Source organism: Schistocerca gregaria, chromosome 6, assembly GCF_023897955.1.
Source record: "Schistocerca gregaria isolate iqSchGreg1 chromosome 6, iqSchGreg1.2, whole genome shotgun sequence".
NCBI lineage: Eukaryota > Metazoa > Arthropoda > Insecta > Orthoptera > Acrididae > Schistocerca > Schistocerca gregaria.
In genome coordinates this window covers 56,110,932-56,183,020 of record NC_064925.1, presented here as the reverse complement: position 1 = coordinate 56,183,020, position 72,089 = coordinate 56,110,932, and the positions used below count along the sequence as shown (strand labels likewise).

Below are 72,089 nucleotides of genomic sequence, written 5' to 3'. Positions count from 1 at the left end.
GAGGCTTTCAATGTATTCTTTCCACCTATCTGCTCTCTCCTCTGCATTTAACAGTGGAATTCCCATTGCACTCTTAATATTACCACCGTTGCTTTTAATGTCACCAAAGGTTGTTTTGACTTTCCTGTATGCTGATTCTGTCCTTCCGACAATCATATCTTTTTCGATGTCTTCACATTTTTCCTGCAGCCATTTCGTCTTAGCTTCTCTGCACTTCCTATTTATTTCATTTCTCAGCGACTTGTATTTCTGTATTCCTGATTTTCCCGGAACATGTTTGTACTTCCTCCTTTCATCAATCAACTGAAGTATTTCTTCTGTTACCCATGGTTTCTTCGCAGCTACCTTCTTTGTACCTATGTTTTCCTTCCCAACTTCTGTGATGGCCCTTTTTAGAGACGTCCGTTCCTCTTCAACTGTGTTGCCTACTGCGCTATTCCTTATTGCTGTATCTATAGCGTTAGAAAACTTCAAACGTATCTCGTCAATCCTTAGAACTTCCGTATCCCACTTCTTAGTGTATTGATTCTTCCTGACTAATGTCTTGAACTTCAGCCTACTCTTCATCTCTACTATATTGTGATCTGAGTCTATATCTGCTCCTGGGTACGCCTTTCAATCCAGTATCTGATTTCGGAATCTCTGTCTGACCATGATGTAATCTAATTGAAATCTTCCCGTAACTCCGGGCCTTTTCCAAGTATACCTCCTCCTCTTGTGATTCTTGAACAGGGTATTCGCTATTACTAGCTGAAACTTGTTACAGAACTCAATTAGTCTTTCTCCTCTTTCATTCCTGGTCCCAAGCCCATATTCTCCTGTAACCTTTTCTTCTACTCCTTCCCCTACAACTGCATTCCTGTCGCCCATGAGTATTAGATTTTCGTCCCCCTTTACATACTGCATTACCATTTCAATATCCTCATACACTTTCTCTATCTGTTCATCTTCAGCTTGCGACGTCGGCATGTATACCTGAACTCTCGTTGTCGGTGTTGGTCTGCTGTCGATTCTGATTAGAACAACCCGGTCGCTGAACTGTTCACAGTAACACACCCTCTGCCCTACCTTCCTATTCATAACGAATCCTACACCTGTTATACCATTTTCTGCTGCTGTTGATATTACCCGATACTCATCTGACCAGAAATCCTTGTCTTCCTTCCACTTCACTTCACTGACCCCTAATATATCTAGATTGAGCCTTTGCATTTCCCTTTTCAGATTTTCTAGTTTCCCTACCACGTTCAAACTTCTGACATTCCACGCCCCGACTCGTAGAACATTATCCTTCCGTTGATTATTCAATCTTTTTCGCATGGTAACCTTCCCCTTGGCAGTCCCCTCCCGGAGATCCGAATCGGGGACTATTCCGGAATCTTTTGCCAATGGAGAGATCATCATGACACTTCTTCAACTACAGGCCACATGTCCTGTGGATACACGTTACGTGTCTTTAATGCAGTGGTTTCCATTGCCTTCTGCATCCTCATGTCGTTGATCATTGCTGATTCTTCCGCCTTTAGGGGCAATTTCCCACCCCTAGGACAAGAGAGTGCCCTGAACCTCTATTCACTCCTCCACCCTCTTTGACAAGGCCGTTGGCAGAATGAGGCTGACTTCTTATGCCGGAAGTCTTCGGCCGCCAATGCTGATTATTTATCACAATTTAGGTAGTGGCGGGGATCAAACACGTTTTGATTATGAATCAAAGGCGCTACCCCTAGACCTTCTTCAAGAAGGTCAAGTATTGTGCCTTTGTTGGCAAAATGTAGTATTTGGAGATTCTCTTCTATGTTGTTTGCAGATTGATTGTGTTGGGCAAGATGTGAAGCAAAGCCGGACTTGTTCAGGTTGTTAAAACGGAGTACATCTGTGTGTCCTTTAAATCTTGTTGTGAAGCTTCTACCAGCTTGTCCATTGTAGAAGCTTGGACATAAGTTGCAAATGAGCTTGTACACACCTGAGTTTTGATAGTGTTGTATAGTGGTTTTGGTGCTGTTTATGATTTTTTTTTGTATTTTGTTGTTGGTGAAGAAACTTATTTTTTTATGTTGTATATCTTGAAGAGGTTGGCAATTTGGTGAGAAATCTTCCCTAGGAAAAGTAGGCTTATAAATGTGGTCTTCTTGTTTGTGGGTGGTTGTTCAGTAGTTGGTTGACTTAGTTCTGCTGTATGGATTAGTTTATCTATTATTGCAGGGGTGTACCCACTGGTGGAGGCAATTGATTTAATAATTTCTGTTTCCTTTTGTCTTTCACTTGTGTCCATTCGGATTTTAAGCATGCGATTAACCATTGTTCTGAAGAATGCTTTTTTATGTTGGTATAGATGGCAAGAGGATTTGTGTATGGTAACATTGGTGGTTGTTGTCTTTCTGAAAATTTGAAATTTATGCTTCAGATTTTTCTTTGAGATTGTTAGATCAAGATAGTTAATGCCTCCTGGTGCTTCATGCTCTACTGTGAATTGGATTTTATTGTGTATTTTATTAAGTGTTTTGGCTAGATTATCTATTTCTTCTGTTTTTCCATTGAACAGAATGAGTGTGTCATCAACATAGCGTTTGTAATAAAGCAGCTTATCTTTTAGTTGGGTTTGGGACCTAAAAAAGTTGTTTTCAAGGTTATTGATATATATGTCTGCTAGCAAGCCTGCAAGACTACTACCCTTTGCTATTCCATCTTCAACTTGTTGTTGAACAGGAAGTAGTTGTGTGACAATATAAGCTCCAGGATCTCTATCAGTTCATAGATTTCAGCTCTACCCATTGTCCCATGTTTTACTAAGTTATTTCTTATTAAACTAATTGTTTCCTTGATAGGAATGTTTGTATATAGGTTTACTATGTCAAGAGATGCAAATTTAGCTGTGACTGGGTTGAGGATATCTTTTATACTATTGATAAGATCATAACTGTTTATAATGGAGAAGTTATTTTCAAATAAACATGCCTTCCGGATAATATCATTAAGTTTTTTGGTGATTTTATAGCTTGGACTATTGATGGAGTTCACAACGGGACGCATCAGACATGCAGGTTTGTGGATCTTAGGCTGTGATCTCACTTTTGGTGATGGTAGGTTCATCACTACACAGTGCTTTGCTTCTAATGGTGTCAACAAGATATTGCAGTTTTTAAGTAAATTTTTAATTTTATCATGGATTTCAGTTGTGTTATTCTTTCTGAAGAATTCACACGTTTTGCTAATATAGTCTGATTCATACATTACATCAGCTGGGTTACGTTTGTCTGCTCTGACAAAGAGGGCATTTTCAGTTGAAAGTTTCTTATTTATGTTTCATAATGTCTTACGTCCAGTATTCATCTTATTGTACATTTTGTTCTGGTGAATGTTTCTCTTAATGATCTTGTTTGCCTTATGAGCTGTAGCATTTTGTTCATTGTGTTTTAGTTTAGCTGCTGTGCATGCAATTTTTGTGTTAACTATGAGGTCTTTAATGTTGCTTTCACTTAGTGTGGTGGTAATGTTGTGCTTGATGCCTTTGTTTAAAACAGCTTCAATTCATTACTACTGAAGCATATTTCTGTAATTTTTATCACTTTATCAAAAAATTTATGTTCTGTTTGTGAAGAGATACTGGGGGGGGGGGGGGGGGGGGGGGTTCACTGCATTCTTTAAAATTAGAGCATTTATCTTTTTCTCGTGTCTATGTGAGATGATAATACGTTCTTTGTTGACATATATATTGACATAGTCTAGGACGACCATGAAGACATGAGCAACAAGTTTATGGCTAAGTTCTAAGTGCATATTGTACAGCTTTTTATTGATCAGATCTTTCTTTTTGTAAAGAGACCTGATTCCAGTTTTTAACCAAATAGTTTCACATCGTGCTTTTGCTATCTTGGCTGACACACTTTGACTCGTTACTTTTATTCTGATATAATTTGGAGTCACGTTTTCTGAGAGACACTTTTTGTTAAATCTTATTCCAAGGACGGTTTTTGTTAATTTTAATTTACATTGCCGAAATTCGCGCATTGTTCTAATTACGTGGTGTGGTAACAACAGATTATGCTTATCCATTACGGATATTTTAGAACTGTGACTGTATATTGAATGTAAATAGGTTATACTGAACTGCAACCAGTCATGGAATACTTAAATCAGGATGGCGGGACACGAGTTTTAACCCTCGTCCTCCCGAATGCGAGTGTAGTGTGCTAACCACTGCACCTCGGTCGGCCTGGGTTCCAGGACACGTGGTTGGTAATGACAGGGCAGATGTAGCGATGTAGCGTCCAAGGAGGCGTGTCACGATACTCAGTTAGTTCAGTGTGGCATCCCCTGGCATGCTGTCGCCTCGCTGTTGCAATACAGCCATGCGTCGGAGGGAGGATGGGTGACCGGAAGTGGACGGGACGAGGTCGTCCTTCTCGTTTTCCCATAAGGCCAATAATGAAGAAGCCAGGAATGACAAAAAAAAATTGCGAAAATTCATCAACTCATAGCAAATGCCTTTTCGTGCCGACTGCAGGCCATATTAACAGAGCAGCCACATCGGTAGACTCTCCAGATAGGAAGATGGGTTCTGGTTATCAAAGAAAGGGATATAAATGAGAATGGAAATCGACAGGATTTCACAATATTTCAAGAATGGGTTAATATGTAGAACTATACTTGTTTACCTCGAGTGAGCAGAGTAAGTGATGCGTAGAACACTTCGGAGTGACGACTGTGAAAATATTAATTACTTCGTCTTCTCCGTTCATTTGCTTTCTATACAGAAATTGTGGAGTAAGATGCGATACGGCGGCCAGGATCCGTCGTTACCGTGCCGCGGCGGAAAGAGGCGAGTCGGACTTCAGGTCTAACAGTCTGGAGTCCTACAGCTGGCCCTTTTCCATGTGGGAGCTCGATACGGCGCCATCTGCAGCCAAATCCGGAACAACATGGTGCGGAACTTGGAACCAGTGTCAAAGAACATACTCTTACAATCTTTTAATACGATGTGGCACACAGGAAACGTATGCCAACTCGTGCAGGGACGCAATTTTGAGCCTCTTCTCAAACCAGGAAAAGACCAAACGTGTCCCAGTAATTACCAGAGCATCTCCTTGACGATCTGTGTCGCAAAGATCCTGCAGCGAATGTTTAGCCATCGTCTGGTTTGGATACTGCAGACCAGGCATCACCTAAGTAGCTCTCACAGCGGATTTAGGAGATTTAGATCCTCTGCGTAGACAGCATTGTGTAAGTATATTTTTTGATATCAGTTCAAATGGTTCAAATGGCTCTGAGCACTATGGGACTTAACATCTGAGGTCATCAGTCCCCTAGACTTAGAACTACTTAAACCTAACTAAGCTAAGGACATCACACACACCCATGCCCGAGGCAGGATTCGAACCTGCGACTGTAGCAACAGCGCGGTTCCGGACTGAAGCGCCTAGAACTGCTCGGCCACAGCGACCGGTAATATCAGCAAGACGCGTGATTCTACTTGGAGACACGTTGTTCTAGGGCACCTCCACCAATGGGGCTTCCGTGGCCATTTCCCTATCTTCTTTCGCTCCTTTTTATCAAAGCACTTTTTTCGCTACCGAGTTGGTGACCTGCTCTCCAATAGTTTCGAGCCGGAGAATGGTGGTCTTCAGGGCAGTGTTTTATGTGCTACCCTCTTTACCATAATCGTAATGTATGCTAAGGATTCCCATACAGTGCTTCTCACTAGTGAACGATTTTGTAGTTTTCTGTTCCTCCTGCAGGGCTGCAACAGCAAGTCACCAGTTACTACTTATGTTGAAGAGGCTGGAGGAGTGGTCTGCAAAGAGCGTTTTTACCTTTTCTGCGGATAAGTGTGTGTGTTCATTTCAATCGTTCTCGTCGTATTTTGTATTCACCTGAAATGAATATGTGGGACGTCGTTTCCAATTCTCAAGACTCCGTGCAGTTTTTGGGCCTCATTTTTAACTCCAGGCTGTTGTGGTTGCCACACCTGAAGGACATGAAGGCAAGGATCCAGAAGACACTGGACATTGTGAAGTATCTTAACCAGAGGTCTTAGGGAGCGGACAAGGCGCATCTGCTCTAGCTTTATTGGGCTTTCGTTCGATCGCGGCTGAGCTATGGGTGCACACTATACATACCATCCGACGGGAGCTTCTCGTGATGCGTCAGGTGTGTCAGCTCCTCACTATTCCCACTTGCCCAGCGGGGAAACGAGATCATTTAGGATTTGGTCTAGAGTCATTTGGTGTGGGGCGTTTACAAGCTCAAATCTGGGGTTTTAACCGACTGCCAACCTGGTTACTGCAGGCACCTAGAATAATTTTACATCTAGTGCAGCAAAGGAGAGACTGCACTCCTGCTTCTGTTTTTAATGCACTATTTTCCGAATTTTAAATGAGCACCTCATCCATGTAGCTGTCCTCATGGAAAGGTTAAACAAGGGCACTGCACTGGTCGCTCGGTTGTTTTCACACATCGTGTCCTCAAGATCCGGTTGCCTCCACTGTATTTGACGCCGAACTGTCCACTATCTTGAGGGCCCAGTCTTGAGGGAGCAGATCAGATGTGCCATGCCTGCTAAATTCCTCATCTGTTCCGACTCCCTGAGTGCCCTCAAGTCTATGCAACGCTTGTATCCAGCTGATAAAGTTGTCCAGGATAGCCAGGATGACTTTCTCCAGGTGCAACGGCTGGGGAAGTGTCGTACCTCCTTCCAGCCAATCAGACAGGACGAGGTTCTCCTTCTCACCTTCGCACAGGCCACAGCCCTGTGACGCGTGGCCTCTTGCTCCAGTGAGGGGGACCCTCCACAGTGCGGTACTTGTCGCGTACACATCACTGTGCATCACATTTTATTAGACTGTGTTTTATTTTCTAATCAGAGGTTGGCAGCAAATTTTCTGATATATTTCCCCTCTTCTGTTTTAGGTAACGTTTACATGAACGTGGTGAGACTTTTAAGGATTGTTCCCTAACATTTTAGGGACATGTTCTTAATATGATAATAGGGGTACTGGTTCACCCTTGTTTTTTCTTAAGCAGACAGGCACCGACATTTTCCTACACCTTTGTTGTAGTTCATCTATGATTTTACGTCTGTTTTAATCACACGTAGAGCACCTTTCATCCTTTCTCAGTTGTCTTTAGGCATGTGAGTTAGAGCTATTGTGTGGCTCAACGCAAGTGAGGAGAGAGTGCTTGAATGAATGTCATCTTATGCATTTTCTCCTCACTGTGTGCAACCAGTTTAGAGACTTTATCGACATTCGTTTATTTTGGTGAGGGAAAGGTCGCTGATAACCCCGCTGTAGAGCGCCTATAAGCTCTAAGCACATACACGAACATCTCTTCCACTACGTAACAAAATTTCATTTATTGCCAACCAAAGACAGTGCATACATGCACGCATGGGAATTTGCACCCATTACCAAAATACGTACTATGAGCCAACCAGAGAATCCCTCACTAGAATATGAACAAACATTCCAGCAGCCGACACTTGGTCTTAACCGCTTAACCGCATGTTTTCTCCTGCCTTCAGATTCTTAGCTTTGCTAAAAAGGATTCCCTGTGCTTCTCGAACAATAAATTTTTATGGCACAGCACTCAGCCACCTTTCAGCCATCCAACTACCACCCCCACCCCACCCCCACCCCCCAGCCCCCAGCCCCCTCACTGATCGGGTCACTATCCTGTCTGGCTGTGTGTAGCCACACTGCGTCTGTGGATGACCCTACCTCCACCCAGTCACGTGGCATCTTCCACCATCCGAAGATAGAAGGGAAAAGAACGGAGCTGCGGGATGGCAGGTAAAGATCGGGATTAGTAGGTAGCACCCAGACCTTCGACCCAACATATGTAAAATCGCCTACACAAAGGCGAATCTATCGGGAAAGAGCCGCTCGGCAGCAAGGTTGGCTGACTCGTCGGCCTGCATATCGGCTGTTTCACACTCCTTCTGGCTTGGGACAGCATTCTGTTCTCCTCTTATCTCTATCTGTGTGGAGAATGATTCCCTACAGAGAACAGTTTTATGACTATTCCCTTCCCCTAAGCGAAAACCTCTTTCATGAGGCAGCTAAAAACCCTCGTCTCACCAAGAGGAGAGGATGTATAGAAATAATTAGAAATGAAATCATTGACAGTAATGAAAAGCGAAACTGCGTGGTGCCGATACAGTTCTGATCTACTTCGATACAGATGGTTTGACTTGATGTCCTGGTAAGCATGTTCTACACAGCTCTCACTCGCTGAACGCATCTGGTCGTGTTTTACCAAGAGACTGGCACGCCACAACTCGTCAGCTGCTATGACTGATGAACTTAAACACAGCGCTGAAACATCATACAATGATGGAGCCATATCTGTCATCCAAGCTCAGCTCGACACGATTACTAACTGGGTTAGAGCTTTTGTTGCCATCAGAGGTGGCAGGTTTGTGTACTAAGTTTATTACTCTGTAGAACTTCAACCGTCTCCAATTTTAATAGTGTATTCCTCTTACTATGGTGTCACATATTGATACCACCCCATGGGGTATCAAGGTTCGTAACGGAGTGGTAGGTTTCTGTGTGGACACCCACTGAGCCACGTCCCCAGCTGCGCACTCCCTCTGCTGTCACGATCAGGATGGCAGGTGGCAGCCACTCAGCCTGGAGCCACAACTCAATGACACGTTCGTCGTGCTTAGGACAGCAAGTCTCATCATAGCTGCTATTCTATGAGCTGGACTCTAGTTCTGGCTGCTTATTTGTGATTCGCTTGGAGAAATACAAGTTAAGTAAATCTTGTGTTTGTTGTGTTAACTTCTTTGCTTATCATTTCTGCTCCTGCCCAGCTTTCCTACGATGACAGTACCAACACCACTCTGTTGCCCACTTCTCCTTACCACTATTTACGAAGTCATACATAACACTTACTTTACTGTATACTCACAATAAGTAAAGTTCCGTTATTTCCTACGCTTCTTGATATTAAACTTTTTATTATTTATATTTGGTTCTGTTAAGCAGCTCTTGGTGTCAGTACAGCGATAAATAAATCTCTAATATTGTGAAACAAATAATTAAACAGCTGTAAATTATTCCACGAATAATCTGAAAAGAGCGCAAAAACCACGAGTTCTCCACATGTTCACTACTGGCTGTCGCCACCATGAGATTCGCATCCTATTATACTATCAGAATGTATGTTTTTTATAATCAGATTTTGGTAACATTATGTATATAACTTGGACATTTGATTAATGCAGGACTGCAATGTAAAAGTGTGTAAAGTCACTATGTAGACTATAAAGTCACTATGTAGACTACACTACTGCCCATTAAAACTGTTACAACACGAAGATGACGTGGTACAGACGCGAAATTTACCTGACAGGAAGAAGATGCTGTGATATGCAAATGATCAGCTTTTCACAGCACTCACACAACGTTGGCGCTGGTGGCGACACCTACAACGTGCTGACATGAGGAAAGTTTACAACCGATTTCTCATACACAAACAGCAGTTAACCGGCGTTGCCTGCTGACTCTTTGCTGTGATGCCTCGTGTAAGTAGGAAAAATGCGTACCATCACGTTTCCGACTTTGATAAAGGTCGGATTGTAGCCTATCGCGATCGCGATTTATCGTATCGCGACACTGCTGCTCGCGTTGATCGAGATCCGATGATTGTTTGCAGAATATGGAATCGGTGGGTTCAGGAGGGTAATACGGGACGCCGTGTAGGGTCTCAACGGCCTCGTACCACTAGCAGTCAAGATGACAGGCATCTTATCCGCATGGTTGTAACGGATCGTGCAGCCACGTCTCGATCCCTGAGTCAAGAGATGGGAACGTTTGCATGACAACAACCATCTGCACGAGCAGTTAGACGACGTTTGCAGCAGCACGAACTATCAGCTCGGAGACCATGGCTGCGGTTACCCTTGACGATGCGTCACAGACAGGAGCGCCTGCGATGGTGTACTCAACGACGAACCTGGGTGCACGAATGGCAAACCGTCATTTTTTCGGATGAATCCAAGTTTTGTTTACAGCATCATGATGGTCGCATCCGTGTTTGGCGACATCGCGGTGAACGCACATTGGAAGTGTGTATTCGTCATCGCCATACAGGCGTATCACCCAGCGTGATGGTATGAGGTGGCATTGGTTACACGTCTCGATCACCTCTTGTTCGCATTGACGGCACTTTGTAACAGTCGACGTTTCATTTCAGATGTGTTACGACCCGTGGCGCTACCCTTCATTCGATCCCTGAAAAATAATGCACGACCGCATGTTGCAAATCCTGTACGGGCCTTTTTGTATACAGAAAATGTTCGACTGCTGCCCCGGTCAGCACGTTCTCCAGATCTCTCACTAGTTGAAAATATCTCGTCAACGGCGGCCGAGCAACTGGCTCGTCACAATACGCCAGTTACTACTCTTGATTAACTGTGGTGTCTTGTTAAAGCTGCATGGGCAGCTTTACCTGTACACGCTATACAAGCTCTGTTTGACTCAATGCCGAGGCGTATCAAAGCCGTTATTACGGCCAGAGGTGGTTGTTCTGGGTTCTGATTTCTCAGAATCTATTCACCCAAATTGCGTGAAAATGTAATCACATGTCAGTTGCAGTACAATATATTCGTACAATGTATACCCGTTTATCAGCTGCATTTCTTATTGGTGTTGCAATTTTAATGGTCAGTAGTGTATTTCTTTACTTTCAACAGCGTTTCCATTCATCTATGGTATTGAATTCAATTCCCGTGAGAGGCCTGGCTGTAATAAGAGTGGGATCTCTAGATTGTGGTCCTTTTTGCTTCGGAGGAAATACATCGTTTAGAGCTGGAAGGTCGGTGTTCTCAGCAGTGATAGTATTCATGCAGTAGCGCGCTCTTTCGACTGCTATCAGAATGTGGAATGTGGCACAACATAGGTAAGTAACCAGTATATCGGAGTAGATCGTATCGGTCCACCAACAATGCACATGGCCCTTAAGTTCTACAACTAACTTTTTTATGTGTGGACTATAAGGCCAGATAGGCGCACAGAACTCTGCTGTTGAGTATACCAAGTCGAGGGATGATACTCGAGGAGTGACCACCGACGAGCCCCAGGGAGAGCGACACAGATTATGGAAAATTTTGTTTGTGGTTTTGAGCTTAGCAGATGTTTGTGTCATGTGCTCCTGAAAAAAAAGGTGCTATCTAACTTGATTACAAGGTATTCGGGATGCATGTTTTGATGAAGTTTGTCCCGCTCAAAGTAGACGTCAATGGCTCTGCTTGCCAGTCTATTGGAGAGATATAAACACGCAACCTTTGTTGTATTTGAGTTTGGTTGTGGCCTCCATCTTCCGAAATATTGCCTTAACATGTCTAGATCAGAAGTTGAGCTTTCTTCAGTTGTTTCAAAGGTTCTGTGCTGGGTGGCTGTCGCCCAGTCGTCTACATAGCCAGGCTTTTCTGGTCTGTATTGGAGGGATATATATTTATATACACTTCTGGAAATGGAAAAAAGAACACATTGACACCGGTGTGTCAGACCCACCATAGTTGCTCCGGACACTGCGAGAGGGCTGTACAAGCAATGATCACACGCACGGCACAGCGGACACACCAGGAACCGCGGTGTTGGCCGTCGAATGGCGCTAGCTGCGCAGCATTTGTGCACCGCCGCCGTCAGTGTCAGCCAGTTTGCCGTGGCATACGGAGCACCATCGCAGTCTTTAACACTGGTAGCATGCCGCGACAGCGTGGACGTGAACCGTATGTGCAGTTGACGGACTTTGAGCGAGGGCGTATAGTGGGCATGCGGGAGGCCGGGTGGACGTACCGCCGAATTGTTCAACACGTGGGGCGTGAGGTCTCCACAGTACATCGATGTTGTCGCCAGTGGTCGGCGGAAGGTGCACGTGCCCGTCGACCTGGGACCGGACCGCAGCGACGCACGGATGCACGCCAAGACCGTAGGATCCTACGCAGTGCCGTAGGGGACCGCACCGCCACTTCCCAGCAAATTAGGGACACTGTTGCTCCTGGGGTATCGGCGAGGACCATTCGCAACCGTCTCCATGAAGCTGGGCTACGGTCCCGCACACCGTTAGGCCGTCTTCCGCTCACGCCCCAACATCGTGCAGCCCGCCTCCAGTGGTGTCGCGACAGGTGTGAATAAAGGGACGAATGGAGACGTGTCGTCTTCAGCGATGAGAGTCGCTTCTGCCTTGGTGCCAATGATGGTCGTATGCGTGTTTGGCGCCGTGCAGGTGAGCGCCACAATCAGGACTGCATACGACCGAGGCACACAGGGTCAACACCCGGCATCATGGTGTGGGGAGCGATCTCCTACACTGGCCGTACACCTCTGGTGATCGTCGAGGGGACACTGAATAGGGCACGGTACATCCAAACCGTCATCGAACCCATCGTTCTACTATTCCTAGACCGGCAAGGGAACTTGCTGTTCTAACAGGACAATGCACGTCCGCATGTATCCCGTGCCACCCAACGTGCTCTAGAAGGTGTAAGTCAACTACCCTGGCGAGCAAGATCTCCGGATCTGTCCCCCATTGAGCATGTTTGGGACTGGATGAAGCGTCGTCTCACGCGGTCTGCACGCCCAGCACGAACGCTGGTCCAACTGAGGCGCCAGGTGGAAATGGCATGGCAAGCCATTCCACAGGACTACATCCAGCATCTCTACGATCGTCTCCATGGGAGAATAGCAGCCTGCATTGCTGCGAAAGGTGGATATACACTGTACTAGTGCCGACATTGTGCATGCTCTGTTGCCTGTGTCTATGTGCCCGTGGTTCTGTCAGTGTGATCATGTGATATATCTGACCCCAGGAATGTGTCAATAAAGTTTCCCCTTCCTGGGACAATGAATTCACGGTGTTCTTATTTCAATTTCCAGGATTGTATATTAAACAAAGGAGGAGCAAGGATGGATCCGTGTTGTAAGACTTTATTCAACAGTTTTAGGCAGGTAGTGTCTTTTCCTATAGTTCCTGTAAATGACCGTCCAGCTAATATGTTGTCAGTTAGTTTTGTTGTCCGTCTGTATGGGAAAAGTGATAATAATTCATAAAGCAGTCCATGCCTACAAACTATGTTATATGATGAAACTAGATTAACGAAAGCAACTTGTTCAAAGGGACAGAAATGCAACCGTTCCGCGAACTGCTGCAGATTTCAATGCCGGGCTGCCAACAAATGTCAGCCTGTGACTCACTCAACGAAACGTCATCGATGTGGACTTTCGGAGCCGGACGCCCACTCGTGTACCCTTAGTGACCTCATCACACAAGGCTTTACTTCTCGCCTGGGCGCTGCAACACCGGTACTGGACTGCTGATGACTGGAAACATGTTGTCTGGTCGGACGAGTCTCGTTTCAAACAGTTTCGAGCGGATGGACATGTACAGGTATGGAGACAACCTCACAAATCCATGGACCCTGAATGTCAGCAGGGGACTGTTCAAGCTAGTGGAGGATCTGTAAAGGTGTGGGGCGTGGGCAACTGGACTGATATGGGACAACTGATACTCTGCCTCGTTACACGTACGTAAGCATCCACTCTGATCACCTGCATCCATTCATGTCCGTTGTGCATTCCGACGGATTTGGACATTTCCAGCAGGACAATGGTGCACCCGACACGTCCAGAATTGTTACGGGGTAGCTTCAGGAACACTCCTCTGAGTTTAAACGCCTCCGCTGGCCACAAAACTCCCCAACCATGAACGTTATTCATCATCTCTGGGATGCCTTCCAATGTGCTGTTCAGAAGAGATCTCAACCCCCTCGTACTCTAACGGATTTAACGACAGCCCTGCAGGATTCATGGTGCCAGGTGCGTCCAGCACTACTTCTGACATTAGTCGAGTCCATGCGACGTCGTGTTGCGGCGCTTCTGCATGCTTGCGGGGGCCCTACAAGACATTAGGCACATATACCAATTTCTTTAGCTCATCAGAGTATATGGAATGCAAATCTTTGCCATACAATGTTATATGTTTTGCGTCGTTGCCTTTCTGTTTCAAACCTCCACTAAAGCACCGCTTTTCTCTCAAACTAGCGGAATGAGAAGTAGCATTATGCAGTTTACACTCCAATTATTATTTACCGAGCGAGGTGGCGCAGTGGTAGCACACTGGACTCGCATTCGGGAGGACGACTGTTCAATCCCACGTCCGGCCATCCCGATTTAGGTCTTCCGTGATTTCCCTAAATCGCTCCAGGCAAATGCTGGGATGGTTCCTTTGAAAGGGCACGGCCGACTTCCTTCCCTAATCCGATGAGACCGATGACCTCGCTGTTTGGTCTCTTCCCCCAACCAACCAACCAACCAACTCCAATTTTTATCGAGTTATATCCCTTAACATTCTGCGTGGTGCCTGTTTGTTCTAAGTCGTGTCTCCCAACCACTTTCCCGCAACGACGCCCTGAGCGTGTTTTTTAGGGAATTGACTAGTTTGAACCTGGGACCTGTTGCTGGTAAGGTGACGCCAGACCACACAGGACGTATAGAGTTCAGAAGAGTTCAGTGACACTAGTGATGATATAATCAAATACTTAATGATTTCAGCGTCAGCTCCAATGCACTCCCTGTAAAAGAATCTTAATGCTAACTAAATTTAGTGGAGGGGGTTCAAGGCTTTCCTATTATTAGTTAGCTGGTAAAACAACGTCGAGATAGTAGTTAAGTTTACCATTGGATTTTTTATTTTACTCACAAAATATTGTTTATACATTGCACTATTGATAAAAGGAAATATTTTAATACAGGATGATAAAAACCAACTACGTTCAACAAAAATGTGAACAAATATTGCCTGAATGGGTTTCCAAGTTCTATAATGGATCGAAGGATGACCTATGAATATCACATCTATAATCTAGGTTTAAGTTCAGTTTCATAAAAGAGAACTATCAAAATGGTCTACAGTGACCCTCAATTATCTTTAATTACTTATTTAACTTGTCGTAAATTACAGTGGCTGATGTGGCTTGTCAATAATTATATAAAAGAAAAATCATCGCGTTTCAGATTTTAACTTCTAATAGCAAATGTGAACACCATGAGATTTAATTGACGATCGACACTAGTATTACATAAAAAGGAGGTGTAACAGATGAAACTTCTGCAGTTCTGAGTGAAGCCTTTTGCTCTCTTATGCGGCATCGCGTGCGTTCATTACCTTGTCGGTGGTTAATCGGCGTCAGGGGGCGGTGGGCGGGACAGCTGCACACACCTCAACGTCTCGGAAACAACTCTCCTTAATTTCTCTTTACCGAATTTGGTTTAATAAAAGCTATCTGGCTGTGTTTTCAACTGACCAATCAGTGTCTCAATGTTAACCTTAAGCTCCACCTACAAAAATTGTGTCTATCCAATGAGAAACGTTATACTTCGTGGTGGGGCAATCGTTTTAATGTCTGCAACGTAGCACAGACGCGTATAGTCTCGCGCTAAAACTTGCAGCTGGTGTGGCCCTTTTAGTGTTATCGTAAGATCTATACTGTTCTTCTGGAGAGCTCTAGCTTTCAACATGGGCTGGGAGGTGGTCTTGGCGGTCGGCTGGAGACGTGGGTGTCCGTCCGTCATCGTAGGGCCTCCTAGCCTACACGACTCTGCTCTCGGCTTCTGTTCTCGTTTCTCCCCTCGGAACTAAGTCTGTTTCACAGTGGGAAGGTTGTTGTTGTTGCTGTTGTGGTCTTCATTCCAGAGACTGGTTTGATGCAGCTCTCCATGCTACTCTATCCTGCGCAAGCTTCGTCATCTCCCAGTACCTACCGCAACCCCCATCCTCCTGAATCTGCTTAGTGTATTCATCTCTTGGTCTCCCTCTACGATTTTTACCCTCCACGCTGCCCTCCAGTACTAAATTGGTGATCCCTTGATGCCTCAGAACATGTCCTACCAACCGATCCCTTCTTCTAGTCAAATTGTGCCACAAACTTCTCTTCTCCGCAATACTATTCAATACTTCCTCATTAGCTACGTGATCTACCCATCTAGTCTTCAGCATTCTTCTGTAGCACCACATTTCGAAAGCTTCTATTCTCTTCTTGTGCAAACTATTTATCGTCCATGATTCATTTCCATACATGGCTACACTCCATACAAATACTTTCAGAAATGACTTCCTGACACTTAAATCTATACTCGATGCTAACAAATTTCTCTTCTTCAGAAACGCTTTCCTTGCCATTGCCAGTATACATTTTATATCCTCTCTACGTCGACTATCATCAGTTATTTTGCTCCCCAAATAGCAAAACTCCTTTACTACTTTAAGTGTCTCATTTCCTAATCTAATTCCCTCAGCATCACCCGACTTTATTCGAATACATTCCATTATCCTCGTTTTGCTTTTGTTGAGGTTCATCTTATATCCTCCTTTCAAGACACTATCCATTCCGTTCAACTGCTCTTCCAAGTCCTTTGCCGTCTCTGACAGAATTACAATGTCATAGGCAAACCTCAAAGTTTTTATTTCTTTTCCATGGATTTTAATACCTACTCCGAATATTACTTTTGTTTCCTTCATTGCTTGCTCAATATACAGATTGAATTACATCGGGGATAGGCTATAACTCTCTGTCACTCCCTTCCCAACGATTGCTTCCCTTTTATGTCCCTCGACTCTTATAACTGCCATCTGGTTTCTGTACAAATTATAAATAGCCTTTCGCTCCCTGTATTTTACCCCTGCCACCTTCGGAATTTGAAAGAGAGTATTCCAGTCAACATTGTCAAAAGCTTGCTCTAAGTCTACAAATGCTAGTAACGTAGTTTTGCCCTTCCTTAATCTAGCTCTAAGATAAGTCGTAGGGTCAGTATTGCCTCACGTGTTCCAACATTTCTACGTAATCCAAACTAATCTCCCCCGAGTTCGGTTTCTACTAGTTTTTCCATTCGCCTGTAAATAATTCGCGTTATTATTTTGCAGCTGTGACTTATTAAACTGGTAGTGCGGTAATTTTCACATCTGTCAACACCTGCTTTCTTTGGGATTGAAATTATTATATTCTTCTTGAACTCTGAGGGAATTTCGCCTGTCTCATACATCTTGCTCTGTAGATGGTAGAGTTTTGTCATGACTGAGTCTCCCAAGGCCGTCACTAGTTCTACTGCAATGTTGTCTACTCCGGGGGCCTTGTTTCGACTCAGGAAGGTGTGACATGCATTTAGGCGTTCTTGTGTTAGTCTGTGGTATTCCATTTGCTCACTCGTTGATAATATTACTTTGGTCAATTTAATGTCAGGATTTATTCGGAGCTGTGTGACATACTGCCGGATTCGCTATTATGTCAGGGTTTTCATGGAAGTCTTCAAGAAGGGTCGTCGAGCAGATGCGCAAAACTATAGACCTATATCCCTGACGTCGATCTGTTGTAGAATTTTAGAACATGTTTTTTGCTCGAGTATCATGTCGTTTTTGGAAACACAGAATCTACACTGTAGGAATCAACATGGATTCCGGAAACAGCGATCGTGTGAGACCCAACTCACTTTATTTGTTCATGAGACCCAGAAAATATAAGATACAGGCTCCCAGCTAGATGTTATTTTCCTTGACTTCCGGAAGGCGTTCGATACAATTCCGCACTGTCGCCTGATAAACAAAGTAAGAGCCTACGGAACAGCAGACCAGCTGTGTGGCTGGATTGAAGAATTTTTAGCAAACAGAACACAGCATGTTGTTCTCAATGGAGAGACGTCTACAGACGTTAAAGTAACCTCTGGCGTGCCACAGGGGAGTGTTATGGGACCATTGCTTTTCACAGTATATATAAATGACCTGGTAGATAGCGTCGGAAGTTCCATGCGGCTTTTTGCGGATGATGCTTTAGTATACAGAGAAGTTGCAGCATTAGAAAGTTGTAGCGAAATGCAGGAAGATCTGCCGCGGATAGGCACTTGGTGCAGGGAGGGGCAACTGACCCTTAACATAGACAAATGTAATGTATGGCGAATACATAGAAAGAATGGTCCTTTATTGTATGATTATATGATAGCAGAACAAACACTGGTAACAGTTACTTCTGTACAATATCTGGGAGTATGCGAACGGAACGATTTGAAGTGGAATGATCATATAAAATTAATTGTTGGTAAGGCGGGTACCAGGCTGAGATTCATTGGGAGAGTCCTTAGAAAATGTAGTCCATCAACAAAGGAGGTGTCTTACAAAACACTCGTTCGACCTATGCTTGAGTATTGCTCGTCAGTGTGGGATCCGTACCAAGTCGGGTTGACGGAGGAGATATAGAAGATCCAAAGAAGAGCGGCGCGTTTCGTCACAGGGTTATTTGGTAACTGTGATAGGGTTACGGAGATGTTTAGCAAACTCAAGTGGCAGACTCTGCAAGAGAGGCACTCTGCATCGCGGTGTAGCTTGCTGTCCAGGTTTCGAGAGGGTGAGTTTCTGGATGAGGTATCGAATATATTGCTTTCCCCTACTTATACCTCCCGAGGAGATCACGAATGTAAAATTAGAGAGATTCGAGCGCGCACGGAGGCTTTCAGACAGTCGTTCTTCCCGCGAACCGTACGCGACTGGAACAGAAGAGGGAGGTAATGACAGTGGCACGTAAAGTGCCCTCCGCCACACACCGTTGGGTGGCTTGCGGAGTATAAATGTAGATGTAGATGCAGAAGGTGTTGTATTTGCCTGACACCTTACACAACACTCCAAAGAAAAAGATGCGAAACTTTGCTAGCATAACAAAGTTGTTGAGCAAGTGTGGAGCTACCTGTTTCCATACGCCCCTCCCCTAAACCCCATCAGAGCGACAGCTGGAAGTGGTTACTGGCGGACCCTCGCCTGTCTGAGAACTAGACCGGCAGCCGCTGCAGGTCCCAGGCCGTCCCTGGCCGGCGCCCAGATCCTGGGAGTGCGTCGGGTCGCGGCTCGCGGCTCGTGGGTCCCGCACAATCGATGGCGACCGGCTTTCGTGAGGTCAGGAGGTGGCTGCTCCACGCACAGCCGTCGCGACTCAAATTTAGCGAGGCGAACGGCAGTCAAACTCTCAGCACAAACCGAAAATTACTCCCTGGAGGTTATCTGTTCTCATGAAGGATGCTGTGGCCAAACTAGCATACAAGATATCAAAAACGGTTTTTGGTAAAAATATATCATCGACAACATTCATTGTTCCACACTAAAGTTCTCTTCAAAACAGAAAGGGGTACAGAATGCTGTCAGCGACACATTTTGAGCACTTACCAAACATAAAATGCGCAGTTAAATCTGAAAACAAACTGGAAACGTTTCTTCTACCAAAACCCTTTTGTTCTAAAGAGGAATTTCGGTCTATGTAATTTGTAAAATGTACGAATTAGTAATTGAAAACTTTATTTTTTTTTAAATGGAAAAGTTATAGGCGTATTACGTAACCATATGATTGTACGAAGGCTGCCCAGAAAGCAATGCACCGCAATTTTTTCTTCAACAATTCTTCATTGAACATAATGAGAATAATAGGTCGTATAATTAAATGTTTCCCTGAGATACTTAAGTCTCTTTTCATTATCTACAATAATTAATGAAGCAGACGAAATGAATTAGAATAAGTGCTGTGACCAGTACTTTTTTAAATTCTTTGTTGATCTCATTTTGTTCTATTTTTTTCGTTGTATATGTTCGGGGCGGATGTCACATGACACCCGTTCAGGTTGTTCGTTGATCCGTTCACTCATTTTTTTTCTTATTACAGAGGGTAACTAACCCTCTGACGGAACACGCTGAGGCCGGCCGTTGTGGTCGAGCGGTTCTAGGCCCTTAAGTCTGGAACCGCGCGACCGTTACGCCCGCAGGTTCGAATCCTGCCTCGGGCATGGATATGTGTGATGTCCTTAGGTTAGTTAGGTTTAAGTAGTTCTAAGTTCTAGGGGACTGATGACTCAGATGTTAAGTCCCGTAGTGCTCAGTGCCATTTGAGCCATTTTTTTTTAACACCCTGAGCTACCGTACCGGCGGGATCTCGAACCCTGGTCTTCTTCCTGGCTAGGCAGGAATGCTAACCATTACACTACCACTGCACAGTGGTCAACATTGCTGCACGAACTACCTAAGCTGATTGCCCTCCCCAACACAAACGTCAGTTCATTTCCCTTATATATTGTCACTACTGTCAGGGCTCTCCGATACTGACAGAAACTCCAGCAATTATGTTAGATAATAAAAAGAGACTTAAATATATCAGGGAAATATTTAGTTATAAGATCTATAAGATCACCAATAGTGCAAGGACGACCCATTACGTGCAATGCGGGGGTATTGACAAAAACTCCAGTAATTATGTTAGATAATAAAAAGAGACTTAAATATCTCAGGGAAATATTTAGTTATAAGATCTATAAGATCACCAATAGTGCAATGACGACCCATTACGTGCAATGCGGGGGTGCTTGCCAATATCGGAGGGAAAATGAATTGAAGTTTGTATTGGGGAGAGCACTCAGCTTAGGTAGTTCGTGCAGCAATGTTGGCCATTGTGCTGTGCTAGTGTAATGGTTAGCATTCCTGCCTAGCCAGCAAGAAGACCACGGTTCGAGTGCCGGCCGCAGCACAGATTTTAATTCATTTCGTCTGCTTCGATCATTATAATGAGAATTACACACGAAAGAATGATGTTGCATCTACACACCCTATTTTCCCACGTAACCTCTATCCTGTTCTATGGGCTTCCTCCAGTGTGTGACCTGTCGGTACCAATCCTTGTCCTGGTTGCGGAGACAGTGCTTCACTTCGTAAACTTCCTTTGCTGATTGACAGATGCAGTGCCAACTGCCGAGTCGTAATGCGTCTGTCTTCGCGAATGACATCAGCTCAATCCTTCATGTCAAGTGTGACAGCCGTGGATGGTCTCCCCGACCGCTGCAAATCGTTGAGCTCCGGCGAACCGCCTTCTGATGACCTCACCCTCCGTGCCCAGCTACTAACTGTACTTCTGCCGTCAGCAGATGCTCCATAGACTTTTGCACAAGCGCTCGTGAATATTCCCCTCTGTTTCTTCCTCTGCAGTGAAAAATTCAATGACGGCAAGTTGCTTGTAAGGTACATCACTTACAGACCCCATTTTAAGACTGTTCTGGAGCTACACTATCTGTCGGAAGTGACGGAAACTTGGCGCTCTCACTCAGGAGACCTCAAAGAGTACATACGTAACGTAGTTTTGATTTCGGCTGAGAGAAAAAAAGAAGTGGATTACTTCTTAGGCAACCCTCGTATAATGATTCGTTCCACACATTATGATTAATCGTATAAATGATCTATGAAATATAGAACTAAATAAAAATGGAACTAGAAAATGCAACAATGAACGTTTTAGATTCATCCCAGCAGAAACGAAATACAGAGCTCATGGTGATCGGCACTAGAGTTACAATACACACTGAGCTGACAAAAGTCACGGGACAGCGATATGCATGTGTACAGATGGCGGTAGTATAGCGCACACGAGGCATAAAATGTTAGAGGATTGGCAGAGTAATCACTTGCAATAAGGTGATTCATATGAAAGTGTTTCCGACGTGATTATAGCCGCATGACGGGGAATAACAGACACTGAATGCGGAATGGTGGACGCATGGGGCATTCCATTTCGGAAATCGTTGGGGAATTCAGTATTACGAGATCAACAGTGTCAATCGTGTGCCGAGAATACCAAATTTGAGGCAATGCCTCTCACCACGGACAAGGCAGTGGCCAATGACCCTTCACTTAACGATCGAGAACAGCAGTGTTTCTGTAGAGCTGTCAGTGCTGATAGACAAGCAGCCCTGCATGAAATAGCCGCAGAAATCAATTTGGGTCGTACGACAAAGGTATCCGTTAGTACACTGCGTCAAAATTTGGCGTTAATGGACCGTGGCAGCACACGAACGACGCGAGGGCCTTTGCTAACAGCGAAACATCGCTGCAGCGCATCTCGTGGAGTTGTGTCCATATCGGTTATACCCTAGACTATTGTAAAACCGTGCCTTTGTCAGATGAGTCCCGATTTCAGTTGGTAAGAGCTGATGGTGGGGTTCGAGTGTGGCACACGAAGCCATGGAGCCAAGTTGTCAACAAGGCACAGAGAGAGCTGATCGTGGTTTCATAATGGTCTGGGTCGAACTGAACCGATCATTTTCTGGAAACGGTTATGTTCGGCTAGATGCAGACCATTTCACAGCCGTCTACATCTACATCTACATTTATACTCCGCAAGCCACTCACTTTACGTGCCACTGTCATTACCTCCCTTTCCTGTTCCAGTAGCGTATGATTAACGGGAAGAACGACCGCGGGAAAGCCTCCGTGCGCGCTCGAATCTCTCTAGTTTTACATTCGTCATCTCCTCGGCAGGAACAAGTAGGGGCAAGCAATATATTCGATACTTCATCCAGAAACGCACCCTCTCGAAACCTGGCGAGCAAGCTACACCGCGATGCAAAGCGCCTCTCTTGCAGAGTCTGCCACTTGAGTTTGCTAAACATCTTCGTAACGCTATCGCGCTTACCAAATCACCCTGTGACGAAACGCACCGCTCTTCTTTGGATCTTCTCTATCTGCTCTGTCAACCCGACCTGGTACGAATCCCACACTGATGAGCAATACTCAAGTATTGGTCGAACGAGTGTTTTGTAAGCCATCTCCTTTGTTGATGGACTACAAGACTCTCCCAATGAATCTCAACCTGGCACCAGCCTTACCAACAATTAATTTTATCATCAGATCATTCCACTTCAAATCGTTTCGTACGCATACTCCCAGATATTTTACAGAAGTAACTGCTACCAGTGTTCGTTCCGCTATCATATAATCATACAATAAAGGATCCTTCTTTCTATGTATTCGCAATACATATCATTTGTCTATGTTACAGATCAGTTGCCCCTCCCTGCACCAAGTGCCTATCCGCTGCAGATATTCCTGCATTTCGCTGCAATTTTCTAATGCTGCAAGAATACCGTCCATTATCTTTGCCGGCCGGAGTAGTCGAGCGGTTCTAGACGCTTCAGTCCGCAACCGTGCGACTGTTACGGTCGCAGGTTTGAATCCTGCCTCGGGCATCGATGTGTGTGATGTCCTTAGGTTAGTTAGGTTCAAGTAGTTCTAAGTTATAGGGACTGATGACCTCAGATGTTAAGTCCCATAGTGCTCAGAGCCATTTTGAACCATTATCTTCATGTTCCGAAACAACGATGGAATAGTTGGTTGACAATGCACCATGTCACTGGCCCAGAATTGTTCGCGATTCCTTTCATGGAGACCCTGGAAGAGTCGAGTGAATGATTTTGCCACCCAGATCGCCCGACCTGTTTCCCAGAGAATATAATAGACAGGTCGGTTCGTCGACAAAATCCTACACTGGTAATATTTTTGCATTTGTGGACGGTTATAGAGACAGTATAGTTCAATGTCTGAGCAGGGCGCTTCCCGCGACTTGTTGAGCCATTGGCACACCGAGTTGCTCCTCTGCGATGGGCAAAAGTATGTCAGACACGATACTTGGAGGTACCCCTTGACTTTTGTCACGGTGTTTCGATGACGGGCATCTTGACGTTCTAGAAGAGTCCAGATCAGGAACAGAAGTGCAGAAATTTACCGTTTGGATGTAAAATAACTCTAAAGATCGGATCACTTTCAAATCTCCCGCTGCACGGTACGCCCTCAGATGAGACCTCCGTGCTCTAGAGAAACTCCTCCATGTTTCAGAGCAGCTGCTCGATGCAAATGATTCAAATGGCTCTGAGCACTATGGGACTTAACATCTGAGGTCATCAGTCCCCTAGACTTAGAACTATTTAAACCAAACTAACCTAAGGACATCACACACATCCATGCCCGAGTCAGGATTCGAACCTGCGACCGCAGAGGTTGCGCGCTTTCAGAGTGAAGTACCTAGAACCGCTGGGTCACACCAGCCCGCCTGCTCGTTGCACAATGCGTGTCTGAGACGGTCCATAAAGCCGTGGTGCGCCTCTATTATCTAGTCTTTATACACTAAGTCTGTTCCAAAATCCTGAGAAGCGTGTAACAGAAGTTGTTAAACATATTCTATAATTTAGAGGGAACCGAAGTTTGCTTCAGCTATTCCTATTAGGAAAAGAGACAAAATGCCATCTGAAGTATTTACGGGAAGAAAGTGGAAGTACCTAGAATGAGGTGTTCGACAACACGATAATGGCCATGTCGTCATTTTTATTTTTATTTTTATCGGAAGTCACACATGGACAACAGTTTTGTTTCCAGAAACACTCACACAAGTCTAATAGAGAGTCACATATTGCATTTGTAGGATTTTGAAAGGTTTTGTAGAGCGTACAGCAGAAATTTATGAAAACTAATGAAAATGGGAGCTGTCGCACAGCTTTGATTTATTGTATTAGACGCCATATACAACATACCAGTACGAAAAGAATGCTTTTTACTTTTCGAATTTGTGGCGTTACAGAATAGCACTCTCATTTACCACAAAGCCATTACTACAAATAAAGTGGTCAGTATATCTGTAGGCAGTTCAGAGTTTCATATCTCAAAATCTATGTACCTGAGTGAAAGTAATCCCCGTTGCACAATATTCACCTTTGCGACGCATGTTCATGATTGGAAGAATTATCACCGAGGAGATTAACTAGTTCAGCATTCTGGCAGCTGGATATTACTCATGGATGAAGTAGTTATAGACGGTAACAAGGTTGGTTGGTTGTTGGTTGTTGTGATGTTTAAGGGGGACTAAACAGCTAAGGTCATCAGTCCCCCATTCCAAAAACAGGCGAGGCGAAAATTTACGGAGCAGGTAAAACCCAAAGGGGGAGGAGACTCCCCCCCCCCCCCCCCAGTCACTGAAAGAACACAAGTATGGCAGCAAACACTAGAGACAAGAAGAGTACAGACGAACACCAGACAGAAAGAAACGGAAGAAAAGAAGAGGGCCAGAGACTGGTTGACTGGCCATGAGAACAAAAAAGGGAAAGAGTCGACCATACACACTAAAATCTGCAACCAATTATCAGAGACTCGAGGACAAGAGACACAGAAAGGGAAAGGTGCAGGACCTCCCTAAATGGAACCATAAAAAGGACTACCATGGATAAAATTTAAAACGTCGTCAGCCATGGAGGCATCGTCGCATAAAACCAAAGGCAACGTGCTCAGGAGATTAAAAGACTGCCAGAGGGTGCGCAGTCGGGGACACTCCAACAAAATGTGGGCGACCGTCAACCGGGACCCACACTGACACAGGGGGGGGATCCTCCTGACGCAAAAGATGTCCGTGCGTCAGGTAGGTATGGCCGATGCGGAGTCCCTGCGAGAAGCCCGCAGGGAGGACCGCCACACATTGGTCGTCTCCTTAACAGCCTGCAGTTTATTCGGCGATGTCAGGCTACGCCACATCCCAAGCACCTTACGGCGCAACACGAGCTCCAGATCACAAGCCGGGAGGCCGATCGCCAAAGCGGAGGCGTCGATCGCCCCTTTGACCAGCCTGTCGACACGTTCGTTCTCCGGGATGCCAACGTGACCTGGGGTCCAAACAAAGACCACCAAACGACCAGAGCGGGTAATGGCAAAAACAGACTCCTGAATAAAGGATACCAGAGGAGAAGAGGTATAGCAGCGGTCGATAGCCTGGAAGCTGCTCAGAGAGTCACTGCAGATGACGATGGATGTACCTGAGCAGGAACGCATATGCTCAAGAGCGCGCAGTATGGCCACCAGCTCTGCAGCAAAAATACTGCAGCCAGCCGGCAAGGAGCGCTGTTCAACATGGACAGCATGAGAAAAAGCGTAGACAGTACGACCATCAACCAGGGAACCATCACTGTAGACAGGCTGAAAGCCTGAAAATGAGGCGAGGAGCGCAAGAAAACGGCGACGGAGGGCCACAGGCGGGACCGAGTCCTTAGGTCCCTGTGCCAAGTCCAGACGGACGGACGGACGGGTCATACACCAGGGAGGCGTGGGTGCACGGACCCGGAAGGGAGGCAGAAGAGGGTATGACCCCAGTTCCGAGAGCAGGGACTGGACGCAGACAGCAATGGAAAGCCCAGACCTACGTCTCTGTTCAGGCAGAGGGAGAACCATGGCAGGGAAAAGCCGGCGATGATTGGGATGGCCCGGCGAGCAATGCACGTGGACTGCATAGTCAGCGAGCAATTGGTGGCGGCGAATCCGCAGCGGGGGAACCCCAACCTCCACCAGTAGACTATCTACGGGGCTCGTACGGAAAGCGCCAGTTGCAAGCCAAACCCCACCGTGAAGTATGGGGTCCAACAACGTCAACACTGAGGGCGGTGCAGACCCATAGGCCAGGCTCCCATAATCAAGCCTGGACTGCACAAGCGCTCTGTACAATCGCAACCGCGGGGAGCGATCTGCACCCCAAGAAGCGTGGCTCAGGCAGCGGAGGGCGTTGAGGTGCCGCCAGCACTTTTGCTTCAGCTGAGTAATATGAGGAACCCATGTGAGCCGGGCATCAAAGACGAGTCCTAAGAAGCGGCTAGTGTCCACCACTTCAAGTAGGTGGCCGTTGAGGTAAAGTTCAGGAGGAGGGTGGACCGTCCGACGCCTGCAGAAGTGCATAACTCGAGTCTTGGCTGCAGCGAACTGAAAACCTGGAGTCAGAGCCCATGATGCTGCCTTTCGAACGGCTACTTGCAGCCTGCGTTCGGCGACTCCCGTAGTCGTTGAGCTAAATGAGATGCAGAAGTCGTAGCCATACAAAGAAGGAGACACCGACGACCCCACGGATGCATCCAGACCATTAATAGCCACTAGAAATAAGGAGACGCTCGACACCAAGCCCTGCGGGACCCCATTTTCCTGTATATAAGATGAACTAGAGGCGGCACCGACTTGCACCCGGAAAGAGTGGCGCAATAAAAAGTTTTGAATAAAAGCTGGGAGCTGACCACAAAGACCTCACTCATGCAACGTAGCAAGGGTGTGATGCCTCCATGTTGTGTCATATGCCTTCCGCAGATCAAAAAATACAGCAACGAGATACTGACAGCGGGCAAAGGCCGTGCGGATAGCAGATTCCAGCCGCACCAAATTGTCCGCAGCAGACCGGCCCTGAGGGAAGCCGCCCTGGGATGGAGCGAGGAGACCGCGCAACTCAAGGACCCAACACAAACGCTGCCCCACCATACGTTCGAGAAATTTGCACAAAACGTTGGTGAGGGTAATGGGACGATAGCTGTTCACCGCCAGAAGGTCCGCACCGGGCTTCAAGATGGGGACAATAACACCCTCTCGCCATTGCGACAGGAACACGCCCTCGCTCCAAATGCGGTTAAAGATGGTGAGGATGTGTCTCTGGCAGTCCCTGGAGAGATGCTTCAGCATCTGCGCGTGGATGCAGTCCGGTCCCGGTGCTGTATCAGGGCAATCGGCGAGGGCAGCGAGGAATTCCCTCTCGCTGAGAGGAGCATTGTATTTTTCAGAACGACGAGTACAGAATGATAACGACGTCCGCTCGGCGCGCTCCTTTAGAGAGCGAAAGGCGGGGGAGGGGGGGGGGGAAGTTGCAGTTGCAGTGCTCGTAGCAAAGTGCGCGGCAAGGTGGTCAGCAATGGCGGCAGCGTCAGTGCAGACAGCGCCGTCCAGGGAGATTCTAGGGACACCCATAGGGGTCTGGTATCCATAAATCCACCGGATGTGGGACCACACGATCAAGGGGGAGACACGGGAGCCCAAGGATGGGACATACCTCTCCCAGCACTCCTGCTTACGCCGTGCAATAAGACGACGGGTCAAGGAACGGAGCCTCTTAAAGGCGATGAGGGTCTCCAGAGACAGGTGCCGCCTATAACGCTGGAGAGCCCGCCTACGGTCGCGAATAGCCTCAGCAATTTCCGGCGACCACCAGGGGACAGCCGTCCTCCGAGGGAGTCCAGAAGAGCGGGGGATGGCAGCCTCGTCCGCAGAAATAATTGACGTGGTCAACACATGGACCACCTCGTCAATGTCACCCTGTGGGGGAGAAGCAATGGTGGCAGCGGAAGTAAAAGCCGGCCAGTCAGCCCTGTTGAGAGCCCAGCGGGGCAGGCGCCCAGAAGAATGACACTGGGGCAGTGACAAATAGATGGGAAAATGGTCACTACCACACAGGTCAGGATGCACTCTCCAGTGGAAGGATGGGACAAGTCCGGGGCTGCAAAGAGAGAGATCGATGGTGGAGAACGAGCCATGGGCCACACTGAAATGCATGGGAGCGCCGGTGTTCAAGAGGCTAAGGTCGAGCTGAGCCAACACATGCTCCACAGCACGACCAAGTCATCGGAAACAGTCCCACCCCTTAGAGGGTTGTGGGCATTGAAATCGCCCAGAAGCAGCAATGGTGGCGGGAGTTGAGCCAGCAACGCAGCCAAGACATGTCGGGGGAGCTCCCCATCCGGAGGAATGTAAACAAAGCAAACAGTAATAGCCGGCGAGAGCTCAACCCTGACAGCGACTGCATTTAAAGGCGTCAGAAGGGGTACTGGCGAGCTACAGACAGAGTGGTGAACAAAGAGGCAAACTCCACCTCACGCTCGTTGACAGGCAGCGCGGTTCTTATAGTATCCCCGATAACCGCAAAGGGTGCGGGTCCGCATTGCAGGAAACCAAGTTTCCTGAAGAGCAATGCAGAGAACAGGGGAAACACTCAGAAGCATCCGGAGCTCAGGCAGGTGGCGGAAATAACCGCCGCATTTCAACTGGAGAATGGAAGCAGGAAGGGAGGGCGTGAAGGCGACTAAGAGGCAGACGGCGCCTCAGAGCCAACGGCCGCCACTGGGGGAGAGTCAGCTGCGTCCATAGGAAAGGCCCCCGAGGGTTCCGTGAGGGCGAGATCCGCGGCAGAGGCGAGGATCTCCACCTCATCCCCGGAGCCAGAACTATTGACAGCAGGTGGTACTGAAACCGCCGGAACGTCCTTCTTCTTGGACACGTTCCGTTCCTTCTTCTCGCATCTGTCCTTAGGGTTAGAGGGCTGGGAGAGCTTCTCTGAAGGAGCGTCGGAGGCTGACGACGACGCAGAAGCCCTACGACCAGAAGGTGGTGGAACCTTCAGCCACTGGCTGACATCCTCCTGGGCAGGAGAAGAAACGGAGGAAGGGAGAGCCCCAAGGGACCCCTTCCACGAGAGAGGAACCGGCAGAGGCAACGCCGGCGATGAAGGAGGGGGAGGGTTTGAGCCCCCCAGTTTTGGAGCAGATGTCACTCCTGAAGTAAGCGTGGTGGGAACAACAGAAGAGGGGTGGCCCCCAACAGCTATGGGGGCAACAGAGGAAGGTTTGCCCCCAACAGCGAAGGGGGCAACAGAGGAAGGCTTGCCCGCAGACACTAGGGGGGCAGACAGAGATTCACGGCCCCGAGGGCCCACTGAAGGTGGCACAGATGAGAAGACAGCTGCCGCCCACAGCTGCCGATAAGTAAGGTGGTCCAGTGTCTCAAATTCCATTATCTTCCCCTCCTTATGAAGAACGGGGCAATCTGGAGAGCATGGAGAGTGGTGCTCCCCACAGTTGACACATACAGGCGGAGGCGCACATGGAGAATCAGGATGAAAGGGGCGTCCGCAATCTCGACATGTGGCGCTGGACGGGCAATGGGAGGACATATGCCCAAACGTCCAGCACTGGAAGCACCACATCGGGGGAAGGACGTATGGCTTGACGTCATAACGGTAAACCATTACCTTGACCTTCTCGGGCAATACAGCACCCTTGAAGGCCAAGATAAAGGCACTGGTGGCCACCCTGTTAGTGTTGGGTCCTCTATGTACACGATGGACAAAATGCACACCACTTCATTCCAAGTCGGCTCTCAGATCGTCGTCGGATTGTAACAATAGGTCACGATGGTAAATAATCCCCTGGACCATATTTAAACTACTGTGGGAGTGACGGTAACAGGGACGTCACCCAGCTTATCACACAAGAGCAACGCCCGTGACTGGGATGAGGAGGAAGTCTTGAGGAGGATGGACCCATTCCTCATTTTAGACAACCCCGCCACTTCCCCAAACTTATCCTCCAGGTGTTCTACAAAAAACTGAGGCTTCATCATAAGAAAGGAGTCACCATCAGTCCTGCTCCAGACAAGGTATTGTGGTACGTAAGGCTCCGGCTTTGCAGTAGATCTGCATTCCTCCCACGGCGCAGCCTACGAGGGGAACGACTGAGGGTCATATTGCGCAGCATCAAAGTCAACTCTGCCTCGCTTAGAGTGCGACCACCAGCTTGGTGAGATTTATTGCGCTTCATTGCGCCACATCCGCCCACGTGCCACCTACTCCGAACGAGGGCTCTCCCCAAGGGCGCCACCCAGCCAAAGCAACAGGTACCTGGACGATATCCCGTTGCCCGGGTCCCTGTGCCCCAGAGAAGATGGGCACATGCTCCTTGGCATGCATGGGGAGGAAACAGCTCTGGCATCTGTAGTGCGATCCCTGCGTGGTCAGGGGTCTACCACCAAGAGGGTGCATGACGACCCCACCACAACGGACTACCTACCATGCTGGGTTTTAGGTGTTGAAAGGGTCCACAGTTGTCGTGGGCGCTAAGAAGGGGATTGCGCACAAGACGAGAAGGAGGCAACCCAGAAGACGTTGGGTGTAAATCCCGCCAAACGACAATAGATAGCATGCACGTTGGTGATGCACTATGGACCAATAGAAAAACACCAGGTAAGGCGTCCTTCCCCAAATGGCACTCACTAACAACGGAAACTTTGAAAATTGGGGGTGAAACCCAATAGGGGACCATCACATAAGGCCGAAACTTTCGAGACTCCTTTTAGTCGCCTCTTACGACAGGCAGGAATACCGCGGGCCTATTCCTACCCCCGAACCCGCAGGGGGCACGGTAACAAGGGAAAAATAATGCTGTTTGTGTTTGAAGGTGGGCTGTATCAGACATCTTTAATTTTTACTGTTTCATGCTGCTTAATTAATCCGTCTAGTTTTGAAGGTTGAATAACAAGTACACTGTTTTTCTTCTACCATTTTTTATTTATACCGTAACCAAGAGATGAATACACTAAGCAGATTCAGAAGGATGTAAGCTGCAGTACGTACTGGGAGATGAAGAAGCTTGCACAGGACAGAGTAGCATGGAGAGCTGCATCAAACCAACAAGAACTGTAAAGGTTCCACAGACGGTTTTCCTGGGTGTTGTTCTCCCTTGCGTGTCAACGGGCATCCGTTCTACATCCTCTCCGTTTCCTCCAGATAATCTCTGCGTAATATGAATCTATTTGTGTGTGTGTGTGTGTTTGTGTGTTTGTGTGTGTGTGTATGTGTGTGTCTGTGTGTGTAAATCTCTCGGTGGGGGAAGCAGGGACAGTGTTGTGTGTTCTGGGCTCTGCAAAACCAAAATCTCCCCAGAGGTTCAAATGGCTCTGAGCACTATGAGACTTAACATATGAGGTCGTCAGTCCCCTAGAACTTAGAACTACATAAACCTAACTAAGCTAATGACATCACACACGTCCATGCCCGAGGCAGGATTCGAACCTGCGACCGTAGCAGCAGCGCGGTTCCAGACTGAAGCGCCTAGAACCGCTCGGCCATTGCGGCCGGATCTCCCCGGAGGTCTACCAAAATTGCTTCTTGGGACTCAGAGAGATTCCTGCTTTCCTCACCATACATTAGTAGATGCCCCTCCCACACAACTTTCAAAAATAAAAAAAAAATCCGACTTCTCAGGCAACCGCATCAGCAGGTTTTTTTCCGAAGCGGCACTCTGTATCCTGCTCCCGCTCTAATAGGACTTAATGTTCTTTGGAACACATTTGGTATGATCATCTTGCTATTGAAGCTCTTTTTTCCGTGTTTGCTTTAACAATATATATGTTTTTGGATAGGGTCCGCCTTTAGCAAAACACAGTTTTGTTTTATAACCCAAACATATTGTTAAAGCAAACACGGAAAAAAGAGCTTCAATAGCAAGATGATTATTTCACTGCCCCTGCAGTGAAACATGTTTGGGTTATAAAACAAAACTGTGTTTTGCTAAAGGCGGACCCTATCCAAAAACATATATATTGTTATATATATATTGTTAAAGCAAACATGGAAAAAAGAGCTTCAATAGCAAGATGATTATTTCGACGCCTTGCCAGGCATTTCCGAGCAAGCTCTACAACAAATTCCGGAACACTACAGCAAAGTTACATCAAACTATTTTAAATATAAAATTCAATAGACTTTGTCTTTCATATAATGTAATACCTAACTATATACATGTAATTGTAGAAACACAAGACGTCAGAAAAACCACACCATGTGGTAAAAAGGTATGGATTTTTATAATTTATGTGTTTTTTCAAATGTCTATAATTACATTTTTTTAAAACTAATAACTACATGTATACAAAACAACAAAGAACATTCTTTATCTTTAACAGATGGAAAATAAAAGCCCACTGAGGATGCTGCAACTGCAGTGAAACATGTTTGGGTTATAAAACAAAACTGTGTTTTGCTAAAGGCGGACCCTATCCAAAAACATATATATTGTTAAAGCAAACACGGAAAAAAAGGAGCTTCAATAGCAAGATGATTATTTCGACGCCTTGCCAGGCATTTCTGAGCAAGCTCTACAACAAATTCCTTAACACTACAGCAAAGTTACATCAAACTATTTTAAATATAAAATTCAATAGACTTTACCTTTCATATAATGTAATACCTAACTATATACATGTAATTGTAGAAACACAAGACGTCAGAAAAACCACACCATGTGGTAAAAAGGTATGGATTTTCATAATTTATGTGTTTTTTAAAATGTCTATAATTACATTTTTAAAAACTAATAACTACATGTATACAAAACAACAAAGAACATTCTTTATCTTTAACAGATGGAAAATAAAAGTCCACTGAGGATGCTGCAACTACAGTGAAACATGTTTGGGTTATAAAACAAAACTGTGTTTTGCTAAAGGCGGACCCTATCCAAAAACATACATTTGGTATGGTTTTCGTTCCGATTAGTGAAAACAAGTTTTTGTTAGTTATGAAAAAATCATTTAGATTATTTCACAGCATGTAGAGCAGACGCTTCTTGATTCATTTCTTGATTTTCTCAGTTAATTTTCACAATTAATGCTTGACCTGGTACCCTGTCTTTAGTAACGGTGTTCCATCAGTATTTGCCTGTCTTTGACTGAATACCTGTCGTGTTTTGCTCAAGAATAATGTATCTTTTATATTTGCAAAAATAGCAATGCTGATTTAAATTATTCCCTGTACCTCAAGCAGATAAAGGTTTCCATATGACGAGCCACATGTGGAGAATAACATTTAGCCTGCACTTACACAGGTGTCCAAAATTAAAGCAACTATCGGAAATTTTGCAGGTTTGCGTTTACTTTGCCACAAACAGTATAAACATGTGATAGTAAAGTAGTATCAATGTAAAGAATACAGAATGTAACTAACTGCAACATGCATAACGGTAGACAGAGAAGTTCTTCGTTTATCTCCGACTGAAAGGATTTGCACACAAATTTCTGACAACTGGTAAATGTGCTCAGTTTGGGTTGTGACCACCTCTGGTTGCAATCCCTGAGCGTATCTCGTATGGTGAGGCCAAAAAGATATATGAGGCCATTCAGCCCCCCAACGGTTGCTACCTCCTTTGTGTCTGTTCATAAATAACCAGGTCCGAATACCAATGCTGCTACACAAACTGAAAAAATTGGTTGAAATGGCTCTGAGCACTATGGGACTTAACAGCTATGGTCATTAGTCCCCTAGAACTTAGAACTACTTAAACCTAACTAACCTAAGGACATCACACGACACCCAGTCGTCTCGAAACAGAGAAAATCCCTGACCCCGCCGGGAATCGAACCCGTGATCCTGGGCGCGGGAAGCGAGAACGCTACCGCACGACCACGAGCTGCGGACTCACAAACTGAGATTGCCAGGGTCAGCACTGGCACCTCCACGTGTGAGTACGCTTGTTCTGCCGCAGTTATTTTGAATCCCATTTCGAAGTCCACACCTCCCCACGGAGTATCAGACAAAGCTGTAGTTGCCGCTGTTGCGCAGCTCCCTGCCTCTTCAAAGGCTCATCCTGGTACAGCGTCCAGTCCTGCTACTACCACAGCCACGGTTGTGGCTCCAAAGAACGAACATCTTAGGCAAAGGGTCAACCACTGACAGCCGGTGTGTCTAAGGATGTGAAATTCATGCTCTTTGACATATCCCTCGATTCTTCGTCATACTATTGGACATTGACGTCGGGCTGGCGCAAGCATCTCGGCAGGAAGTTGAGTCTCCACTCATGGTAGGCTCGCCTCCCAGGCGGAAAAACAGGGTGAAAGTGGAACCTCCAAGATATGTAGCTACCATCCTCAAGTAGAATATTAATGGATCCAGGACACATATCGAGGAACTGAAGCTTCTAGAATATGAACACACCTTGTGCACTTGTTAGCAGGGATACATATTTTAAAGCATTAGATCCCTCTCTCATCTGGGGCTATACACACAAACACAAGTATGAATCGACTGGGGAAACAACCAAGGGAGGGATTTCTGTGTTAGTAAATAATTCGCACCACTCCTCTGTTCTTCCCCTGGCTACGAGCTGCAAGCAATTGCACTTGAAATGCACTCATGGTGAGGATTACAGTTCGCTCTCTGCTAGTTGCAGTAAACTCTGACTGTCTCAAGTAGCTTATGAGAAACTCCCCCGACCATTTCACCTCCTAGGAGATACCAACGCTTATATGCTTTGTGGGGCTTCACTTCCACTTACCCACAGGGTCGGATTATAGAGAGCCTTGTGATGTCTCAAGAGCTGTACTAGCTGTACACAGGTAAATCCTCTCATTTCTGTCCTGCACAGGGTCATTCACAGCCATCGACCTCTCTCTCTCTCTCTCTGCTCTTCAGCATTCACAGCCTCCATTCAATGGGAGGTCACTGACTACCTTCTTTCCAGAGACCACTTACCTCTCTGCATTCATGTTCTGGATAGAACACTGCTTGAACAGAAGCCACTGAAATTAGTCAGCAGGGCTAACTGGACCCTGTTCAGACAACTGGCTGTGTTCAAACACCACAACTGCGTCTATGAATGGGTGGACCACATCATGCGAGTGACCCATCATGCTGCTGACTTGTCCATCCCAAAGTCTTCAGGTACTCGTAGGAGGCGACCTGTACCTTGGTGGACTGATGAGTGCTGTTCACCGATCGAGGAACGGCGTGTGGCTCTTCGACGGTTTAATTGGCGCCTAGTGACCGACAACCTCACAGTCTTGAGTCGAGAGAGCCAATGCTCGATATGTAATAAAGGAGAGCAGGAAAAGGTCATAGCTAGGATCTTGGTCTTCATCAACTGTACCACTTGTTCTACAAAAGTATGGGAAGCCATCAAATAAACCAGAAACAGCAATTTGCCAGTAGCAGCAGTGCTGAAACAGGGTTGTCTCCAAACAGCGTCCGACATATTGCCCAGATGATAGCAAAGCATTTTAATGCGACCACTGCCGGTTCCAACCAGGATGTGGCATTTCGCCGCTGCCATGTGACTGCAGAGAGGGGCAAGTTGGACTGAAATCCAACTATTCTGAGTCTTCCAACAGCCAGTTCCCATGTGGGAACTGGAAACTCACTGTCTCACACTCGTGATACTGCACCTGCTCGCAATCAAATCTGTTACTGCGTGCTACGACATTTGCCTGCAGCGTCACAGGAAATCCACCTCGAATGTTTTACTCTTATATGGCGGAAAGGTAACCCCCAGAACGTGTGGAGAGAGGCAATTCTGACACCTCTCCTCAAACCAGGATAGGACTGCATAAGTCCCAGTAGCATCAGAGCGTCGCCTTAACAAACTATGTAGGAAGACTGGAGAGAATGGTTAACCATCTGGTTGTTAGAGATCGAGCAACTCTGTAGCCGCTCTCAGTGTGGATTGCTGAGATTTCGGTCCTCTATCGACAGCCTGACTTCACTAGAGGCGGCCATCCAGCAGTCTTCTCTATGTAAATATCATTGTCTCGATGCATTCTTTGATAGCAGCAAAGTGTACGGCACTACTGGGAGACACAGTAGCCTCGAGCAACACCATTAATGGGGCTTTCGTAGCCATCTCCCTGCCTCCATACGGTACTTCCTGTCTGGCATTTTTTAGGTCCCAAGTTGGTGACGTGCTGTCAAATCGTTTTAAGCAGGAAAGTGTGTGTTCCCCAGGGCAATGTTTTTACCTGTTGCCATAGCCATGAACAGTATCACATATTCAGTACAGAGTCCTATATAGCGCTCCTTATTTGTGGATGATTTTGCTGTTTTCTGTTCCTCCTGTAGTGTTGCAACAGCGACAAGCCAGTTGCAGCTTACAGTGCAGAGCCTAGAGAAGTGATGGGTTTTTAGTTTTCTGTAGAGTGCGGTGCGTTGTTTTTAATTGTTCTCGCCGTATTTTTAATTTACCTGACTTTCTTGTGAGGAGTACATTTCTATATTTTAAAGACTCAGTGAGGTTTCTGGACCTCATTTTTTACTCCGAAATGTCATGGTTATCGCACCTGAGAGACCTGAAAGCCAGAACCTAGAAGGCACTGTATATCATAAAGTGCATTAGCTATAGGTCGTGGGACATCTGTTCCAGTTTTATAGGTCTTTTGTGCATTCACGGCTATACTATGGTTAAGAGGCCATCTTACGATCTTGCGGCTACACACTATGAGGGGATTAGGATAGCCACAGGTGCATACATGACCAGTCCCATAATCATTCTCTGTGCCAGGTCTGCGGAACCGTCGCTTACCATCCGGAGGCAGCTCCTCATGGTGCGTCAGACAGGTAAGTTCCATGCTGCTCCAACTTCATCTGCATACCATGCTGTTTCTGGCCCACTTCTTCAACCTCTCTTCTCCAATCGTTCACCAGCAAATAGGCCGTTTGGGATCCACGTGCAGCCTGTGCTGGGGTCACTTGGTGTGGAGCGTGTACAGCCCCAGATGCGTGGTTCTAACCGCCTGCCACTCTGGTTACTCATGAGGTCCATTATAACTTAAGATTTAGTGCATTACAGGAAAGATTCCACTTCTGCATACGTTAATACTCTACTTTCTGCCATTTTAACTGAGAACCACAATTCTACAGTTGTCTTTATGGATGGGCCTAAACAGTAGCACTCGGCTGGTTCCTCTGTTGCGTTCCATGATCGTGTCCCCAAAGTTCGACTGCCTCGAGAATATACTAGATTCGACGTGGAAACGTATGCGATCTTGCGGGGGCTGACGCAGATGAAGCGTGCTTCGAATGCTAAATCCCTTATTTGTTCCGATTCTCAGAGTGTCCTCCACTCCCTACAACGCTTGTACCCAGCGGACATAGTAGTCCACAATATCCAATACACCGTCCGACAACTACAACGACTAGGGAAAAGGTGTCTTCCTCCTGGGTGCCACGGCACGTGGACGATGTGGGGAACGAAGGGGCGGGCGTAGCAGCCAAGGAGGCGTGTCGTGATCCTCAGTTATTTCAGTGTGCCCTCCCCCTGCGTGTTACAGCGTACCTCCTTCTGGTCACGAGGTCCTCATTATGCCGCCGGCACACGGACCGTGCTGTCGAACGTCAACGTTGAGAGTGCTGAGTTCAAAGTGCTGCTGAACGATCAGAAATGATGTGACAGTACGTGGGCCCCAACGTGCTACACGCGATCGCAACGCACTCCAGCTGCAGTTGCGGGATGTTTCTAGTTCGTAAATCACACTGTTTGCTAAACGGGCGCACGTAAAATTCTCACCTTAGCTCTATTAAAACGCACATTTCCTCTATTGTCCATTTGCTAGTCACGTTGTTCTATATGTAATATACACAAATAAAAACTTCAATATCCATGTACATGTTTTTAGACGAAAAGGAAGGTACCATGTTCAATCAATAAGCACACATGCTTACAAACGTTCCATTACAAACAGTGCGATACAAGTTTGCATAAGATAAACATTATTTCATCATTCTCACATTATAGTAAAACCCCAAGGTCATCCATACTTGATTACTGTTACTACCTATTAGCAGAATCTTTGCAACATGTGAATTACGAAACGTAAAAGAAAAAAGGGCAAAATATCTTTATACAAGTAGCGCAAGCTGTCCTGTAGATTAAGCCAAGCGAACAAACTCACTCCTCAAAAAAATTTGAACTTATATTTAAATAACATCAAATATTATAGTATATACTTACATTAAACTAATAATAAAGCATCAGAACCTATTAAAAAGGCGAATGTTAGGAAAAAATTGATGGGTAGGGGAGACGCGATCCACTAACATCTCTCTCACTTTGTTCAGCTATCACGACGCTGAATCGACAACACACAAATTGTAGCCCATATTAGCCTGTAAAAGATTTAATAGTAGCTGCGTTACTAACAAATTTAATGATAACAAATTGTACCAAGAACAATGCGTTTATGGTGGATCCTCAGTGTGTCGTTGCCTTCAAATGGCATAGTCTTATAATATCCAAGTTACAATAATTCTTTTGCCACGAATATGATGTTTCTCATTATGTTACTGCAAGGAATCACACAGTTAACAACGTGTTTTCGAGTGATTCTCAATATTCTGCTGCTCAGAAACGGCATATACACGTATAGTCTTGAACTGAATGCCAATATGGCGCCTCACAACTCCGTGCTGGAGGGAGATGGGGTGCGTGTGACGTAGGTGGCGATGTGTCACCTGATTGGTCAACGCTCAGACGCACGCCCAGAATATCTGACATGCCAGACATTGCTCTACAATTTCGGAAAGATTCCAGAACATTCTATTCCACGCTATGACGTCAGAAACTCAGCGCGCTCAAGGCTGTGCCGACAACTTTACTCGTGCCCCAACCCCATGTGTAAGTAGGCTGTTTAGGTTTTTTTATTGGTAACGCCGCCGCCACGTAGCGCTCTGTATAAAAATCACTGGCTGTGCCGTGTGCAGTCTGTGGCTGGTTTGCATTGTTGTCTGCCATTGTAGTGTTGGGTAGCGGCAGCTGGATGCTAACAGCGCGTAGCGTTGCGCAGTTGGAGGTGAGCCGCCAGCAGTGGTGGACGCGGGGAGAGAGATGGCGGAGTTTTGAAATTTGTAAGAATTGGTGTCATGAACTGATATATATATATTATGACTATAAAGGTAAATACATTGTTTGTTCTCTATTAAAATCTTTCATTTGTTAACTGTGCCTATCAGTAGTTAGTGACTTCCGTAGTTTGAATATTTTAGCTAGCTGGCAGTAGTGGCACTCGCTGTATTGCAGTAGTTCGAGTAACGAAGATTTTTGTGAGGTAAGTGATTTGTCAAACATATAGGTTAATGTTAGTCAGGGCCATTCTCTTGTAGGGATTATTGAAAGTCAGACTGCGTTGCGCTAAAAACTACTGTGTGTCAGTTTAAGCACAGTCATGTATAAATTTTACAAAGAGGACGTTTCATATGGATCAGAAGATTCCAGGTTCGAATCCTGGCAGGGTCGCCATATGAAACGTCCCCTTTGTAAAATTTATACACGACTGTGCTTAATCTGACACACAATAGTTTTTAGCGCAACGCAATCTGACTTTCAATAATCCCTACAAGAGACTGGACCTGACTAACATTAACCTATATGTTTGACAAATCACTTACCTCACAAAAATCTTCGTTACTCGAACTACTGCAATACAGCGAGTGCCACTACTGCCAGCTAGCTAAAATATTCAAACTACGGAAGTCACTAACTACTGATAGGCACAGTTAACAAATGAAAGATTTTAATAGAGAACAAACAATGTATTTACCTTTATAGTCATAATATATATATATATCAGTTCATGACACCAATTCTTACAAATTTAAAAACTCCGCCATCTCTCTCCCCGCGTCCACCACTGCTGGCGGCTCACCTCCAACTGCGCAACGCTACGCGCTGTTAGCATCCAGCTGCCGCTACCCAACACTACAATGGCAGACAACAATGCAAACCAGCCACAGACTGCACACGGCACAGCCAGTGATTTTTATACAGAGCGCTACGTGGCGGCGGCGTTACCAATAAAAAAACCTAAACAGCCTACTTACACATGTTGCCTGGATTCTTGCTGCGGTAGACAATCCTCCAGTGTCTGGTGCTTGTGGTGTGCAGGCCACTGATTGGCTCACCCACGCTTTTTGTAAATGGTAAGCCAGTAACATTTCCCTGCGTTTTTCTTTGAACTATTCTGTGGTTTTACTTCTTATTCTGAAGTATAGCACCTGTCACCTTTATTCGTTGTATTAAGGTCCGTAATGTAGAGTGGCTGTGATGTTCCATGCGAGTGAGGTGGGAGTTAGTGAATGGGTGTCATTTTCAAGGTATCCTCCTCACTGCTTGCTAACAGTTTTTAAACTTTTATCCACATTCATTGCTTTTAATATGTATAAGTACACTGATACGCTCGGCGTTGAGCATCCGTAATCTCCAAACACACACATATTTGTTGTCTGTGTCTACATAATATGCCTTTATCTGCTTATAGCCCTTGGAAATGGACAAATTAACTCGAAACATAGAATTCTCCAGTCCTCCAACGTTAGTTCTCAGCATTCAGCACTGACTATTCGTGATGCCCAAACAGTTGTACGATCCTCGATTACGACATGATTTTTGAGCAATGTTTCAAAAAAGTAGAATCAATAGGAGAATACTGGTGATTTTTTTGGTAGTATCCTACGATTTATTACTTTTCGAGAAAAGCAGCGAACGATGGATGGACTAAGCTTTTGTTTTATTTGCCTGTTTAATTTAATATTTTAATTCTGTGTGTCTTGAAACTGAGGGAGTCAACTTTTTTTTCAATCGTTGGTCGATTTTTACTTTTGTTGCAAGAAATAATAGGAATGAAAAACCGAAAATCGGTTATTTCAGAAACCGGTTAGGTTAGAGAGAGCACATAGGTAATCATTTTCCATGCAAGGGCAACTAATACTGATAACATTAGGTGGGTTCGTAGAGTTTTTGTTTGCCTGTATGTATTCCAGTTGCTATGATTTTATTCACGGATTTTAATTTTTTATTTATAATTCATTGTTGTTGCTTCACTTTACATATTGTCGTTTTGTAATTCAGAGATAGTAAGTCGAGTCGTGTACCCTTGAAAAGGGGGTGCCAAGTGGAGAAATCGGAACATTACCGACATATTCTCCTATTTCAGTTGGATATGGGAGTGGGGGCAGAGGGGGGGGGGGATGGGGGTAACAGCAACGGAGACAGCCAGAAACATTTGCGCCGTGCATACGAATAATGCCATTGGACAGAGACGGCGAGAAAATGGTTGAAAAACAGCCACTGTGTGAGGCTGTCTAGTAGCGGTAGAAGGCTAGCCCAAGTAAGGCCGGCCGGTGTGGCAGAGGGGTTCTAGGCGCTGGAACCGCACGACCGCTAAGGTCGCAGGTTCGAATCCTGCCTTGGGCATGGATGTGTGTGATGTCTTTAAGTTAGTTAGGTTTAAATAGTTCTACGTTCTAGGGGACTGATGACCTCAAATGTTGAGTCCCTTACTGGACAGAGCCATTTGAAGCATTTTTTAAACCCCAGTAAGGGCTGAACGTCATTACTGACCAAAATATTCATTCAACATTTTGTGCTCAAAGAATCAACCAAATCAATTAAGAAAAATTTACTTGTAAGCTTTCAACAATTAATTAAGAAATACAACAACAAGTCTCAATAGAATTTCATAAGTATGTAGTTACACGACATGTGCTGCAGTGTTTACTTTCCATTCAAGTGAGGCTTTAATACATTGCTACACTGAGCCACACTATACTTTTATAAAAACATAGGCAACCCAAAATGTTGTAAATTGTTATGAAAATATCTGCCTTCAAAGAAAACAAATATGTTTTTCACAGTTATGGAAGACAATGCTTGTCAAAAGGCACATCGCAAAGCCAAGAAAATTTGTTGCAGCTCCTTGAGAGTTAACTGCTTATCACTAAGTTTCAGTTCCCGTAATGAGATGCCATATAATTATCACAAAACCAAAAAATTTTAGCACAAGTTTATATGACATAAGAGCGACGCAAAAATTTAATACAGTATCTATAGTTCAACATGACAGCTATAACATGAATAATTTGTGTGACAAACAGTTTCACAATTCGCCTTATCGTATTTTCGACAGCCAGTTTACTGATTCACAATTTGCTTGGTCTCTCAAATGTTCCACAACACCACTCACAAAATAAATGAAAACTTACTAAAACAATGACCTTCACATTTCCGGTTCTCCTAAACAACACACACACATTCAAAAAATACGTAATTAAAAAAAGCCAACACAGGTACAATGTTGCATCAAGCTGTTTTTTCTTTGACCCACACGAGAACTGTTGCTCAAGAGGCAATCGCAATCCGCCATTTCAGAGTTCAGCTAACTGCACCCTGGTAGTTACTCAGTGTAAATGAGATATAGTCGCCTCCCAGTTATCGAGATATTTCTGTCCATGGCGCTAATAACTGCTAATATCATCTGGCAAGAAAAAGGATCTTTAATTTAAACAAATAATTAAATCATAAATGATCTTTAACCCCTCAATCACGAAACTGAACACACTATGGCAAAGAGCGTAATTACACACCCACACACCAATACAGAGGCAGATACCAAGTCCTTCAGTATCAACAGCAAAATAGGCCTTTGGGCCTTATTACTGACCATACACCAAAATCTCAAAAAAGAGATAAGAAGATTCGCCCGCCAACCGCAACTCAGTTTCAAAACAACGCCCGATGGCGTGATGGTAGGAAGGGGCCATAACGGGGGTCGGAAAATCAACATGGTTTGACTGGATGCACTCGATAGGCAAACGAACTTCGATTACGTTACCAAGCAATTGGCATTAATCCTTTTCTCCCTGAATTAGCAAGTTAACTAGCAAGCATCAAAGCCTTTCACAGTAGTAAATGCGATACCTTAAACCAAAGTGCACAAAGCTATCTTACACCAGACGGTAAAAACACAATATGTGTCAATTATAGAAAGTCACAAATTTACTGGTGGTACACTAAGAAGTTGGTGCAAATACGTGCAACTCGCACTCGACGTCCCCATGACTGAAGCTTAAGCAAATAAGAAGGTTGAGCAGGTTTTTTTTAGAATTCTCATAATCCGGAAGGGAGGTAAGACACATAAGCAGACGGTGACGCACTGGGAAAGACAATAGAAACGGACATTCTGTGAACCTGATACTGTTCCCAAATCTACTCAACAGAAGTAAGGTACCTCACGATACTTCTGAGACGCCACATTTCCATCTCGTGTCCTCCGGAGCAGCTAGTACGTAAACTAATTCTCGGACACGCGGCTTCAGACGGAATACTGAAGTCCAATCGTCCGATAGAGAAATCACACAGCTCAGATCACAACACGCTCTGCCTGAAGATACCTTCCTGCTCCGCTCCCTGCCGCTGTCCGACTCACTTCTCAGACCACCACATGTTTACGTCAAAATGGCTCCAGTAAAGGCACAGATGGCATAAGGAAGACGACCTATCGACACCGTACGGTTCATTGACGCGGATCGTTTAAACGCAATGATCAATGACAGTGATCTCGAGAACTGGCCAGTTTGATGAACTCTGATCATTTCACCATCGTGCGACATTTGCATGCAATGCGGAAGGTTCAAGCGGAAATTACAAATATCACTGGGGGGCCACACGTGTATTTCTCCTTGCTCATCATCAATCGGTTCGTGAACAACACCGACCATTCCTATACCGTATCATTACTGCTGAGAAGAAGTGCCGGCCGGGATGTCCAAGAGGTTCTAGGTGCTACAGTCTGGAACCGCGCGACCGCTACGGTCGCAGGTTCGAATCCTGCCTCGGGCATGGATGTGTGTGATGTCCTTAGGTTATTTAGGTTTAAGTGGTTCTAAGTACTAGGGGACTGACGACACAGAAGTTAAGTCTCATAGTGCTCAGAGCCATTTGAACCATTTGAGGAGAAGTGGTGTCTTTAGGCTTACATAAGGAAAAGAAACAAATGGTTGAGCCCAAAAAAGCAGAAACTCCCTGTACAAAGACCTGCGCGCATCCATAAAAGATAGTGTTATCAATCAGGCAGGACAGAAACAGTGTGCTGTAGTACGAGTTGCTTCCCTGAGATGTAACCACCGCTGCTTACATTTACTGTCAACAACTGGGACGTCAGGCAGATGCAGTTCGAGAACAGCGACGAGGAAGACTGCGTGAAGTGGTGCTACTCCAAGGTAATACCAGCCCGTATTCTACTACGCTGCGGAAAAGCACTTATTCACCTGGCCATGTGCTCACGATATTTCACCTTTTCTGCATTCTATCGAAGGACCTTGAAGGAACTTCCTTCCGAATGAAAATGGCTCGACGAGTTCTTCTCTTCAAAACAACGCGAGTTCTAGAATCTAAAAATTACCCTAGCGTTGGCAGACTATTGTAAATAATGGAGGAGAGTATACCATATCATTGACGACTTAAATCTCTGATATGTGTATCTGTTGTGTTTATTGCACTTATGAAAAATGCTACGAACCTGTGCATCAACCGAATATTGTTTCGAACTACCGCCCTCTATCACTGCACAGTGGCCCACCTGTACTTATGTAGACATACAGTGAAGAGCCAAAGAAACTGGTAAGCCTGGCCAATATCGTGTAGGGCCCCCGCGAGAACTCAGATGTGTAACAACGCGAAGTGGCACGGACTCGACCAACGTCTGAAAAGTGCTGGGGGGAATCCACAACATGAATCCCGCTGGGCTGCTCATAAATCCATAAGAGGACGAGGCGGTGGATATCTCTTCTGAACAGTACGTTCCAGGGTATCCCAGATATGCTCAATAATGTTCATGTCTGCGAAGTTTGGTGGCCAGCGGAAGTGTTAGACGCAAAAGAGCGTTCCTGGAGTCCGTCTGTAGCAATTCAGGACGTGTGGGGTGTCGCATTGTCCTGCTGGAATTGCTAAGTCCGTCAGAATGCTGAATTTATTTATTTTTACTTTGCGTGTGGCAATACAGCGGCAATATTTTGTATAAGTACAACAATATGTAAACGAAATGTATAAAACAAAACAATGTGTAAATTGTTCATGTGTAAAAAACAAGCAATAGCACAAAAGGATAAAGTACAAACACTCAAGACAAAATAACTACACGTTAATAGCTTGGCAAGCCTGACTAGAAACTCATGCATATATTAAAAGCTCAATATCTAGATTGCACAGCCAATCGAAAGCAGAGGGTTTCGCATATATAAACTCAGAGGCAGGTCCGGCGTATCGTCTTAAGGGACATTCCTCAATAATATGGCGGACGTTCTGTTCTGGTGCTCCACAGATCAGGCTGGTGAGTCGCATAGAGCCCACTTGTACTTATATGCATTGTATCTTGCATCGCCCGTTCTGATACGGTTTAATTTAGTCCAGGTACATCTCTTCCGGTCAAAGCCTGGTAATTCCAGAGTAGGATCCTGGATACCTTGTTTATTAATTCCAGAATCATTCCAAAAGTACCGCCATTGCTCCTTGATGTCAGGTTGATGTTATTGTGTATTTACCCATGTAGGCTTCCGTGACTTCAACCGGGTTGATGGTGTTTCGTTCAAAACATCTTAGATTGGTAGATTCTGTGGGTAATCTGAGTCATGAATTTTTGACTCTCTTGCTGCTGCTTCTTGCCTTCTCAATTGTGGAGGTGGGATATTGCTTAGAGTACGCAGCCAAGAGACTGTGGTGGATTTAATAGTACCCGTTAATATCCTCATACACTCGTTCAACTGAACGTCGCTTTTCTTAGTATGAGTGCTCGAATGCCAGACAGCAGAGCAATATTTGGCAACAGGATATACCAGGGCTATTGCGGCAGTACGTAAGGTGGATGCTTGAGGTCCCCAAGTCGAACCAGCCAATTTTCTCAGGATGTTGTTGCGACTCTTTAGCTTTTGGCTTACGTTTTCTAGACGTTTTTTGTAAGTCAGGTAGCGGTCTAGTGTTATGCCAAGGTATTTGGGGTTGAAGTTCACATTTTATTGTTTAAGTGGAAAGCACACACCTAAGTCTTGGTTGGATTAGGGCAGAGTAGCCATTTTTCATAATAGAATACACAATGGACATGAATGGATACAAGTGATCAGACAGGACGCTTACGTACGTGTCAGCTGTCAGAGTCGTATCTAGACGTATCAGTGGTCCCATGTCAGCACAGGTCCCACACCATTACCGAGCCTTCACCGGCTTCAACAGTCCCATGTTGACATGCAGGGTCCATGGATTTGTGAGGCTGTCTCCATATCCGTACACCTGCATCTGCTCGATACAATTTGAAACGAGACTCGTCCGAGCAGGCAAAATGTTTCCAGTCATCAACAGTCCAATGTCGGTGTTGACGGGCCTAGACGAAGCGTAAAGGTTTCTGTTGTGCAGTCACCAAGGATACACGAGTGGGCCTTCGGCTCTGAAAGGCCATATGATTGATGTTTCCTTGAATGGCTAGCACAGTGACGCTTGTTGATGGCCCAGCATTGAAATCTGCACCAATTTGCGGAAGGGCTGAACTTGTGTCACGTTGAACGATATTGTTCAACCGTCGTTGGTCCCGGACTTGCGGAACCTTTTTCCGGCCGCAGCGATGTCGATTTGATGTTTTACTGGATTCCTGATGTTCACGGTACTCTCGTGAAATGATCGCACGGGGAAAATCCCCACTTCATCTGTGAATGCCATCCCTCGTGCGCCGACTACACACCACGTTCATACTCACTTAAATCTTTACAACCTACCATTGTAGCAGCAGTGGGCGATGTAACAACTGGGCCTGACACTAGTTGTCTTATACAGGGTGCTAGAAAAAGTTACGGTCAAACTTTCAGGAAACATTCCTCACACACAAAGAAAGAAAATATGTTATGTGGACAGGTGTCCGAAAACGCTTACTTTCCATGTTAGAGCTCATTTTATTACTTCTCTTCAAATCACATTAATCATGGAATGGAAACACACAGCAACAGAACGTACCAGCGTGACTTCAAACACTTTGTTACAGGAAATGTTCAAAATGTCCTCCGTTAGCGAGGACACATGCATCCGCCCTCCGTCGCATGGAATTCCTGATGCACTGATGCAGCCCTGGAGAATGGCGTATTGTATCACAGCCATCCACAATACGAGCACGAAGAGTCTCTACATTTGGTACCGGGATTGCGTAGACAGGAGCTTTCAAATTCCCCCGTAAATGAAAGTCAAGAGTGTTGAGGTCAGGAGAGCGTGGAGGTCATGAAATTGGTCCGCCTCTTCCAATCCATCGGTCACCGAATCTGTTGTTGAGAAGCGTACGAACACTTGGACTGAAATGTGCAGGAGCTCCATCGTGCATGAACCACATGTTGTGTCGTACTTGTAAAGGCACATGTTCTAGCAGCACAGGTAGAGTATCCCGTATGAAATCGTGATAACGTGCTCCATTGAGCGTAGGTGGAAGAACATGGGGCCCAATCAAGACATCACCAACAATGCCTGCCCAAACGTTCACAGAAAATCTGTGTTGATGACGTGATTGCACAATTGCGTGCGGATTCTCGTCAGCCCACACATGTTGATTGTGAAAATTTACAATTTGATCACGTTGGAATGAAGCTTCATCCGTAAAGAGAACATTTGCACTGAAATGATGATTGACACTGTTGGATAAACCATTCGCAGAAGTGTACCCGTGGAGGCCAATCAGCTTCTGATAGTGCCTGCACACGCTTTTCTTTATTTGTGAGTGAGGAATGTTTCCTGAAAGTTTGGCCGTACCTTTTTGTAACACCCTGTATAGGCGTTGCTGGCCGCAGCGCTGTATTGCCGGCCGCGGTGGTCTCGCGGTTCTAGGCGCGCAGTCCGGAACTGTGGGACTGCTACGGTCGCAGGTTCGAATCCTGCCTCGGGCATGGATGTGTGTGATGTCCTTAGGTTATTTAGGTACATGTAGTTCTAAGTTCTAGGGGACTAATGACCACAGCAGTTGAGTCCCATAGTGCTCAGAGCCATTGGAACCATTGGAGCAGCGCTGTATTCTGCCTGTTTACATGTATCTGCGTTTGAAATCGCATAACAGCTTGTTTGGGGCTTGAGTGTAGTTCTAGGAGTAACAGGCGGTACTGTTAGAGGCATCGGTAGCATTGGCTGCCAAGTAATTGGGTGCAAAGTAATTGGCTGCCAAGTACTTGACATTGGTTTTCAGGGTAAGCTTGTAGGCGTAACGGACCCCAAGGACGAGGATGTCCGAGATGATGAAGTCAGAGCTTCCGCTGTTGCTCTTCCTTCTTGTCGCCAGTCAGTTTTTACTTTTACTTTGTGAGTGATCGCCGCAGCCGCTGCTCGGCCAGGAAGCCCCGGTGCGCCCGCGCTCTGCCGGCCCATTTAACGCGGAGTGCCGGCCGTCATACGGAATGAGGCAAGACGGCGGCTCCTTAAGGGAGAGGCGGCGGTGTGCGGGCCATCCGTTCCGCTCAGCCGCCCGCGGTCGCAGCCCCGGCAACAAGTGCTGGCTGGAGCCGGGCTCAACAAGTGCGTGGCTGGCTGGCTGGGCCTGGCTCTGCCTCTGCCTGGGCTGCGGCCGCCGGCTATTGATCCGCATCGTGACGCGCCACGCCCAGCAGCGGAGGCCGCTCTGGAACTTACTGGAGGGAGGCCGCTTCTCTACTGTACTGCGTTCACCGCAGCAATCAACACAGGGGACGGTCAGGAAGGAACAGGCGAGGTTGGCGTGTACTTTCGTTTTGGAGCAAAATGTCAGGTTAGACCACGCCCGGGTTCCCGGGTTCGATTCCCGGCGGTGTCAGGGATTTTCTCTGCCTCGTGGTGGCTGGGTGTTGCGTGATGTCCTTACGTTAGTTAGGTTTAAGTAGTTCTAAGTTCTAGGGGACTGATGACCGTAGATGTGAAGTCACATATTGCTCAGAGCCATTTGAATCATTTTGTCAGGTTAAACCATTATGGAAATTCATTCAAGTTCGGTATACAGCGTCCCCAGGACGACGCCACCAGTTCAGAGGTGTTGAAACAGGGGCTGAGAGGAAGCCGTCAAGGAGACAAGAGTAGGAGTGTCTGTTCGGCCACGCGTCATACATCCCACGCGCACTGTTGGTTCACTCTGAGCGTATCTTGGAAGTAGCGGCGCCGCGAATTCAGCATTTTTACCTGTGGCTAGCTGAGTTGTACCCAAGTGAACATCCCCTGGCGCGGCCGTGGTGGTTAGCCAGTCTAAGACACCTTGTTGTTGTGGTCTTCAGTCCTGAGACTGGTTTGATGCAGCTCTCCATGCTACTCTATCCTGTGCAAGTTTCTTCATCTCCCAGTACCTACTGCATCCTACATCCTTCTGAATCTGCTTAGTGTATTCATCTGTTGGTCTCCCTCTACGGTTTTTACCCTTCACGCTGCCCTCCAATACTAAATTTGTGATCCCTTGATGCCTCATAATATGTCCTTCCAACCGGTCCATTCTTCTCGTCAAGTTGGGCCTCAAACTCCTCTTCTCCCCAATTCTATTCAGTTCCTCCTCATTAGTTATGTGATCTACCCATCTAATCTTCAGCATTCTTCTGTAGCACCACATTTCGAAAAGCTTCTATTCTGATACGCTTACCAAAATTGAAAGGCAGATAATAACTTTTTTTTTAATTTGTTCTTTCCCTACCATAACCCCTTCTGAATTACCGGCCCTGGGAAAACTCTATGTATTCTTCCACTTTTGCCGGAACCGTACTGGATTTCGTTTCACGCAGAGCGGAAGCCAAGCTATCTGGAGTATGGTCAGGTACGTTTTACGCTGTGCGTTCCGCGCACATCGACTCATCTCTGACACGGGACAACAGCTTTAGCGGAACATTTAACTTGGGCAGCACTGGCCAACCAGCTGGTCCAATCAACCTGCAGTGATGTGAAGAGTTGCAGTTAAGACGTAAAAAGGGCGAGCGGAGAAGCAATGGAGCTTCGAATGTCATTTAATTATCAAACGGAGTGAAATAACGTGCCGTAAAACCCCGGTAGTACGCTTCCTAGGTGAACAGACGGAAAACGTTACTTGCTCCCGTTCTTAGGTAACATAGTATTGCAAATGAAAACAAAACTGGTGAAAATACCTTACTTACACACAGGGTAATTTTTCAGCGTGTTCTATGTGCGACGTAAAGGCGTGTCGCAGGAATTTCACTTAAAGTTAAATGTTGAAGCCACTGAAGGTGTTCTTTATAATCAGTTGTCTGTTAATCTCCGAACTTCTTCTATACCCAAATCCGAGGAATATGTCTTTGTTCTGGAACTCTCATCTGCTACGATAATAACGAGGCAATCAACCACAGAATCCACGAAGCTACCCGAAAGCCACGTTTTTTCCCTCTTCTTTTATGACCTACTGTTCTGCATATCTCCACAGTTCTGCAGTGACGCGTGACAATGCTTCGTGCATTTGTTCCATAACTTCTGGCAGCTTAAATGTTACATTTCTCGCGACAAAGCCCTTCACTTGGCTGCACATCGGTTCTCTTGGGTTCTGCCTGCAGTAGTGCGGTGGTAACAGTAAGAGTACAACATTTATACAATGTGCTCGATAGCACTACAGACTTTACTTATCCATGTTTTCGTGACGCTCATCTCCCTGGCTCGTATGAGACCAAACCAGTGGACAGTATTTGATTTTCACAAAAATTTAATTATGCAGTGTTTTCTTACCTTAAACGATCTTTATTAACAACCTTTTATAAAATTACAATACTTAAGAATTTCTATGTGCAGTGAAAACTGAAATTTTCTACATCTTCATCTACATGGATACTCTGCAAATCACTTTTAAGTGCCTGGCAGAGGGTTCTTCGAACCACCTTCACAATTCTCTATTATTCCAATCTCATATTGTTGTTGTTGTCGTCTTCAGTCCTCAGACTGGTTTGATGTAGCTCCTTCATTCCCAGTACCTACTCCAACCTACATCCTTCTGAATCTGCTTAGTTTAGTCATCTCTTGGTCTCCCTCTACGATTTTTACCCTCCACGCCGCCCTTCAATGCTAAATTTGTGATCCCTTGATGCCTCAGGACATGTCCTACCAACCGATCCCTTCTTCGAGTCAAGTTGTGCCACAAACTTCTCTTCTCCCCAATCCTATTCAATACTTCCTCATTAGTTACGTGATCTACCCATCTAGTCTTCAGCATTCTTCTGTAGCACCACATTTTAAAAGCTCCTATTCTCTTTTTGTCTAAACTATTTATCGTCCATGTTTCACTTCCATACATGGCTACACTCCATAAAAATACTCCCCCTGCGGGTTCGGGGGTAAGAATAGGCCCGCGGTATTCCTGCCTGTCGTAAGAGGCGACTAAAAGGAGTCTCAAACGTTTCGGCCTTTAATGTGATGGTCCCCATTGGGGTTTGACCTCAACTTTTCCGAATTCAACAGAAGTACGAGCCTTTTGGGGAAGGACACCTTAGGTGGTGCACCATAAATCCTCTGTGCCCTAAGACCTTGGCACTCTTTATCGTCTTGGCTTCGTAACTACACTTTCCATCCCTTATTTTGGGCATACACCCCAGATGGATTATGTAAGTTACATCATTAGTGCGTCACCATCTGCACCCACCATCACTATGGACTACCCATGGAACCCAAAATCCAGCACGGTAGCCAGCCTGTTGTGGTGCGGTCGTCATGTACCTTCTAGGTTGTAGCCCCCTGACAACACAGGGATCGTACTGCCGATGCCTGAGCCGACACCTCCCCACGTAAGCCAAGGAGTAGATGCCCGTCTCTCTGGGGCATCGGGACTCCCGGCAACGGCCATCCTGCCAGGTGGCCTTTGCTGTGGCTGGGTGGCGCCCGTGGGGAGAGCTCCTGGTCGGAGTGGGTGGCATCGGGGCGGATGCCCTGCAATGAAGCTGGTGAACTCTCACTCTGGTGGTCGCCAATGTCTCTAAGCGTGGTAAGGTGGACTTTAACGCTGTCACATATAACCCGAACTCGTTCGCTTCCCTAGCCACACCATGGCAGGAACGTAGGGCTGCAGACAGACAGGAGCCGTATTCGCCACGATACCTTGTATGCAGCAGAACTGATGGGGATTCCTTTTTGGGGACTAAGCCTCTTTTCTTTATACACAATCTCGAAGATAAGTTTGGGGAAGTGGCGTCTCTTTCCAAAATGCGGAGCGGGGCCATTCTGATCCAAGCAGCTTCATCTGCACAGTCTCAGGCATTACTCGCCTGTGAGAAGCTCGGTGACTTCCCCGTTACCGTCACTCCCCATAAGTCCTTAAATCTGGTCCAGGAGATTATTTTTCATAAAGATCTTCTGCTACAGTCTGATGACGAGCTTCGTGAGAACCTGGCACGACGAGGTGTGCACTTTGTCCGTCGTGTCTTTAGGGGGACCAAGGATGATAGGGTAGCTACCGGTGCCTTCATCCTGGCCTTTGAGGGCGACTGCTTGCCTGAGAAGGTCAAGGTCATGATCTACCGGTGCGATGTCAAGCCCTATGTCCCGCCCCCTATGTGATGCTTCCAGTGCTGGAAATTCGGACACATGTCCTCCAAGTGCACTGCCAGACCCACGTGTCGTGATTGTGTACGGCCTTCACATCCTAATGCTCCATGTGCTCCGCCTCCTACCTGCGTTAACTGTGGGGAGCATCATTCTCCCTGCTCGCCAGACTGTGCAGTCTACCAACGAGAGCGAAAGATACAAGAAATTAAGACCTTGGACCGTTTAACTTACCAAGAGGCAAATAAGAAGCTAGAATGACTCAACCCCACACCTATGTTGAGGAGGTATGCTACCGTCACACTGCTGCCACCAGCTCCTGCAAAGAGAAATCAAGTAACGCCTGCCCCACAGCTGGGACAGGCCACTCTCTCTGCCACTGCTCCCAAAACACCCAGTTTGGGAGCAGTGTGCCCCAAACAACTGGTGACGTCAGTCCCCAACTCTCAGCCAGAGAGGCGACAGCCCTCTCCGGCTGCTCAGCTGGGAGGGTGACAGTCCTCTCCGGCAGCTCAGCCGGGAACGCGACAGCCCTCTCCGGCTGCTCAGCCGGGGACGCAACAGCCTCCTCCGGCCTCACTTGTACAGAAGGGATCCCTTGGAGGAGTCCTTTCCAAGGACTTCCCCAGTGTCTCACAAGACACTAGCCAGTGGCTGAAGAAGCCACCAGATGCTGGTCGAAGGGCTTCACACTCTTCGTCTGTTCCTGTTGATGCGTCAGAAAAGCCCTCCCAGCATGCAAACCCTCCTCCGAAAGACAAGAGAGAGAAGAGGAAGGTCCCTAAGAAGGATAAGGACCCAGTGGTTCCCGCACCACCGCTTCCTGTCAGCTCAGCCTCTGAGGATGAGATCGAGCTCTTTGCGTCCCCTGATGATCTGGATATCGCCGTCTCCTCGGAAACGATGGACGTAGCGACGTTCGTCATTCAGTCGATGGCAGCATGTGACCCTGCGAAGTAATTTGCCTTTTCCGTGCCTGCATGCCCCTACAGGACACGCTTTGTACAATACTCCAGTGGAATTGTGGCGCTTATTTTAGCCATCTACCTGAGTTGCGTCAGCTTCTAAGCACGATACCTGCTTTGTGCATTGCCCTCCAGGAAATCTGGTTCCCGGCAATGCGGACCCCTGTCCTTCGTGGATACAGGGGTTATTCCTGCAACCGTGTCAGGTGGAGCCTGCGTGTATGTCCTTACCTCTGTATATAGTGCTCCTGTGCCCCTTCAAACATCATTGGAAGTTGTGGCTGTCAGAGTAAGGACTGCCCAGGACATAACCGTCTGCAGTGTCTATCTCCTTCGAGGTGTTACAGTCTCCCTGACCGAATTGGCTGCACTTGTCACCCAACTTCCCACGCCTTTTCTTCTCCTGGGGGATTTTAACGCCCACAATCCCCTGTGGGGTGGAACGAAGATTACTGGCCGAGGCAGAGATGTCGAGGATCTCATCTCCCAACTCGATCTCTGCCTCTTAAACACTGGCGCCGACACACATTTCGGGGTGGCGCATGGCACATTCTCGGCCATAGATCTGTCGTTGTGCAGCCCAGGGCTTGTACCATCGGTCCACTGGAGAGTCCATGACGACTTGTGTAGTAGTGACCATTTTCCCATCTTCCTTTCACTACCCCAGCGTCGCTCCCGTGGCCGCTTGCCTAGATGGGCATTTAGCAAGGCCGACTGGGAAACGTTCTCCTCTGCTGCCACTGCTGACTCTCTCCCCCACGGTACCATCGATGTGGCGGTTGAGACACTGACTGCAGCTATTGTTTCCGCTGCGGAACATACCATTCCTCTTTCTTTAGGGTGTCCCCGGCGGACGTCAGTAACTTGGTGGTCCCCGGAGGTCGCTGAAGCCATTAAAGAACGTCGGCGGGCTCTTCAGCGACACAAGCGGCACCCGTCTTTGGAGAACCTCATTTTCTTCAAACGTCTCCGTGCTCAGGCACGGCGGCTCATCAAGAGGTGGAAACAAGAGTGCTGGGAGAGGTACGTTTTCACCATTGGTTCCCGTACCTCACCCTCCCAGGTGTGGATGAAGATTCGGCGCATCTTTGGATTGCAGCACTCTACAGGTGTCCCAGAGATTACCATCAACGGGGCGCTATCCACCGATGCCAATACAATTGCCGAGCATTTCGCGCAGCACTATGTTCGGGCCTGTGCATCAGGGAATTACCCGCCCGCGTTTCGTGCGCTAAAACGCCGGGAGGAATGCAAACGGCTTTCTTTTGCTTCTCGCCACCCTGAGGCGTATAACACCCCGTTTAGTTTGTGGGAACTCCAAAGCGCCCTGGCACAGTGCCCCGATACAGCCTCTGGGCCAGACAGCGTCCACAATCAGATGCTCAAACACCTGTCCTTGGACTGTCAGCGATGTGTTCTTGCCATCTTCAACCGCATATGGGGCGATGGTGTCTTTCCGTCGCAGTGGCGAGAAAGTACCATCATTCCGGTGCTGAAGCCTGGTAAGGATCTGCTTAATGTGGATAGCTATCGGCCCATCAGCTTGACAAATACTCTGTGCAAGCTCCTAGAACGTCTGGTTAGTCGACGGCTGTGTTGGCTGCTCGAGTCTCGGGGTCTCCTGGCTCCTTGCCAGAGCGGTTTCCGTCAGGGCCGTTCCACCGCCACTACTTTGGTCTTCCTTGAGTCTGCAATCCGCACTGCTTTTTCCAGGCGCCAACACCTCGTCGCCGCCTTTTTCGACCTCTCCAGAGCATATGACACGACGTGGCGGCACCATATTCTCGCCACGTTGCACGGGTGGGGTCTCCGGGGCTCTCTCCCCATTTTTATTCAGAATTTTTTATCTGTTCGGACATTCCGCGTTTTAATTGGCGCATCCCATAGTTCACTTCATATCCAGGAGAACGGCGTTCCACAGGGCTCTGTATTGAGTGTGCCCCTTTTCCTTGTGGCCACTGACGGCCTTGCAGCAGCAGTAGGGTCGTCTGTCTCACCCACGTTATATGCTGACTATTTCTGCATCTTCTTCAGCTCCTCCACCATTGGTGTTGCAGAACGTAGGTTGCAGGGAGTCATACGCAAGGCGCAGGCATGGGCCCTAACCCATGGGTTTCAATTTTCTGCTGCGAAGACTTGTGTAATGCACTTTTGTCGGCGTCGAACTGCCCATCCCCACCCTGAGCTCTATCTTCAGGATGCCATGCTCAGGGTTGTTGACACTTACCGTTTTCTGGGATTGCTGTTCGATGCCCGGCTTACGTGGCTTCCACATATTCGTCAGCTCAAGCGTCAGTGCTGGCAGCACCTGAATGCCCTCCGCTGACTCAGCAACACAACTTGGGGTGCAGATCGTAATACTCTGCTGCAGCTCTACAAAGCCCTCGTGCTGTCCCGACTCGATTATGGGAGTGTGGCGTATGGCTCAGCGTCGCCCTCAGCATTGCAACTGCTGGACCCCGTTCACCATTGTGGGGTTCGACAGGCGACAGGAGCATTCCGCACCAGCCCTGTCCGTAGCCTCCTTGCTGAGGCTGGGGTTCCTCCGCTTCGTATTCGGCGTCAACAACTGTTAGCGAACTATGCCGCCCACGTCCATTGTTCGCCCCGTCACCCTAACTACCGTCTCCTTTTCGCTAATGCGGCAGTCCATGTCCCACACCAGCGGCCACAATCAGGCCATACAATTGGGATCCGTGTTTGGTCGCTCCTTCGTGAACTCGAGAGTTTGCCTCTTCCGTCTGCTTACCAGGTCCGCCCACATACACCACCTTGGTGTATTCGTCGGCCGCAGCTTCGGCTGGAACTTTCCCAATGGCCTAAGGATTCGGTTCCTCCTGCAGTCTTGCGCCGCCATTTCCTTGCTCTCCTCGGCGCATACCATGACTCGGAGGCTATCTATACAGACGGCTCGATGGTTGATGGCCGTGTGGGGTACGCTTATGCTTATGCGGACTATGTCAACCAGCGCTCCTCTCCGGAAGGCTGCAGTGTTTACACCGCAGAACTGACAGCCATTTTTCGTGCCCTTGAGCATATTCGTACCAGCACTGGAGAGTCATTCGTCATTTGCCGTGACTCGCTCAGTAGTCTGCAGGCTCTTGACCAGTGCTACCCACGCCATCCCATTGTTGGTGCCATCCATGGGTCCATTCACACTCTTGAACAGCGTGGTCGTTCAGTGATGTTCATATGGACCCCGGGCCACGTTGGAATCGCGGGAAACGAACTTGCCGACGAGTTAGCCAAAGAGGCAACCCGCAAACAGACGCTGGAGATCGGCCTACCGGCAATTGATCTCCGAAAGATTTTGCACCGTCGAGTCTTTGGGATGTGGGGAGACGAATGACGCACTCTGTCTGCACCTAATAAGCTGCGGCAAGTAAAGGAGACCACAACTGTGTGGGGTTCCTCCATGCGGGCCTCTCGCAGGGATTCTGTTGTTCTGTGTAGACTCCGAATTGGTCACTCTTCGCTGACGCATGGTCACCTGCTGCGTCGAGAGGACCCCCACATTGTCGCTGTGGTGCAACCATGACGGTGGCGCATCTGTTGTTGGAATGTTCTCTTTTAACCGCTCTCAGGCGTGCTTTTAATCTCCAGGGTGATCTATCATCTCTTTTAGGTGACAATGTCTCTATGGCAGATCGGGTTTTACGTTTTATTCGCGCAAGCTGCTTTTATAGCTCCATTTAATTTAATTACATCACTCTCTTTTCAGCTGTAATTTTAATTAGTTTTGTGTTGTAATTCGACTCCATCCTAATCTTTTAGGTGGAGGTTTTAACGTGTTGCAGAGTGGCTGGCTCATCCTATTATTTTCGTGATCAGCCAGCCACGATCCTCTGCTGTACAGTTTTAATTCTTTCTGCCTTTCTTCTCTATGTTGTTTTTGTTGCTGTGCTCCGTTTTCCATGTTTCTTTATTATTGACCGTGGGGATTTTCTTCCCTTGGAATTTTTATCTTGTGCTTCGAATGACAAATGGATGGTTTCACTGTGCTCTGTGTGTTTATGAAACAAGGGACTGATGACCTATGCAGTTTGGTTCCTTTAATCCTCAACCAACCAACCAACCATCCATAAAAATACTTTCAAAAACGACTTCCTGACATTTAAATCTATATTCGACCTTAACAAATTTCTCTTCTTCAGAAACGCTTTCCTTGCCATTGCCAGTCTACATATTATATCCTCTCTACTTCGACAATCATCAGTTATTTTGCTCCCCAAATAGCAAAACTTCTTTACTACTTTAAGTGTCTCATTTCCTAATCTAATTCCCTCAGCATCACCCGACTTTATTCCACTACATTCCATTATCCTCGTTTTGCTTTTGTTGATGTTCCTCTTATATCCTCCTTTCAAGACACTGTCCATTCCGTTCAACTGCTCTTACAAGTCCTTTGCTGTCTCTGACAGAAATACAATGCCATCGGCGAACCTCAAAGTTTTTATTTCTTCTCCCTGTATTTTAATACCTACTCCAAACTTTTCTTTTGTTTCCTTTACTGCTTCCTCAATATACAGATTGGATAACATCTGGGAGAGGCTACAATCCTGTCTCACTCCCTTCCCAACCACGGCTTCCCTTTCATGCCCCTCGACTCTTATAACTGCCATCTGGTTTCTGTACAAATTATAAATAGCCTTTCGCTCCCTCTATTTTACCCCTGCCACCTTTAGAATTTGAAAGAGAGTATTCCAGTCAACATTGTCAAAAGCTTTCTCTAAGTCTACAAATGCGAGAAACGTAGGTTTGCCGTTCCAACATTTCTACGGAATCCAGACTGATCTTCCCCAAAGTCGGCTTCCACCAGTTTTTCCATTCGTCTGTAAACAATTGGCGTTAGTATTTTGCAGCTGTGACTTATTAAACTGATAGTTCGGTAATTTTCACATCTGTCAACACCTGCTTTCTTTGGGATTGGAATTATTATATTCTTCTTGAAGTCTGAAAGTATTTCTTGCTCACCAGATGGTAGAGTTTTGTCAGGACTGGCTCTCCCAAGGCCGTCAGTAGTTCCAATGGAATGTTGTTTACTCCGGAGGCCTTGTTTTACTCAGGTCTTTCAGAGCTCTGTCAAACTCTTCACGCAGTATTGTTTCTCGCATTTCATCTTCATCTACATCCTCTTCCATTTCCATATTATTGTTCTCAAGTACATCGCCTTTGTATAGACCCTCTACATACACCTTCCACCTTTCTGCTTTCCCCTCTTTGCTTAGAACTTGGTTTCCAGCTGAGCTCTTGATATCCATACAAGTGGCTCTCTTTTCTCCAAAAGTCTCTTTAATTTTCCTGTAGGCGGTATCTATCTTACCCCTAGTAAGATAAGCCTCTACATCCTTACATTTGTCCTCTAGCCATGCCTGCTTAGCCATTTTGCACTTCCTGTCGCTCTTATTTTTGTGACGTTTGTATTCCTTTTTGCCTGCTTCATTTACTGCATTTTTATATTTTCTCCTTTCATCAATTAAATTCAATTTTTCTTCTGTTACCCAAGGATTTCTACTAGCCCTCGTCTTTTTACCTACTTGATCCTCTGCTGCCGTCACTACTTCATCCCTCAGAGCTATCCATTCGTCTTCTACTTTATTTCTTTCCCCCATTCCTGTCAATTGCTCCCTTATGCTGTCCCTGAAACTCTGTACAACCTCTGGTTTAGTCAGTTTATAGGTCCCACCTCCTTAAATTCCCACCTTTTTGCAATTTCTTCACATTTAATCTACAGTTCATAACCAATAGATTGTGGTCAGAGTCCACATCTGCCACTGGAAATGTCCTGCAATTTAAGACCTAGTTCCTAAATCTCTGTATTACCATTATATAATTCTTCCATGTGTACAACCTTCTTGTATGATTCATGAACCAAGTGTTATCTATGATTCTGTGCAAAATTCTAACAGACGGCTTTCTCTTTCTTTTCTTAGCCCCAATCCATATTCACCTACTATGTTTCCTTCTCTCTCTTTTCCTACTGTCGAATTCCAGTCACCCATCACTCCTTCTCTCCCTTTTCCTACTGTCGAATTCCAGTCACCCATGACTATTAAATTTCCGTCTCCCTTCACTACCTGAATAATTTCTTTTATCTCATCACACATTTCTTCAATTTCTTCGTCATCTGCAGAGCTAGTTGGCATATAAACTTGTACTACTGCAGTAGGCATGGGCTTCGTGTCTGTCTTGGCCACTATAATACGTTCACTATGCTGTTTGTAGTAGCTCACCCGCACTCCTATTTTTTATTCATTATTAAACCTACTCCTGCGTTTCCCCTTTTTGAATTTGTATTGATAACCCTGTATTCACCTGACCAGAAGTCTTGTTCCTCCTGCCACCGAACTTCACTAATTCCCACCATATCTAAATTTAACCTATCCATTTCCCTTTTTAAATTTTCTAACCTACCTGCCCGATTAAGGGATCTGACATTCAACGCTCCGATCCGTAGAATGCCAGTTTTCTTTCTCCTGATGACGACGTCCTCGAGAGTAGTCCCCGCCCGGAGATCCGAATGGGGGACTATTTTACCTCCGGAATATTTTACCCAAGAGGACGCCATCATCATTTAACCATAAAGGAAAGTTGCATGCCCTCGGGAAAAATACGGTTGTAGTTTCCCCTTGCTTACAGCCGTTCGTAGTACCACAACAGGAAGGCCGTTTTGGTTAATGTTACAATGCCAGATCAGTCAATCATCCAGACTGTTGCCCATGCAACTACTGAAAAGGCTGCTGCCCCTCTTCAGCAACCACACGTTTGTCTGGCCTCTCAACAGATACCCCTCCGTTGTGGTTGCACCTACGGGTACGGTTATCTGTATCGTTGAGGCACGCAAGCCTCCCCACCAACAGCAAGGTCCATGGTTCATGGGAGGGGGGGGGGGGGGGGGCAATCTCGTATAGCGTGTGGAAAGAACGAACACCTATAACTTTCAGTACGAGCTCTGATTTCCATTATTATCGTAGTGATCGTTTCTCCCTATGTAAGTCGATGTTAACAAAATATTTTAGCATTCGGAGGAGAAAGTTGATGATTGGAATTTCGTGAGAAGATTCCGTCGCAACAAAAAACGCCTGTCTTTCAACGATGTCCAGCCCAAATCCTGTAATTTCAGTGACACTCTCTCCCATATTTCGCGATAATACGATAGTATAAAACGTGCTGCCCTTCTTTGAACTTTTTCGATGTAGTCCATCCCACACAGCGCAGGGCGGACAAGTGTAGTGTAGGCGGTCTCCTTAGTAGGTCTGTTACATTTTCTAAGTGTCCTGCCAATAAAACGCAGCTTTTGGTTAGCCTTCCCCACAACATTTTCTGTGTGTTCCTTTTGACTTAAGTTGTTCGTAATTGTAATTCCTAGGTATTTAGTTGAATTTACGGCTTTTATATTTGATTGATTTATCGTGTAACCGAAGTTTAACGGATTACTTTTAGCACTCGTGTGGATGACCTCACACTTTTCGTTATTTAGGGTCAACTGCCAATTTTCGCATTATTCAGATATCTTTTCTAAATCGTTTTGCAATTTGTTTTGATCTTCTGATGACTTTATTAGTCGATAAACGACAACGTCTCTACAAACTACCTAAGACGGCTGCTCTGATTGTCTCCCGAATCGTTTATATAGATAAGGAACAGCAAAGGGCCTATAACACTACCTTGGGGAACGCCAGAACTCACTTCTGTTTTACTGGATGGCTTTCTGTCCATTGCTACGAACTGTGACCTCCCTGACAGGAAATCACAAATCCAGTCACATAACTGAAACGATATTCCATAAGCACGCAAATTCACTGTAAGCCGCCTTTGTGGTATAGTGTCAAAAGCCTTCTGGAAATTAAGAAATACTGAATCGATCTGAAATCCATTGTCAATAGCACTCAGCATTTCATGCGAATAAAGAGCTAGTTGTGTTTCACAAGAACGATGTTTTCTAAACCCATGTTGTCTGTGTGTCAATAGACCGTTTTCTTCGAGATAGTTCATAATGTTCCAACACAATATATGTTCCAGAATCCTGCTGCATATCGACGTTAAAGATATGGGTCTGTAATTAAGTGGATAACTCCTACTAACTTTCTTGAAGATTGGTGTGACCTGTGCAACTTTCCAGTCTTTGGGTACGAATGTTTCGTTGAGTTAACGGTTCTATATGATTGCAAGTACGGAGCTAATGCATCAGCATACTCTGAAAGCAACCTGATTGGTATAGAAAAAAATCGGAGGCATTAGAACTTGAATGCACCTCGTACTATTAGCTCTTGGAGCTCTGGTACTTTCCCAACATAGCCACGACAATTTACAACTGTTATTCCGATGGTTCCATTATCTACGTTCTTCCTGTGTTCGGCCTGCACCCTTTGTGGCTGAAGCCCTTCTTGTGTTTTCCCGAGACCATCTAACATAAAAAACTGCCCAGTCCACGCCACACACTTCCTGCTACCCGTGTAGCCGCCTCCTGCTGTAGTGTTTATTAAAATAAGAAGATGAGAAGAAAAGAAAAGGTTGAAAATGTGGTATGAAATGGTGAATAAAAAGGGGTTTTTTAAAATCGTAAATGTTGCAAATCGGACTTCGTATTACAGAAAAGCTATAGGACTTCGTGATTCGGAAAAGCTATTGTTGGAGTGGTCCTTGTGGCGCTTTTGAGCAAAAGTTAAACCAATTTCCACTACAAAAATTATTGAAAAAGAACAGAGAATAACAAAATGTAACTGACAGGGGGAAATGGCGTAGATAAAAGTTCATCATTTACCATGTTAACATGTCTTTTTTCGTGCGGCGTCCAGGTCTTCAAAAATCTCCTACTTCATTTCTGCGTGAAAAGTCTGCTCCGCAATCTTGCAATTGTACAGGAATCACTAATTTATACAAATGAAAATCATCTTGATACTGAATGCAATTTAATTTACTTTGCTACTTCCATCCTCCGAATTTCATGAAAACTTCCTCAATATGACTACACATTAAAATCAGATCAAGACTAGCTAATAAGATTTTTACGTCTGCCTTAAGCTTCCGCTCTCGAGACACAAAAAAAGAAACGTATAGAAAACAAAAAAGAGGTAGAATTTTACTATTTTCTGTGCCGTCGAGCGCTTATACCGCTGCGACGGTATAATTTACATCTTGAGGGGACGAGTGTAGCGCGGCGAAATTCAATGTCCCGCTACACTGCATATGGTGGACATGAACACCTGACCTATTCAGCAGAGCCCGAAACCCAACCATCCTTCGAGGAATCTGCAGCCCACACGGTCGCAGAACCGTCTCAGCCTCTGATTCAGACCCTCCAGTCGGCTCTGCACCAGAGGTCCGCAATCGGTCCTGTCGATGGTCAGCTCTGCTTTCATCTTGCGCCGGCCGCGGTGGTCTAGCGGTTCTCGGCGCTCAGTCCGGAACCGCGCGACTGCTACGGTCGCAGGTTCGAATCCTGCCTCGGGCATGGATGTGTGTGATGTCCTTAGGTTAGTTAGGTTTAAGTAGTTCTAACTTCTAGGGGACTGATGACCACAGCAGTTGAGTCCCATAGTGCTCAGAGCCATCTGAACCATTTTTTTCATCTTGCTAGCGAGACTGGCAGCCTTTACCACAGTTACTTCCCTGTTGCTGCTCGGGTTGTTGCATGTATACGATAAGTAATTAGTGACAAGAAGACGTGCATTTTTGATAAGAATATGTTTGTGTTATTTAGCATGTTTTTGATGAATTTTAAATTTAAATTTTCCTGGTATTCGAAATGAACGAAAAAGCGGGATTCGAATCACAGTGTTCTCGATTGCTAGTCTCCATCGCTACAGATCCACAAATCCTTATTTAGTACACACAGTTTCCCGAAAACTTCAAAGCCAACTCCTGCTGGCCGCTCGAAACCAGAGAGAACCTCTTCTGATGCAAAGTGACACACGTCAATGGTACCGACGTGAGCCACCACCTGCATTTGGCTGCACCCTGTGCTCTTCGTGGTATGCGGGAGGATCCGTTCCACATCTGGAATGACTCCACCCGGTATGCACAGGGAGTGCACGTTGGTTTTCTTTTCCTTCCTGGCAGCCATGTCCCAAAGGGGCTCCATAACGCGCCTAACGTTGAAGCTCCCAACCTCTGTGATTGTCCGCATCTTGAAGGCTGAGAGGTTTCCTCTGAAATAGGACACGCGACAGCATCTGGCTCAGCGACAGCGTCAGCCACAGCCACAGACAGCGCCTGGAACCTGTTTGTCAGACGAACCTTACGTGCGCCCCTGCGAAGTCTTTCGCCGCCTCCTACGCCCTGCCACTTGACCACAGGTGAGGGGTCAACCCCAGTGCGAGCAGTAACAGGTTTTTCCACCGGTGAGGACCGATCGGAGGACTCGGACGTCCTTGAAGTCCGTTGGAACTGCACGGCTGGCCCACAACAGTGGTGCCCATCCACTGCAGCCTCAAGCTGTGTAACCGAAGCCATCACAGCCTGAAGCTGAGAGCGAAGTGTCGCCACCTGCACACAACAGCCGGCCAGGGTGGCCGAGTTGTTCTAGGCGCTACAGTCTGGAACCACGCGACCGCTACGGTCGCAGATTCGAATCCTCCCTCAGGTATGGATGGGTGTGATGTCCTTAGGTTAGTTAGGTTTAAGTAGGTCTAGGGGACTAATGACCTCAGAAGTTAAGTCCCATAGTACTCAGAGACATTTGAACCATTTTTGCACGCAACAATCGCTGTCCCTGTCCATACTAAAGACCGTGGAAAACTAAACTATGCAGATAAACGGACTATCTGCACGAGCTGTGCAGCTCTATTGTAAACCCTAACGAAAACGCAGGAACTGTGTCTAATAAATTAGATTAACAAGCAGAGATTCAAAAAACCTAACTGCCGAAGCACTCAGGTGAAACTAAATAATTAGCCCCTGATAAGGAACTTGTAATACGTCACAAAATAGACTTATTTTCCGACGCAAACGAAAACGCGAAAACTGTGGCTATTAGATATTAAATAAACACGCAGAAACACAAGAAACTAAACTATTAAAGCACACAGATCATATAATAAAATTCTCTCCTGGTTAGGAACTCGTAAATGTCACAAAATCGGTTACTTCCCTATTGCTTCTTGTGTCGTGGCCTGCTACTGCTACCTGTATGCGATATGTAATTAGTAACAAGACGATGTGCATTTTTTGATGAGAAAATGTTCGTGTTATTTAGCATGTTTTTGATGAATTTTATACTTAAATTTTCTAGTTATTCGGAATGAGCGAAAAAAAAAGAAAAACCAAAGCGTGATTCGAATCGCAGTGTTCTTGATTACTTGTCTCCATTGCTACAGATCCACGAATCCTTTATTTAGTATATACAGTTTCTCGCAAAACTACAAAGCCAATTTTCTCCGTAATCTTGTCAAAATCGTTAAAAACAATTTGTTTCTCAGCACTGCTAACGGTGTTCTGTGCGCTTGTTTCACAACGAAGCAGGAAGCCGTGTCGGCCAATTTCACAATACGTATTAACAGCGCGGCAACCGGAGCACAACAGTACAGAGACTGCGATTGCACACGATTTTTCAAATGCAAACTACGTAGTCAAAGTATGATTAAGAAATACGTCTCAGAGTGTTAATACAGTAGAATATTTTGAAGTTTCATTTATAGTGACACACTGATAAGATATCTAATAAATAATTTGGACGTACTTCCAAGAGCGCAACAGCACCAGTGAACGTGTGCTATGGCTGCTGACCAATCATAGCGATTGTGTTTGATATTTTTACGATGAACGATGTATGGAGAGGTAGCCTTTAGACGTAATCAGAAAGAACCAGCGGAATAAAATAGCAGTCCTGCACGGTGTTTAAAAAGAGTGTCGTATTTTCCTACAGGAGCTGGTATTGATAAAAAATGGAAGGGCGAAACGTCACATGTGCTTGAGAGAAGTAAATCAAAAATAATCGTGATGCAGACACACACTTAATATCCGATGCTGGAACAAATGTTCGCAACGGAATGATTAACGCTGTGGAGGATCACAGCCCTAGCAATCTGTGCTCGAACATTATGAATCACCTCGAAGTAACGATTTATTGACAGTCATCACGGACTCAGAGAATAACTTTCTTATGAAACACAACTGGATCTAACGCAAGTAGCTCTTTATTCTCACGAACTAATGTGGGCTGTCGACAGGGGACGTCAAAAAGACATTATATACTTCCAGAAGGCTTTTGACATCGTTCTTCGCACTTCTAATTGAAATGCGTGCCTATAGAGTACCGTCTCGGTTGTGCAACTGGATTCGTGATTTTTTGTAAGAAAGGTCAAAGATCGTAACAATTGGCAGGAAGTCATCTTGTAAAACAGAAGTAATATCTGACGTTCCCTAAGGAAGTGTTACAGGTCCTCTGTTGTTTCTGATTTGAACTACATAAACAATTTAGGAGACAATCTCAGCAATCCTCTTAGATCGTTTTCAGCCGATACTGCCATTTACCTCACTGTAAACTCATCAGATGATTCAAACAAATTGCAAAATCATTTAGACAAGATATCTATAATATGCAAAAAGTGACAACTGATTGTAGATAATCAAATCTCTGGAGTGATCCACATGAGTACTATAAACAATCCGCTAAATTTCAGTTACACGATAAAGCACGCAAATCTAAATACAGTACTTAGGAATTACAGCTACGAATAACTGAAATTGGAACCATCACATAGATAATGTTTTGGAGCAAGCGCAAACAAAAGACTGCGATTTATTGGCAGAACAGTTAGAAAATGTAACAAATCTAGCAAAGCGACCGCTTAAACTACACTTGTCCATCATCTTCTGGAGTACTGCTGCGCTCTGTGAAATCCGCATCAGATAGGAGAGGACGTCGAAAAAGTTCAAAGAAGGGCATCTTCTTTGGCATTATCTCGAAATAAGGGAGATAGTGCCTCGGATATGATACACGAATTGGGGCGGCAGTCACCAAAACAAAGGTGTTTTTCCGCTGCGGCAAGACCTTCTCATGAAATTTCGATCACCAGATTTTCCTCAGAGTGGGAAAATATGCTGTTGGCTCCCACCTACATACAGAAAAATGAGCATCATAATAAAATAAGAGAAATCAGAGCTCCACGGAAAGATTTAAGACTTAGTTTTCCCGCGGGCTGTTCATGAGTGGGACGGTAGAGAAGCAGGTAAAATGTGGTTGTATAAACCCCCTGCCAGGCACTTAATTATGAACTACAGAGTTTTCATGTAGATGTAGCTGAAGGTGGGGAACACCCATGTGCTGATTGACTGGAGTAGATAGTCTCTTCCTGGTCATATCTAATATTTTTAAAAGACACATTTTAAGTGATCCATGTTTCTGACAAAAAGGCATGATATGAACAAGCATCTAAATAAGTCATGAAATCACCAAAATTACAAACATTGAATACTGACTATGAGAAGTAAGTAAACAAACCTCCCATTGGTGAAATTACTTGGTAGGGACGGAGTTAGCCCATGAGCATGTACCTCAGGTAGTGAAATTGTCTCGACATGTTGTAAGTAACTTTTTTGTATGTTGGCTGCGCTATAGACTGTATAAATATCGCTGACAGCGCTCTGCGCCCTCGCGAAGAGATTCTGTGGTTGGACGGACTAGCAGTTAACGAGTGGATAGAGAAGTGTATGAACATGTTTTTTCTTAGTGGAGACTCTGCGTTGGTAGGCCCTCAATGGGGCGAGTCTCAGCCCTCTTTACCCCATTAAAACAAACGCATGTGGTTAAGGTTTCTAAAATTATTGTACTCAGAGAGGACGAAATCTACAAAATGACGCCCATTCACAGACTGCCGCCTCACTCGCATGGAGCCACTCAATAGCTGTAGTTCACATAGCTGAAGTCAACTGAGAAAGTGTCAAAGGTGCTATACCTGGGCTTAAAACAGGCGTGATACCATATAAGACCTGAAACAAAGATACAGAGAAATGTGACAGGATGACCACTTACAAAAAACGTGGGTGAACCAGTCGCCCTGTTAACACATTAAGAATATGTCCCTAAAATTATAGGTAACGAGTTGGCCATGTAACGAAACCTTAAAAGTCTCACCACATTCATTCGAACGTAACCTAAAACACAGGACAGATCCATCGGCAAATCTACTGTCGCCCTCTGCTAACAAAATAAAACACAGTCCAGCAAAATGAGGCGCACAGTGATCTGTACACCACAAGCACGAGCACCACACGTTGCAGGGTCCTCTCGCTGAAGCAGGAAGCCATGCGTCATAGGACAGTGGCCTGTGCTGAGACGAGTAAGGAGAACCTCGTCCCGATTGAGTGGCTGGAAGAAGAATACACCACCGCTCTCTTGTAGGCTTTACTAGATGGTGCTTATTGTCATGGCCGGCCGGAGTGGCCAAGCGGTTCTAGGCGCTACAGTCTGGAACGGCGCCTCGGGCATGGATGTGTGTGATGTCCTTAGGTTAGTTAGGCTTAAGCAGTTCTAAGTTCTAGGGGACTGATGACCTCAGAAGTTAAGTCCCATAATGCTCAGAGCCATTTTACCCATTTTCGGCTTGTTGTCTGCCATTTCCCATATTCCCTGGCGCCCAGCTGAAAAAAACCTCCTTCCCCAGCCGTTGTAGCTGGAAGAGGGCATCCTGATTATTTTGGACTACTTTATCGGATGGATACAAGCGTGCAGAGATTGAAGGGGACTCAAGGAGTCAGAAGAGACAAAAAATTTAGTACTCGAATGACCAGGAATTTAGCAGACATGGCATATCTCATCTGCTCCAGCGCCCTCAAAAACGTAGATAGTTCGGGATCAAATACAGTGAACTCTGGAGGCAAGTAAATCTTCAGGAAACGACCTGAAAAAGTACAAAAGAACACAGCGACAAATGGAGTCCCCCTTTTTAGAGCCATCCGCGAAGACAGCTACATAGTTGTGCTGCTCATTTAAAACGTCGAAAATAACGCATTAAAACAGTAGCAGTAGTGAAGTCACTCCTGCACTAAATCTAAGATTACTCTGGGCCTCTGCAGAAATGAGGGTGGTAGTCGATTAAAACGACGGATTTGAGCCTGGACATGCCGCGCACTGAGGGACTCGAGCACACACTTACCATGGATAATAAATGGCCTCGTTGCCCGTGGACGGTTTGTAAAGAGGCGTTCTGTAGCTGGACGAGCAACGGCATGGTATGCTGGGGAAGTGGGAGTAGCCAGGAGCTGACAGTTCCCACGCAGCATGAGAAACTGCCACCGGATAGTAAGTGGCGGTTCACCAGCCTCAGCACGAACACTGCAGTGGGGCTGGTCCTGATCCCCTCACAGCGTACAGCGTCATGATTTTCAGGTACGATGGCCTCGCTGACCAGAATATTGTGCAGCCGTGATCGAACGAAAGCCCTATAAACCGGGAACAGAAGAGTCCTTTCCACTCCCCAAGACCTGTGGCTAAGACACTTCAGAATATTCAGTACCTTCTGGGTCCTTACCTTCACGTCTTTCAGGTATAGTAACCACGACAGCTAGAAGAAAAAAATGTGAGCCAAAAACCGCACAGAGTCTTCAAAAGGGAGAATCGTGTTGCACACATGCAATTCAGGTACATTACAAATACAACGAGAAGGATTAAAATGAACACACACACTTATCTATAGAAAACTGAAAACCCGTCATTGCAACCCACTCCACTAACCTCCGCACTGCAAGTTGCAACTGACACGTCACTGTTGTAACACTGGAGGAGTAACAGAAAACAGCTAAATTGTCCACACATAATATTCACTGTACAGGATTTCTTGTGGTAGACGTCATGCTGTTTTACCCATGGCGAAGTCGGTAACACTTTAAACGGTGCCCTGAGAAACAACATTTTCCTGTTCAAAACGATCCAACAGCACGTCACCAACTCAGGATCTAAGAAAGCGCTGAGACAGGAAGAACCGTATGAAGATGGGGAAGTGGATACGAAATGCTGTGTTCCTCTAGAATACTGTGTCTCCCAGAAATGCCGCACATCTTTATGATATAAAAGAATATAGCGAGACAGTGATATTTACATAGTAAAGCCTGCTGAATAGCCGCCTATAGCAGAGTCAGGTTGTCAACAGTGGATCGAAATCTCAGCAATCCGCACTAGACCGGTTAAGGAGTTGAATTATCTCTGAGACCAGACGATGGTTAATCATTCGCTCTGCACCCTTTCCTACACAGCTTGTTAATGTGACGCTCTGACAACTACTGGACCATGTGCAGTCCTTTCCTGGTTTGAGGACAAGTATCAGAATTGCCTCTCAGTTGCCTGACTGCCTTATAAAATTGAAACATTCGAAGAGGATTTCCATTGATACTGTTGGCAAGTGTCTAAGCGTGCATTACCGGATCTGGTTGTGACTGGGTGCAGTATCACGAGTGTCGGACAGTGCCGACTCCAGCTCCCACATGGAGAAAGGATAGTTGCAAGACTCAGAATATTGCGACCTGTAGACCAGCATGACTCTCTCTGCAGTCGCACGGTAGTGGAAAACACTGGATACTGACTGACACTGGCCATAGTCGCTGCATAATTATCTGCTGTTTTCTGAGATATGTCTCTGGGTGTTGTCTGGAGACACCCTTGTTTCTGCACTGATGCTATTGGTAAATTACTGTGTTTACCGAAATCCTTCCGACGCGATGGAGTACAGAAACGCTTGTCATGACCTCCTCTTGCTCTCCTTAATTATGATCGAGCCCTGGCTCTCAAAACTTGCAAGTTTGTCAGTTTGTCTGTAGTTGAGTGGCCTCTCCTGTGTATCTGAATTGCTTTCATGAATCCACCAAGGTACTGGTTGCCTCCCAAGACAACCTGCAGACTTGAGGTGGATTAGTCAGTGGCATGGTTGATAACTCGAGTTATGTGGACCACCCATTCCTGGAGGCTGTTGCGACGTTCAGACACAGCCAGCTGCCTGAACAGTGTCCAGTTAGCCCTGCTGACCATTCATTTTGCTAGCTTCTCTTCAAGTGAACCTCCATCGTTGGTGGATTCACATTGGGAAGTGGTCATTGGAATGCAGTTCATTAGTTATTGCCGACCATCCTTTGTCTGCAAAGGCGGGAGAGCAGAAAGAGAGGATGATAGCTGAGGACGACATAGTAGCAACCGAGAAGTGAGTGGGACTGCCTGGATTCAGGATCCACAGCTCATGAGACATCATACTGTTCTCCAACACCCGACCTCTATGGCAAGTATAATACAAGCCCTATAATATATTATGGACAGTGAAATCATGCAGCAGGGAGTTGTTCAATAAAGCCTCAGAGGCTGTTGCATCCTGTGGAGGTAGATACAGGGAGAAGATATTCTGGCCCACATGAACAGAAATAGCTACTACTTGTAGGTCAGAAACCAAGGAAAGAACAAGGGAGAGCCGTGTGTTATTGACGAATGCAGAAACTCCTCCCTTAGCTCCTTCCCAAGTCAGGTTATCCTTTCAGTGAAAGATCCAGCCCCAAAGCACAGGAGTGCCAGTTGGCTCTGAAATGTTTTTCCTGTAAACACAATCACAGGGGGTGTGCCTGAGACAGAAGTTTCAGTTGCTCTACATGAGTCCTGAAACCATGTACGTTCCGCTATAATATGGCAGTGACATGTCATGGCGGTAGCACTTCAATATGTGTTTCGTCGCCATGGGGAGCCTGCAAAAGGTGGAAGTTCAGTCTTAGGGCAAGAAAATTGCAACCCATGGCTCTGAAGCAGATCCAGTAGAATCATCAAGTATAACAGTATCGACATTGGCTGACGGTCTACTGCCTGTTTTCGCCTAAGGTAGAAGCTTTACATTTGCTTTTTGGTCGGGGTGGGGGGGGGGGGTGGGGGCGGGGGTGGGGGGGCTTTGTAGGAGGTACCACAGCAGCAGTGGAGGCTGTGCCTGGTTTTTACACCTGGCACTGCCTTTTGAGGTGCTGGGATCTCCGCAGTGGTGGCAACTGTCACTTACTCTGACTTTCTGAGGAGGGCTATGGGCTCTGAAACCACTGCAGATTGACAAATGCACTGACAGACGCAGGTACTACTGTTTAAACAACCAATCTCCGTTTGTGCAGAAGTGTTGTCTTCGAAATAAGCTTGTTAAGGGCCAAAGCAAAAGATGTAGTAAAGGTGGAAGGCTGCATCGCTTTATAGATCTTCTTGGCTTCACCATGGGCAACGGCCTTGCCGCAGTGGATACACCGGTTCCCGTCAGATCACCGAAGTTAAGGGCTGTCGGGCGTGGACGGCACTTGGATGGGTGACCATCTGGGCTGCCACGCGCTGTTGCCGTTTTTCGGGTGCACTCAGCCTCGTGATGCCAATTGAGGAGCTACTCGACCGAATAGCGGTGGCTCCATCTAAAGAAAACCATCATAACGACAGGGAGAGCGGTGTGCTGACCACACGCCCCTCCTATCTGCATCCTCAGCTGAGGATGACACGGCGGTCGGATGGTCCTGATGGGCCACTTATGGCCTGAATACGGATTCCTTTTTTTGGCTTCACCATATAAGATGCTCTTCGATGTTTTAATTTTCTGCATCTCTCTTTCGTCAAGAAAGATACTGCAGTCCCTACTCCAGGGAGGGTCACCCCCAGAGAAAACTACACATTTTGGAGGAGAGGAGCAAC

The 72,089-nt window shown here is 46.1% G+C and overlaps 1 pseudogene; it reads left to right on the top strand.

Annotated features, from left to right (window-relative positions):
• The first annotated feature begins 71,629 nt into the window (after positions 1-71,629).
• LOC126279195 (5S ribosomal RNA) lies at positions 71,630-71,747 on the top strand (annotated as a pseudogene).
• Positions 71,748-72,089: the final 342 nt, after the last annotated feature.